The 72,089-nt window shown below is 36.0% G+C and overlaps 1 protein-coding gene across 2 annotated transcripts; it reads right to left on the minus strand.

The window, feature by feature from the left end:
* Positions 1-16,353: 16,353 nt before the first annotated feature.
* Positions 16,354-60,082, minus strand: ITGB1 (integrin subunit beta 1). Of its 2 annotated transcripts, XM_081079915.1 has the most exons (17): positions 59,830-60,079; positions 42,243-42,309; positions 39,824-39,909; positions 36,933-37,155; positions 34,963-35,133; positions 33,931-34,169; positions 31,231-31,386; positions 30,367-30,462; positions 29,422-29,511; positions 27,851-27,991; positions 27,505-27,704; positions 25,885-26,123; positions 25,443-25,665; positions 24,547-24,779; positions 22,563-22,729; positions 21,531-21,611; positions 16,354-16,817 (listed from the first exon to the last, which is right to left on the minus strand). In XM_081079915.1, the coding sequence occupies exons 2-16, from the start codon at positions 42,307-42,309 to the stop codon at positions 21,537-21,539; spliced, it is 2,406 nt and encodes an 801-aa protein (XP_080936041.1). In that variant the 5' UTR covers positions 59,830-60,079; the 3' UTR covers positions 16,354-16,817; positions 21,531-21,536. The 2 variants fall into 2 exon arrangements, with proteins under 2 accessions (XP_080936041.1, XP_080936042.1); XM_081079916.1 differs by lacking the exon at positions 21,531-21,611 and having other exon boundaries at positions 59,830-60,082.
* Positions 60,083-72,089: the final 12,007 nt, after the last annotated feature.

Below are 72,089 nucleotides of genomic sequence, written 5' to 3' on the forward strand. Positions count from 1 at the left end.
GAGCAAAGACTTGAATAGACATTTCTCCAAGGATGATACACAATAGCCATAGGCGCATGAAAATATGATACACATCACTATTCATTAAGGGAATGCAAATAGAAACAATGGGATATCACTTCACATGCAATCATATGGCTATTATTTTTTTAAAAAGAAAAAGAAAGAAAAAAATGTGTTGGCAAAGATGTGGAGAAATTAGAACCCTTGTGCATTACTGGCGGGAATGTGTAATGGTGCAGCTGTAATGGAAAACAGTATGGGGATTCCTGAAAATATGGATTTTTTTTTTTTTAAAGCTACTATGAAGGAATCAGTATTCTTATTTGTTTTTGGTATGTTTCAGATTTTCTGTTTCCTCAATTTCAGCTTTATTAGGTTGCATTTTTCTAGAAATGTATTCATTTCTCCTAATTTATCTAATTTGTTGGTATATAATTTTTGATAGTCTTATGATCCTTTGTATTTCTGTAGTAGTAGTAGTATATTCTGTGGTACTAGCAGTAGTGTCTTCTTCCATTTATAATTTTATTAAGTCATCTTTTTTTTAAGTCTCGCTAACTGTTGGTTAATTTTATCTTTTCAAAACACCAACTCTTAGTTGTATTGATCTTTTATATTGTTTCTCTTGTCTTTATTTTTTTAAAATTCTTCTCTAGTCTATTATTTACTTCCTTCTGCTAACTTTAGGCTTATTTTTCCTTTTCTAATTTCTTGAGGTGTGTGTGTGGGGGGTTGTTTGGGATCTTTCTTGTTTCTTAATATAGTCATTTATTGCTTTAACCTTACCTTTTAGGTGTGCTTTTTCTGTAGCCCGTAAGTTTTAGTATGTTGTTTCTATTTTTGTTTATCACTAGATGTTTTTCTTTTATTTCTGTTTTGATTTGTTTTCTTTGACCCATTGGTTGTTCAGAAGTGTGCTGTTTAATTTCCACATATTTATACATTTTTCGGCTTTCCTCCTGTTAGTGATTTTTTTTGGTTTAATGCAATTGTGCTCAGAAAAAAAATATTTGATATTATTTCAATTTTAAATTCTTGAAACTTGTTTTATGACTTAATAGATGATCTAATTTGTAGAATGTTCCATGTGCACTTGAGAACACTTTTCTGGTGTCGTATAGAATGTTCTGTGTATGTCTGTTAGATGTATTTGGTCTATGGTGTAATTCAAGTCCATTACTGCCTAATTGATTTTATTTCCAGATGATCTATCCATTGAGAGTGTGATATTGAAGTCCCCCATTATTATTGCATTGCTGTCTATTTTTGCCTCCATATCTGTTAACAATTGTTTAATATAATTAGGTGCTCCAAATTGGGTGTTTATAATTGTTATATATACCCTCTTGATGAATTGACTCCTTTCTCATTATATGATGACTTTGTCTCTTCCGACCATTTTTAGCTTAAAGTTTATTTTGTCTGATATAAGTACAACTACCCTTGCTGTCTTTTGGTTTTTATTTGTCTTTTGGTTTTTATTTGCATTAATATCTTTTCCCACCCCTTCACCTTTATTCTATGAGTGTCTTGAAAGCTTAAGTGAGTCTCTTGTAGGCATAGTCTTGTTTTGTTTTTGTTTTTTTATCCTTTCAACAACTCTGTTTTTTTTTCAAGCGTGTTTTTCCAGGACCCATCAGTGCCACGTCAAGTAGTTGTTTCAGTCTAGTTGTGGAGGGTGCAGCCCACCATCCCATGTGGGGATTGAACTGGCAACCTTGTTGTTAAGGGCACCGTGCTCTAACTAACTGAGCTAACTGGCTGGCCCAACAACTCTATGTCTTTTAATCGGTGAATGTAAACCATTCACAAATTTAGAGTAATTATTGATATGTAAGGACTTACTTTACCATTTTGTTAATTGCTTTCTGAATTTTTTATAGTGCCTTTTCCCTCTCTTGCTGCCAACAAAAACACTGGTGGGTTTTTGTAGTGATATGCTTTATTTTCTCTTTATCCATTGTGATTCTATTATTTTTTTGTTTTGTGATTACCATAAGGCTTTTATAATACATCTTATAATTATAACAGCCTATTTAAAGCTGATAACAACTTCTTCAATTCCATAAAAAAAGTTCTACACACTTACTTGCCCCTCGATTTTGTCTCAATTTAAGTCCTTTATATTTTATTATGTTTTGTATTTTGTGTAGTTTCCATTAGCAAAATATTGTAGCTATAGTTATTTTAAACATTTTTGTCTTTTGTCCTATATGCTAGAGGTCAATGTGATTTGTACGTCACCACTGCAGTATTAGCGTATTTTGAATTTTTTATATTTATCTTTACCAGTAGATTTTATACTTTCAATTTTTTTTCCATGTTGCTAATTAGCATCCTTTAATTTCAGCTTGAAGAACTACCTTTAGCCTTTCTTGTAAAGCAGTTCTAGTGGTGTAAATTTCATTTGAAGGTGGTTGTTAGGTCACTGGCTGGTGGCTGCAGCATCTCTGGTTCCTGGGAAGGCACAGCAATATATTCTCCATACAGCTCCATCCGCTGAGGTCAATGTTGGGTGACACTGTGGGGGTCTCCTGCAGCTAAGACTGCAAAGGTCCTGTAGGAAGCAGTGGCAACTAGAGCTGTTAGGGTCCTTGGAGGTGAAGGCTGCTGTGGTCTCATTCTTTTTTGCCTGTGGGAGGAAGTTCTAGCTGAGCAAAGCCCTCTTGGTGCTAGGTCTGGTATGTTGGCACTCAGATCATCAGCAGAGCTATTCCTGGGATCAGGTGCACACAGAACTACCACAGTGCTTGGATTCTGGGACACAGGTACGCTTGTGGCAGTGGTGCTAGTGTCTGAGGTGTAGGCATGTGCAGATTTCCTGTGGAACCAAGTTCTAGGTCTCTGGGAATCATTGCAGTGACCTGAGGGAGGGAATTGAGGGGTATGCAGCAGCGACATGGGCTCTGGGATGATAGGGTGCAGTGGTGGCTTGGGTCCAGGGAGCAGGGTACAGTAGCATCATGGTCTGGGGATGGTGTGTCAAAGTTCCAGCTCTGGCCCCAGAGGGCGGTCACACAATACAGCAGTATGTCCAGATGATGGCTCATTAAAGCCAAGTGTCAAGACACAGAGGGTGGAGTTTTGAGCAGCAGCAATTCAGCCTGGTAATGGCCTGTCAAAGCCTCTACCTAGGACCTGGAGCAGGGCTCAGAGCAGTGGTAGCTTGTCTGGTTCCATAGATGAGGCACTGTAGCTTCCCAACCTTGGAAAATGGGGTACAGCAGCTACTGGGGCCCCTGGGGACAGGTCTCAGCCACAGATGGAGGTCTGGGGAACAGATGGGAGGAGGGAGGGGAGAGGGGACTCTGAGCAGCTCCGTCAGCTGGGATCAGCACTGGTGCACATTGCTGGAGACCTCAGTAGCAAAGGCTGCAAACGTCCATGACAGTGAGGCATGTTGGGGTTCTTCTGCTCTCCTTTTACCCCTGGGCTTAAATCCTTCCAGATTTTACCCCTGGGCTGGAGGATGAGGTGACTCAGGCAAAGTGCTTCCTATGCTTTTTTATGCAGCCATCTTGGGTTTTGACCTCAAGATTTCTGCTTTATCTTTGTAGAGCGGAGCTTTCCTAAAACTATGTTCATTTGTTTGTAGTTGTTTATTGCTTTTGTGGGGGAGACAGCTTTGGGACCTCCTACCCCTCCATCTTGTTGATGTCGCCTCTATTATTCATTCAGAGAAATCATGCATCTTTTCGGCTTCTTTATTTATTTTTTTAAAAAGTTTAAAGTTTATTGGGGTGACAATTGTTAGTAAAATTACAGATTTCAGTGTACAATTCTGTATTACATCATCTATAAATCCCATTGTGTGTTCACCACCCAGAGTCAGTTCTCCTTCCATCACCATATATTTGATCCCCTTTACCCTCATCTCCCACCCCCTAACCCCCTTACCTTCTGGTAACCACTAAACTATTGTCTGTGTCTATGAGTTTTTGTTTCTCATTTGTTTGTCTTGTTCTTTTGTTGTTTTGGGTTTATATACCACATATCAGTGAAATCATATGTTTTTCTGCTTTTTCTGACTTATTTCACTTAGCATTATAATCTCAAGATCCATCCATGTTGTCACAAATGGTCCTATTTCATCTTTTCTTACCGCCAAATAGTATTCCATGCTTCTTTATTTTTTAAAGCATAAAAATGTATCTTCAAAATTGTTCCATATCAGCACATCCAAATCAATCTAGTTCTTTATAAGTCCGTTATATTTGCACATACTGTAGTTTATTTAACTGGGCCTGTTAAATAGGTACTTAGGTTCTTTCCAGTTTTTTCTCTATAACAATGTTGCAATAAACATCATTGGAATCAATAGATATTTTATAATGCAGTCTTGGTTTCTATTAGTTCAAAGATAAGTCTTCTATGTAAAAGGAACTGCTGGTATTTCCTCCCTGACACTAATTTCTTTTTGACCTTTTTCTTTCAGTTTACAAATTGGCCTTTTAAAACTGATTTTTTAAAAAAGAAACATAGATATATTAAGCATATAAATAAATTTTCTGTATTCCAAAGAGCACTATTCCAGTGAACTTGAAATTTTTAAATTTCTGTATCAACGCTTCTCAAAGTGTGATTTCTAGACTAGCAGCCTGGGCATTGACTGGAAATTTATTAGAAATACAAATTCGTGGACCCCACCCCAGATCTACTGAATCAGAAGCTGTGGGGTTTGAGTCCAGCAATCTGTTCTAACAAGTCCTCTGGGTAATTTTGATGCAGGCTAAAACTGGAGAACCATTGTACTCTATTTACACTAAGTTAAGGATGGCCTGGTATCATTTCTATAGAAACAGAGGTAGTTAGACTTACATGCTGCTTTTCCATTTTCATTGTTACTATTATTCACATATCGTTTTCCATGTCATGTATAATAAAAATTACATCAACTGTAATGAAATTAAATAAAATTATTTTTAAAATCACACAACTTTTCTTTAAAGTGCCACGTACCACTGCTCGAAAATCTCCCCGCTACCCATACTCTTGAAAACAAATGAATTCTGGGAAAGCTAAGCAACATATGCAAATCCATGGAGACAGAAATGAAAATTACAAGTGTGAAAGCCTTATGAAAATAATACTGACTTGAGTGGATGGTGCTTATTGAATAATCGTGGGAAATACCCTGACTGAACAGGGTAGGCTTAGATCATGGAAATTCTTAATCTGCAGCAGGTGAGTCTGATGTTTAAATTGTTTTCCCTTTTTTCTTTAAAACAATTAGTTATCTTTTAAATCATTAGTGATGAAAATATTCACCATTTTCACAATGTTAATGTTTGAACACTGCACAACAAATTTCAAAAAGGAAGAAAACACAAATTCCTCATAACAATAACCTGATATGCATGTGTTAAGGCATATTCTGTAAAATTTGTAATGGCACAAATACAAGTGATAAGAATTTTAAAGACAATTCTTGTCAATTAATGTTAATACTGAAACATTGTTTTTAACCACATTTTTACTGTGCTCTGGAGAGTATGAATATTATTGGAAGAAACTGTCTTAAATCCAATCTAGATTATCACTAACTTCTATGTATTTAAATTTATATAATATCCTTTGGTACCTTAAATGTTAGTATATTTTCTTCCCAAGGATTAAAGCAATGAACAGTAACAATAATCTAAGTACTTTAGAAATCTGTTTTGTGTCAAAAAATTAATAAGAAAAATTGGGTTTCTACAGAAACAATAAAAATGGAAATAAAATTAATGAAATAATGGCTATACTCTATAGTCTCTCATTGTAAAGATATAATTTATATTTTATGTATTAATACATAAAAGTAAAAGTGTACAACTTATAAAGTAAGAAATCATGAATTGAGCATAAAGTACCACTTAAGAGAAAATAAATGAATTCTTTACTGACACTATCTAGTCTCTGAAACTGTGAAAAGATCCCAGGTGTACCATAAAGGTGAAATATATGAATAACTCTTGTAAGGATTTTGGAGAGAGTATATGTAGAAATGAATAGGAGAATTGTTATTACAAGTTGCCAATAATTGGGTTGTGAGCAGAGTAAATTTTATATTTCTCTCTAGAATTATTTTTCCAACATAAGTTTTAGTTTAGCATAGCAGCCAGCCCACATGAATGGTGATTGCCAGCTATGTAAATTAGAATATCATCTTCATAAACAAGCTCTGTCCAGAAGGTTGTGAAAGAATAATTTTTTGTTCATAAAAATTATGCGATCATTCATGCTGTTGAGGCTTATTCAGTTGGCAAGGTACTCCCCTTGGGAAGCTATGCACCGATGCCAGCACCTAGTCCACCTTCAAAGCAGTTTTGGAACTCTTTCTGGAATGGCCATCAGAGCTGTCATACTACCCTTGATGTCCTAAATGTCATCAAAATACCTTTCTTTCAATATTTCCTTTCTCTTCAGGTAAAGAAAGAAGTCATTGGGGGCCAGATCAGGTGAGTAGGGAGGGTGTTCCAATAGTTATTTGTTTACTGGCTGAAAACTCCCTCACAGACAGTGCTGTGTGAGTTGGTGCATTGTCGTGATGCAAGAGCCATGAATTGTTGGCGAAAAGTTCAGATCATTTTTATCTAACTTTTTCATGCAGCCCTTTCAGCACTTCCAAATAGTAATCTTGGTTAACTGTTTGTCCGGTTGGTACAAATTCATAACGAATAATCCCTCTGATAGCAAAAAAAAGGTAAACAACATCATCGTTGAAAAAGTTTGCGAGCTTAATTGTCAGACCTCATACTCCATCAGCAAAGTAATTTATTTTAAGAAATGAGAAATCTACCATGTTTCCCTGAAAATAAGACCTAGCCGGACAATCAGCTCTAATGCATCTTTTGGAGCAATAATTAATAGTAAAGGTCTTACAGTAAAATAAGACCCAGTCTTATATAATATTAAGACTGGGTCTTATATTAATTTTTGCTCCAAAAGACACATTAAAGCTGATTGTCTCACTAGATCTTTCATTTTCAGGGAAACACAGTAGGTGAAGGATAATATTTTATCCCATGTTATCTACCTTCATTCTATAGAACAATTAGTGTAAAATGTACTGTAGTAACAAGAAATAAACAAAACTGAAAGTTTCAGAAATGCTCGTATAGGTGTGTGTAAGGTTAAATTAAAGTTACAATTATTTGTTTATTTCAGAACACTTCTTTACTATCTGGAACAGATTTGAAACACTAAGACCAAAGCCTCTTTGTTGCTGATGTTAAGGAAAGGAGTTTTATGTTAAAGTTACAGCTTGCTTCTAGTCACTAATGTCCCTGTAATGCCTTCTGGTGTGGTGTAAAAGCAATTAAACGAAATCTGTGCTGTCGATTTTTGATGTCATGATTATTTGTGTCATATTATTTGCAAATTATTCTGTATACTAGAGAAAAGACACTTCCATACATTTTTCACACTTCCAGATAATGAAACTGATATTAGAAAATATTTTGCTTCAGTTTTCACATTAAAACTGAAAATTCATTAGAGATTTCAACAAAGTCCTTATTTATATAAATAACATTTACTAAACCTAGTGAGACTATAATTCATACTACTAGCTCTTGTTGAACTATGAAAGATATTTATAAACTCAAATAACTTATCCTGTGCGAGAATGTTATTAATGTAAACTTTAATTGATACTAGGTTTAAAAAGGACATTGAAAAGAAAAAGAGGAAGAAACATAAATATTGAATGAGTTAGTAGTTTGGTACCTTTTTTTTTTTTTTTAAAGATTTTATTAGGGAAGGGGAACAGGACTTTATTGGGGAACAGTGTGTACTTCCAGGACTTTTCCAAGTCAAGTTGTTGTCCTTTCAGTCTTAGTTGTGGAGGGCGCAGCTCAGCTCCAGGTCCAGTTGGCGTTGTTAGTTGCAGGGGGCACAGCCCGCCATCCCTTACCGGAGTCGAGACATAGAACCGGCAACCTGGTGGTTGAGAGCCCTGCGCACCAACCAACTGAGCCATCTGGCCACCAGGGAGCTGAAGGGAAGCTCATTGACTTCATTCTAGTTGCGGAGGGCACAGCTCATTGGCCCTTGTGGGAATCGAACCGCAGCCCTGTTGCCTAGAGCTCGCGCTCTAACCAACTGAGCCACTTGTCCGCCCCAGTAATCCGATATTTTTACATTGCCATGTTTTTTGACCCTGAGACTGATGGGTTTTCATTATCACTATAATCTAATCACATGCCTCTTTTTATATGAAGATTTTAAAAATTATTTTTAGGATATTTTATCAGCCTTTAATATTTATATTATTAAGTAATATTTTAGCTCCGTATCTACTTGAAAACCCAAATGAAATAAAAGTGAAATAATGCTTTTAAGTATTTAATTAGATTTTTCCCAACTCAAAATAATTGCACTACTTCAAAATGTGTTTATATTGTTTTTGGCTTTTGTGAAAGTTATTGAAGTTTCTACATTTAAGAATTTAATCTTTCATCTAGCTCAGCATATATGAGCTCAGCATATAACATACAGTCATTGTGGATCCCAGAGATAAATTCAAAGTGGTTTCTTTGACACATCCTTGGTGTCTCTCAGTAATATATTGACAAATTTTAAATCCAAATCCATACATGTATATACTTCATCAGCAAAGTAATTCGTTTTTAAAAAATGTGAGACCTAGGTGAAGGATAACATTTTATCCCATGTTATCTACCTTCATCTATGGAATATATTTCTTTCAACAACCCTAGAGTTCACAGCATGAGTTGTAACAAATCACATACAACATAAAATTTTACTCCATGTAGAATTCCTTTTACTTGTTATTCAAAAGATGACCATTTGGCCTCTCCTTAAGTACATCTCATTCCAGTGATCTGACTCTCAATTGTATGAAATCTCTCACTGTCAGAAATTGTTCTTAATATTGAGTCAAATCCTACCTTTGCATATAAGTTATTTCTATTGATGAAGCTAGAATGAAACTGAAAAACATTTTTTTTCTAAAGGAGATTAAATGAGATAATAAAAGGAGAGTCCTGGGCCAGTGCCTGAAACCAAAAATGTTACCTAATAATTATCATCAGAAACATTGAAAATGCTTTGTAAGAATTGTCTCCGTAAGTGTGGAGATTAAATAAGATGATATATTTAATATATTGAAAGTGACATTACTCACTGGGATTATTAGGGAAAGTTTTAGACATAAATGGAGACAGAACTCAATATGTATAGTATTATATAACACTCTTAAGAATAATCCTTGGGGACCGGCCTGGTGGCTCAGGTGGTTAGAGCTCCATGCTCCTAACTCCGAAGGCTGCCTGTTCGATTCCCACATGGGCCAGTGGGCTCTCAAAAAAAAAAAAAAAAGAATAATCCTTAAATGTTTTAAAAACATAATATTGATTGAAAAAAATCAAATCACACTGGAAACAGATTCAAGACAAAAATAATGTATATAAATCCTGAACTCTATCAATAAATTTGTTTCTTACAGAAGTACAGGTTAACAATTCTGAATATACTTTACATTTATACTGGGATTAAACAAATAAATACAGGGATGATGGAGAGTGGGAGCTAGGTTTCTTACTATTGGAGAGAGGAGTTATATATAAGCAAGAAGGAGAACCTAGAACAAACTCCATGGTAAGGGGTATATGGGAAGACGGTTTTTTACTATTTTTGAATCTTGTCTGTAAGCCTAAAATTATTTAAAAATAAAAACAATTTTTCAAGTAATCACCTAGAGAATATTTGTTTAATCAAATAAGAACAGGAAACCCTCAATTTAAGATTTGGACAGAAGAACAAGTTTTGTTTTAATAATATATGTTGGCTTTCATAATTTAACCATTATACTGCAATGTTATGATTCCTATTTCCAAAGTGTGTTGAATGCATCATATTTACCTCAAGGGAAAGGATAAAGTGATTGGCCTTAAACACTTTGGATAAAACTTTATAACCAATTACTGTAAGGATCAAGTAGGATAGTAGCAATGGAAGTACTACGGAGATATGTGGTATGTAAGAAGGGAAATAAACAAGGATGGTAGAATAGAAATCTGAAAACAAAATTGAATTTAATGTTTGGCTGGCAAGGGAAGAATGCACCACACAAGTGTGACTACAGAAAGTTGTTGAAAGCAGAAATTGAAGGGTCTTATATTAATTTTTGCTCCAAAAGACGCATTAGAGCTGAAGGTCTGGCTAGGTCTTATTTTCGGGGAAACACGGTAGCACTTTTCCTAGGATGAGTTCATGAACTTAATTGTCACACTTCGGGTAATCCTATCCAAACTCACTTTCAGTACATACTCAAAATAATTAAAAGCAGAGCATGGAGCAGATATTTGTACACCCATGTTTATAGCAGCGTTTTTCACAATGGCCAAAAGGAAGAAGAAATCCAAGTGATTGATAATGGATAAATGGATAAAGAAAACATGATATATACATACAATGGAATATTTATTCAGCCTTAACAAGAAAGGAAATTCTGACACATGCGTTACAAGGATGAACTTTGAAGACATTATGGTAAGTGAAATAAATAAGCTAGTCTCAAATGAACAAATACTGTATAACATATATGAAGTACCTAGAGTCAAGTTCATAGAGGCACAAGTGAGGCTGCTTGCCAGGTGCTAGGGAAGAGGTGAATAAGCAGTTATTGTTTTAATGAGAACAAGAGTTTCAATTTGGAAAAATGAAAAGATTATGGCAATGAATGGTGGTGATGCTTGCACAACATTGTCAATGTACTTCATGCCACAGAATTATACATTTTAAAGTGGTTAAGAGTGCCATGGTGATCTGGAGACATGTTTGTTGCAGGGACAGTGCACCAACTGCAAGGCACATTTCATGGACACGCTAAACTGGCATTTAAGAGAAAGGCTCCTGGCTTCGAGTTCAAGATGGCAGAGTAGGAAGATCCTGAGTTCATTTCCTCTCATTGCTACCAAACTACAACTACTTATAGAACAGCGATCTCTGAGAATGACCTGAAGAGACTAGCAGAACATATTTTCTACAACTATGAACATAAAGAAAAAGTCACATTGAGATGGACAGGAGAGGCAGAGACTCAGTTTACTCAGGACCTACCCTACCTCCCACTCCTCATGTGGTGACCCACTAGGAAGGATATCACAACCGTGGAGGTTTCCCCCTGAAGAGTGAGGGGTCGGAGCCCCAACCTCGGGGACCTACAATGGGAAGAGGAGTCCCCATAATATCTGGCTTTGAAAACAGCAGGGCTTTCAGGCTGGTCACAGGCTAAGCTGAAATGGCCTGCATGAGAGTCCCTCCCAAGAGACACCAGAAAAAACACACCCAGAGGCCAACCTCAGACCACGCCAGAACACTGCCTGGTTAGCCCCACAAGTGGCACCCAAAGCAGGCGTCTCAACAGGCACAAGAGCCCGCTGGTGAGCAGTGTCCTCTGGGTTATGTGCTGTTCTGGGGAACAGCTTATGTGCTGTTCTGGGAAAACATCAAGTAACGACAATTGCAACACAGGGCTACCAGAAGGTGAAGACAGGGAACAAGAGATCGAGAACATATTTGAAGAAATAATGACTGAAAACTTCCATAACTTGGTGAAGGAACTAGACATATAAGGCCAGGAAGCGCAGAGTCCCAAACAAAATGAACCCAAACAGGCCCACACCAAGCCACATCATAATTAAAATGCCAAATGCAATAAGTCTTAAAAAGCAATCCAAAAGATCAGTTAAACCAAGAAGTGGTTCTTGGAAAAGATAAACAAAATTGATAAACCTTTAACCAGACTCATCAAGAAAAAGAGAAGATCTAAAGAAGTAAAATCAGAAATGAAGAAAAGTGACAACGGACACCAATACAAAAAATTTTAAGAAAATACTATGAGCAATTATACACCAACAAATTGGACAATCTGGAAGAAATGGAAGCACACAATCTTCCAATGCTAAATCAAGAAGAAACAGAAAATATGAACTGACCTATTACTTCTAATGAAAGCGAATCAGTGATCAACAAGATCCCAACAAACAAAAGTCCTGGACCAGATGGCTTCACAGGTGAATTTTACCCAACATTCAAAGAATTAATACCTATTTTCTCAAACTATTCCAAAAAATTCAAGAGGAAGGAAAGCTCCCAAGCTCATTCTACAGAGCCACCATTACCGATTCCAAAACCTGACAAAGAAACTGCAAAAAATGAAAACTATCGGCTGATATCCCTGATGAACATAGATGCAAATATCCTCAAAAGAGTATTAGCAAACCGAATTCAGCAATACATTAAAAAGATCATACAGTTCAACCAAGTTGGATTTATTCCTGGGATGCACGGTTGCTTTAATATCTGCACATCAATTAATGTGATACACCACAGAAACAAAAGATAAAAACCATATGATCATATCAATAGATGCAGAAAAAGTGTTTGACAAAATCCAGCATCGATTTATGATAAAAACTCTCAGCAAAGTGGGAATAGAGGGAACATAGCTCAACATAATAAAAGCCACGTATGACAGACTCACAGCTAGCATCACATTCAATGGGAAAAGCTAAAAGCATTTTCCTTCAGATCAGGAACAAGACAAGGATGTCCATTTTCACCACTTTTATTCAACATAGTACTGGAAGTCCTAGCCACAGCAATCAGACAAGAGAAAGAAATAAACAGAAATGCAAATTGGAAGGGAAGAAAACTGTCATTATTTGCAGATGACATGATATTATATATAGAGAACCCCAAAGATTCCACCAAAAAAACTATAAGAACTCATAAATGAATTTAGTAAAGTAGCAGAATATAAAATTCATATTCAGAAATTGGTTGCATTTTTATACACCAATAACAAACTAACAGAAAGAGAAATTAAGAAAACAATCCCATTTACAATTGCATCAAATAAATAAATAATGAATTTAACCAAGGAAGTAAATAAGCTCTACTCAGAAAATTATAAAGACAAGTCATGGAAATAACCAAAGTGTCCTTTGATAGATGTTTGGATAAAGAAGATGTGGACTATATATATAATACTACTCAGCCATAAGAAAATATGAAATACTGCCATTTGCGACAACATGGATGGATCTTGAGATTATCATTCTAAGCAAAATAAGTCAGACAGAAAAAGTTGAGAACCATATGATTTCACTCATTTGTGGGCTATAAAACTGAAAGCAACAAACAAACAATACAAACAAAAACTCATAGACACAGACAACAGTATAGTGATTACCGGGGGAAGGGAGAGACGGTGGTAAAAAGGATAAAGGGGGTGAAACTTATGGTGATGGAAGGAGAACTAACTCTGGATGGTGAACACACAATGCAATATATAGATGATGTATGAACATTTGTTTCTTGACGAAAAGTGACAACAGACAATTTTCTGAATTGAACATTACAGAATTGAACATTTGAAACCTACATAATTTTACTTATCAATGTTACCCAAATAAATTTAATTAAAAAAGACATTGAAGAGAAATTAAAGAAGATACAATAAATGGAAGCATATCTCATGCTTAAGGATAGGAAGAATTAACATCGTTAAAATGTCTATACCATGTTTCCCCCAAAATAAGACCTACTGTGAACATAAGCCCCAGTTAAGATCTCGGCCAGATGGATGCATTTAGTACATTATGACGATGTTCCAGAAGAAGACATGACTGTAATTGAATAAATGTAGATTGTTGTACATGAAAAAATAAGACATCCCCTGAAAATAAGCCCGAATGGAGCAAAAATTAATATAAGACCCGGTCCTATTTTCAGGGAAACACGGTACTACTCAAAGCAATCTATAGATTCAATCAATGCATTCCCTATCAAAACACCAATGTCCTTTTTCACAGAACTAGGACAAATAATCCTAAAATTTGTATGAACCAAAAAAGACCTCAAATAGCCACAGCATCTTCAGAAAGAACAAAGCTGGAGGTAATGCTCCAAAAGACGCATGAGAGCTGATTGTCCAGCTAGGTCTTATTTTCGGGGAAACAGGGTAATTACCTGCCATGTTTCTCTATTCCCTTTTACAATTCAAGAGTTGTCTAACCCAAACACCTATGGCCAATTGATTTTTAACACAAAGGTGCCAGGTCTATTCAATGGTGAAAGAAAAGACTCTTTTAAACATCTGGTGCTGGATAACTGGATTTTCACATGCAAAAGACTGAAATTGGACCCTTACCTAACACCACATATAAAAATTACCTCAAAGTGAATTTCTGACATCTGTTGTATGTTGTCCTATAATACATATATATAATTTTTTAAATAAGCTTCATACAAGTATTTTTATGGATTTATATACTTTCTCAAATAAACCAAAGCCAAATGAAAATAAATTTTTCGGAATCAGAAAACTAACAATCTCGTTTCTATATTAAATAAAATGATGTAATTTCCAGCATCCAATTAACAGCTCTAAGATGATCTTCATAAAGAGTTAATTCTGGGCCGGCCTGGTGGCTCAGGGGGTTGGAGCTCCATGCTCCTAACTCTGAAGGCTGCCGGTTCGATTCCCACATGGGCCAGTAGGCTCTCAACTACAAGGTTGCCGGTCCAATTCCTCAAGTCCTGCAAGGGATGGTGGGCTGCGCCCCCTGCAACTAGCAACGGCAACTGAATCTGGAGCTGAGCTGCGCCCTCCACAACTAAGATTGAAAGGACAACAACTTGACTTGGAAAAAAGTTCTGGAAGTACACACTGTTCCCCAATAAAATCTTTAAAAAAAAAAAAAAAAAGAGTTAATTCTGAGTCTGGCCGGTGGCTCAGGCAGTTACAGCTCCATGCTCCTAACTCCGAAGGCTGCCGGTTGGATTCCCACATGGGCCAGTGGGCTCTCAACCACAAGGCTGCCAGTTCGATTCCTCGACACCCGCAAGGGACGATGGGCAGCGCTCCCTGAAACTAAGATTGAACACGGCGCCTTGAGCTGAGCTGCTGCTGAGCTCCCGGATGGCTCAGTTGGTTGGAATGTGTCCTCTCAACCACAAGGTTGCCGGTTCGACTCCCTCAAGGGATGGTGGGCTGTGCCCCCTGCGACTGGCAACGGCAACTGGACCTGGAGCTGAGCTGCGCCCTCCATAGCTAAGACTGAAAGGACAACAACTTGAAGCTGAACGGCACCCTCCCCAACTAAGATTGAAAGGACAACAACTTGACTTGGGGGAAAAAAAAAAAAGGCCTGGAAGTACACATTGTTCCCCCAATAAAGTCCTGTTCCCCTTCCCCAATAAAAAAAAAAAAAAAAAAAAAAGAAAAAGAAAAAAGGTGAATGAAGCAAATATTAAAAAAATAATAATAAAAAAGAGTTAATTCTGCTTAGTGTAGGGATGAAACCTAGTGTAGGTAGAGTTATGGGGAGAGGAGATGAAGATTTACCCAATATTATTTAGAGACCTCAAAGTTAGTCTGAAACTCTGTTTTACCATACCACTTTTTCCTTATGTCCCTGGCACATCTTTTCTTTTCTTATTTTTTTAAATAAAAAATGTTTTAGTTTCTTAAGTGAAATACCCATCAACCAGAAATGGATTTGTCAATCTCTTTAAGCTATAAAAATTTCATGCAAACAAACTGACAAATATATCGATACAGAGTGAAAACATTCCAATTTAAGTATTTTAGGCATTTTTATTTAATAAATAACTTCAGTAAATAGCATTGTAAAAAGTGAACTGTTAAAATTAAAAGGCACTTAAAAACAAGAATGTGACTAGTATGAAACAAAATGGGCAACTCAAACAGTGAGAACTAAATATACAGTGGTCTGTTACAGCACTAACTAAGACTTACGTAAGTGATAGCTGTTGCATAAGCCACAGTACAACTTCAGATGTTCATTAAAAAGGCAAATTTACAGCTAAAACATCAAAGAAAAGGTACTGATAAAAAAAGTCTTACCCTAAAATTGCAAATACATTAAATGATTAGAAGTGGTGATAAAAAGCACCGGCTTTAAACAAAATAAAATGAATAATTCACCCAAAGGTCCCCAATTCAGCAAATACCATGTAAATTAAGGCTTTTATGTAAATAATGCTAAAGTAAGGACTTTTTTGCATAAAATTTCTCAACACTTTTATCCAAGGCTTGAATTTATAAAGAGAAGGCATAAAAGTTACCAAGATTAAGTAACTCTTGAAATGGCACACAGATTTTAAAGCTGTTTTTTCTTCCTAACTCTGACTTTTTCCCATGGCGTTTGTAGATCAAATATATCAAAACTATTTTACACAAGTAACTCCCAACGTATTTGTCTTTCAGATATGTCATCAGTCACGTTTAATACGCAAATAGCAAAAAAATAAATTTCAAACAATTGTAAACTAGCAAGTAAGACATTTACTTTGGACTTTTTTATAACTGAGAACTGACATATCTGTAAAGCTAAAAATCAGCTTTAATACTTGATTAATAAAAACTCTCATCATACTCATTACTTTAACTACTATCCTTTCAATCATTCTAGAAATATCACTTAATCCAATTAAGAGCTTGATTTCAATAGTCCAGGAGAAAAAGGCACGACGTGACCTTAACTGACAAGGAATACCATCCTGTCTCAAGTCTTTTGTCAGTCCCTGGCATTGATTATAACATTATTTTCAAAACAATAAAAAAATTTTTTTAATTATACATATTGTACATTTTCAAAACCTGCACATGAGTAAAACTCATGGTGATATTGCCCTAAAGCTACCTTACTCAGTGACTATGAAAATCACTAATTTGCGTTCAGTGTTGTGATTATTTGCACAGGTAGTGCTCATTTTCCCTCATACTTCGGATTGACAACAGTTGTCACGGCACTCTTATAAATAGGATTTTCACCCTAAAAAAAAAAAGTGAGAAAAATGATCAATTACTCTACTAAAATCATGTAATATTATTTTATGAAACAATATTAAAAACTGCAGTCATTTTCAGAAGTTGTTTCCATTTTATCTGTCCAGATATCACACTTAATTTTTAAAAAAGAATTAATACAAGTTTATACAAATATGAAAAATGAAAGTTTTGCTCTACAGGTCTAAAGCTGCCCCTGTCATCTAGCAGTATTTCATTCTTGAGTCCTTCCTCCATTGGAAGGCTGATTCAAGAATGTCCTCCAAGGCACAGAATGTGCTGTTATGGTTTCTCTCCTTTAACTAGTTTTGAATATCTGTCTTAAGAAATAAAGAACTCTTTTGCCATCACCTCCTGATTCTTTACTCTTTACTGTACCCAGAAGTTGCCTGATAATTAATGGGAATCCTTGGCTTTCATGTCTGTGAGGGTGGTGTTCCCCTGAAGTGCTTCCACAAAAGTGACTGATTATGTTAACAAATCTAATTACCATTCTTCATGAAATTGTTATTTATCAGTATTGTATTGGCAAAATGTTTTCTTTTTATTACAATAGTATAGAGTACTGAAATCAAGTCCAGTAAATGGCTCCAAGTCATAAATACAAGAGATCTCTCAAGATCCAAAAATATATTGACAGTGATGTTTTAAGCAGGAAAATAACAATCCCACACTACCATTTTCTTAAAAAAGTGTTATGCTAATTGGTACACTTAAATACTTGCTGTAGCATTCTTTTTTCTGCTGTTCTCGTAAACTGAAAGTGGGCTTGAAAGCATGTGAGAAATACAGCCAAATAATCCTCTAACATAGGAAATTAGAGAGTAAACATCAAATCAAATAAATATTAAATAACTTAAAGCATTAAGGTTTTAGACAAAAATTAAGATTTTGTAGTGTTGTTTAGTTTTATATCTCACTACAGAACCATTTACAGTAATTTAAAAAATATTTATAGAAAGCATCTAAACAGTAATTTTTGCTTTTAAATTTTATTTACACTTCACTGCAGATTACATCTGAATCTGGCTTTTATTGCCACAATTTCTGTCCTCTAAGGAGGATACAACTTAGTGGATGATAAACGTGAAACTAAGTCAGTTTGATATAATAGAAAATAGAATTATATACATAGTAAAGGAATAGTATAAGAAAAAGGGATCGACTTTGAGAAGTTAGAGATACTGTCATAGTGAACTTGACTACAGATAAAATATTGAAAAGTAAATAGAAACATAGGCAAAATCAAAGTTCATATGCAAAGTCAAGTTGTAGGGAAAAGAATAGCACATTTAGTAAAAATCTCTATAGTTCAGAAGTTTTTAAGGGTGCATGTGTATGTTTTGAGGTGTGAGGAAGGGAGAGGAAATAAGAAAAACAGTGCCAAATCAGGAAAGGTCCTGTATGCCATGCTATGTAAAAAGATTGAATTTTATCCTGTAGATAGGAAATCAATGATGGAGGGTATAGCATGTATGGCTTAGGTCCTGAGAGACACCAAATAAATCACTATGATTTCAGCTCAGCAGTTAGTCTGGATACCAATTAAAACATGACAATATGCCTTACCCCCACACCCATGCACTCCCATCATGTAAAATACAACTTGACCGGTCATTTTTTTAGAAGCCTGGAGGAAACTCAGAATCCCTCAGAGATAAATACTATATAATCTAGATGATAAAAATCATATATAGGATATCAAATTCTAAGCTGTAATCCTAATTGGAGCTAATACATTACCATACATACATTACAGCAGACATTTCATAATGGAGACAGGAAACTGGATCCTAGTGACTACATTATTAACAAGTTATATAGTACAAATAAGTTACACTTATTATTTCCAACTTCCTATCTGCATATGAGGCTAGTGCTGCCCAATTCTTTCAAATATGCTGGGAAAAGAAATTACCATTTAATTAAGTTTCTTTAAAATAATGCATTAGATAAATCTAATGTTTAATAGTTAAGAATTGTGCGGTACAAAATAAAACAAAACAAAAAAACAAAAGGAGAAAAAACACAAGTTATTGATGAGTCCAAAGTACAATTTATATGGCAGAACTTACCTCTGGAGAAAAGTTTACCTTTTCACATATGCAAACATTTATATTTATTATTTCAAAGTCCATCCAAACAAAAATTCAACATGCAATGTTAGAGGTAAAATTAAACTATATACGTTAGGCATCATTTTAAATGAAGGTAAACTAAAATAATTCAGATTAGTTTACATTGTTTAGAGTGCAACCCCACCCCTATCCCAACAAAAAGCAAACCCTATTTAAATCAAGGGAACAGGTTTACATTCAGAAATGAAATCCTCTGTACTCAGTAAAATGTCATCCTTGTGTTTACTCTGGAATGGCTGACAATGGTGGCTACAGAATCATCTCTATAAAATATATTAGATATACAATGCACAACTGTGGAAGATGGAGAATCCACTTATTTTTTACATAACAGCAGGGGAGAATAGACTAGACAATTTTTTCAATGCACTTTAACAATTACAAAATTGATATATTTTTTTAATGTATCTACATGAGTCTTATGTGCTGAAATAATTACAGTGCTTGCCCATTATCTGAAATATGTTAGTGATATTGATTGACCAACTTTGTTCCTATATCAGAAAAGTGCTTTACAAGCCAAGATTTGTTTTAATTTTTTGATGTTCATTTATGAATTTATGTTTTTTATTTCTACTTTAATTTTTCTTGAGAAAACATCTCGGAATAACCTGTAGCTGTTAGTCTGCCAAGATTTCACTAATAAATAAAGAGATTTACTTTTGCTTCTTGACTTATCCCAAATGCTTATTTGGGCTGAAAAGTAACATTTTAGCCAAAAATTAATTTAACAATACAAACATTAAGTTTCACTATTATTGATAATTTCCTTTAAAATACAATTTAATGTACAGTAAAGGTGAAAATTTCACCTTTTAGTAGACATAAAGAATTTTTTCTTATATGAGAAGTAACCATGTGAAATTGTCAATATTTGACTGTTTTTGACCAAAAGAAAGAACGAAACCAATCAGTTTCCTTCTCAAAATGACTTTCTGGCAAGTATTAGGTAACAAAAAGAATATGGCAAGTCTCAGACTAATAAGAAAATGTACCAGCCTGCCCATATATGAATCTGACTATAATTTTATGTCATTAGATTTAACTTTGCTATTTTAAAATCTGCTTAGAAATAAAAGAAAAATCTGACCAGTAAAGGTTTCTAATATTATTGGCACTTCCTATATCTCTAAAAATATGAAACATTATTATATTAAGATCTTATTTGTTATTATTTTATAAGTACACTCCTAGTTAAGCAAAACTATAGTGTTGGTTTCTATGTAATAATTTCCTGTTACAATGTTTGCTCAATGCAGTAGTGTTACTCTTAGTTACAACAAATGGCAAATGCCGTAATGCTCTATAAAGAGTGACCTACCTCTTGCTAACTAGCTAACAGTTTCCTGAAGATACGTGATTGCCATCAATACAACGCCGTGGGTAAGAACAGGGGCCCTGGAGTCCAGCTGCCTGGGTTTGAATCTCAGCTCTTCCACTAACCAGACACGTGAACTTGGGTCAAGTTACCTAATCCTTCTGTGCCTCTGTGCTCATGTGTGAAATAAAAATAAAATAGTGGGGAAAGGAGAGAAGAATTCTGGATCACCAATCAGGAGAATCTGCTCTAATCACAACCTTTTTATCAGAAAGTTTTAGGGGCTTATGCCAAAGTATGCTAGAACCACTTCATGAAAATTCAGATAAAAGGAAGAATCCTGTGCACTACTGATAATAGAAAATGATAAATTTGTCATCCAGGTAAAGCACACACTCACCCAAATAACTTACCCTAGCTTAGACAAGACGATAAGCAAGCCTTAGTGACAACTATGAAATTTTCAACTAAGTTTTTATTTAAAACTATAATAGGATTTTTAAAAGTCTTTCAGCTTTTTAAAAAAGTTCAGTGTTAGGTTTGAATATTCGACTCATTCAACATTGAACAAGAGATAGAAATATATATTCCACCACCATCACCACCACCACCCTGGTTTTTAATGGAATTTCAAGTTATAAACAAGAATAAAGAATTTCAAAATTTCTCGAAAACAATAACAATGATATTGTAGTTGTATATTATACAAATGTTTTATCAGGTTACATTTACTTTTATATTTTGCAGTTTAGATTTCACATTCCCTTTTCACGGTATCACCCTAAAACTTACATAGGTAATGTTTCCTATAAGGATAACACCATCTAGAGCATTGGGCTATAGTGTGGATTACAACCGATAGGCTCGTATCACACACTGTAGTTCATTAGCCAAAAACAACCACAGCACACAACAGATATTATTACTGACTCCTTGTTAAAGATATGAAAAACTAAAGCGCTGGGGAGTGATTCAATGCTATCCTACCTACTAAGTGGAAGAGCTGGGATTTAACCCTAGGTCTGACCAAAAAGCACATTCTTTTTTCACCACAACACAGCTGATGCTTCTACACTATTATTTTAAATCCCTTCTAAACACTAACTCTAAGTTAACACACAAAAAGAAAAGCTGTAATATAGCCAGACGTTTAAAAAACGGCAATAGTGATAAAGGACACACAGTGCAGTAAAAAAGGATAAAAGTTCACATGCAAAGACAGAAAATGAAAGAAAATACGAACGGCAACTTAGAGACCAGCTTTACGTCCATAGTTTGGATTCTTGAAATTATTAATAGGACTCTTGTAAATCGGATTTTCTTGCTAAAGTAAAAGAAATAGTTTCTAATGATTTCATCATAACAAAATTGACATGTATAGTGTTTAAACACTATAGAGAATTTTTACTACTTTACTAATTTATACTATTTTTACACTTCTGGATTAGTTTTTAAAAACCCAAGCAAATAATAGTAAAATGCAAATGATTAAAATTCATTTACAATGTAAACGTACTGAAGATTGTCAAAGTCTTCTTGTATCAAAAGATGATTACACAAGGGCCGACATCTGGCCTCCCCACTGACTCCATATTTCAAAGCACTAAATGCTAGCACAAACTTTCAGTCACTAATAGCTTTAAAATTTTTTTAAAGCAAGATTTATTAAGTTATAATTTTCAGAGAGTAAAATATATCCCTTTTAAATACAGAGTTTCATGAATCTGCAATGTATAAACACATCCACAATCAAGGTCATCCCAAGAAGATCCCTTGTGCACTAACCACCACATTCCAGCCCCTGGAAACCACAGATTTTATTTATGTCCCTATAGGTTTGCCTTTTCCAGAATGTCATATAAATGGGACCATACAGTATATAGCTTTCTGGGTCTGGCTGCTTTCCACTTAAGGTTCTTTGTTGAAGGAGGGTGGAGGGAAGCTTTCCATTGACTAACTTGCTACACAGATAACAATATCTAAGATTCTCTTTACATGACAAAAAGGCAGAAGAGTAGATTTAAAATCAAATTAAGGAAATAAAAATACTGACCACAGTAACCAGAAGATACATTCTCACAGTACTTTGTTTTCATGGGATGTATTTAAGATGCATTTCTGTTTTTCACTAAATTCAAGTTTTCTGAATAATGAATTTATGGAGGAATAAAGCACTTAATGAGAACTTAATAATCAGTTTTAGAGTTAATAAGTCTTAGAAGTATTATATTTCTTTATGACATCCACCTTACTTTTTAGATGTTTTGCAACTTACCGTGTCCCATTTGGCATTCATTTTTTCCTTTTCAAATTTGGCAAATTCCCTTCTATCATGAATTATCATTAGAAGCTTCCAAATCAGCAGCAATGCAAGGCCAATCAGAACAATTCCAGCAACCACACCAGCTACAATTGGAATGATGTCTGGACCAGTGGGGCACTCTGTAAAGTATGAAGGAAAGACTGAGCACGCAAGGGATTACTGTGCAGAGTACAGCCAACCACAAAGAACTGGGCAGTCTCCTATAAGAACACTTAAAGAATAAAAACCCAAGATAAGTAAACGGACACTATCCCAAGGAATCTATAAAAAAGACACTAGAACTAACAAGTGAGTTTACAAGACCATAGGATACATGATCAATAAACAAACATTATATGCATTTCCATATGTCACATAGACATTTATTTCTGCATATTGGACACTGAATTTTAGAATAGTATCCTCCACAATAGCATCGAAGATCATGAAATACTTATGTGTAAATGCAGCAAAATATGTGTAAGATTTGCATGCTAAAAATTACTAAATATTGATGAAAGAAATCAAAAACCTGAATAAATGGAGAGCTATCCCATGTTCATAGATTGGAAGAGTCAATAGTATTAAAATATCAATTCTCCTCCAATTTGATCAATGCGATCCCAATCAAAATCCTGGGAGGATTTTTGTAGATATCAGCAAGTTAACTCTAAAATTTACAAGGAAGGCAGAGAACTAGGAAAGTGTTTCAAAAACACTTTTGGAAAAGAACACAGTTCAACAACTGATATTACCAGACTCCAAGACCAGCTTTTAGGTTGATACAAAAGTAATTGTGTTTTAAAAGGTTAAAAAAAAAAAAAATAATTACAAAAACCGCAATTACTTTTGCACCAACCTAATATAAAGCAACAGTAATTGAGAGACAGTGTGGTATTTAATGGCTAAAAGACAGTTGCATACACCAATAGAACAGAATATAGAGTCAGAAACAGGCCTGCACATATAAAGCCATCTCATTTTCAACAAAGGTGGGGAAAAGTCAGTCAGTCTTTTCAAACAAATGGTGCTAAACTACTGGACATCCATATGCAAAAAACTGAACCTCACTCCATATACTAAGATTAAGATTAACTCAGAATGGGTTATAAACCTAAACGGAAAGCCAAAAACTATAAAACTTCTAGAAGAAAAAAAAGGAGAAAAATCCTTATCAACTTCAGTTAGGCAGTTTCAGATAAAATGGTGAAAGCAAGATACATAAAAAGAAAAACTTGGTAAACTGTAGATCATCAAGATTAAAGCTTCTGTTCTTCAAAAAAACCCTGTTAAGAAAATGAAAAGACAAGGAGGCACCGATTGGGAGACACTATTGCCAAACATGTATGTGAAAAGGCAAAACAGTACAGCGACTTTAAAAACCAGTTTGGCTGTTCCTTATGAACATATGCATACCATATGCCCTCAAATCCATTCTCAGTATTTATCCAGGAGAAATGAAAATGTACATTCCCAAAAAAACTGGTACCCAAAAGTATAAAATTTCAAAGAATATACAAAAAATACATAGAAAAGCCAAGATAAAAAATGTTTTATATTCTGAGAAGCTGAACAAATTCACACTTTATAATAGCCCTTAACAAATTATCTTTTCCAGTGTTCAAACCTAAATCAAGCTCCAATTTAGATATCACCAATAATGATATAACTCTTACCGAGTACCTGCTAAGTGTCAGGCATCGTGCTAAGTGCTTTGTGTGGATTATCATCACATTTAAGCATCAAACTCTCCACTCATAAAACTTGTTTTCTTTTTTCCTCACTTCTTATATAGTTAATTAAATACTCTTTTAGACTTTTGAGATTAAAATGTCCTAACTTGAACCTAAAAGAATCCAGCTGGAGGCCATTCCTGAGTATTAGGGAAACAGGCCTAAGTAGTAGAAACAAGACAGAGAAGAAAATGAAAAGCATTGTGAAATGATCAGATTTCTACCTGGAGTCTCTACAACATGAACAATGGCATCACCGTTCGCATTCACTGAATATGTGAAATAGAACCAGCAGTCGTCAACGTCCTTCTCCTTACAGTGGGACAGCGGATCTACCTGGCCCGGCTGGGGCAATTTGTCCCGATTTTCGACCTTGGTAATGTTGAAACGGGAACATTCCTGTGCGCATGTGTCTTTCTTTTCTCCTTTATTGAAGGCTCTACACTGAACACATTCTCTGGTAAAACACAAATTATAACATTTAAAGTCAATGTTTGCTTGAAGATTACTTTGTGGGCTAGATTCAAAATTTGACAAATTCAACCAAGAGCTGTGAAAGAAGATTTGACTAAATGGAGAAGCATATGACATTTCTCGGTGAGAAACAATATAAAAATGTTAGTTTCCCAAGTGAAATTATAAACTATTACACTTTAAAATCCCCCCCCCAAGTAAAACAGTAAAATAAAACTAGCCCTACCAGATGTTAAATATATAACATAAAATCAAAATAATTTAAACAATGTATTGCTGGTACAACAACAGTTCTTCAAGGGGCAAAAACTTCAAGTTTGCTTAGTTTAGTCAAAAGAAAGTAATTAAGCAACTGGTGGTGCTAATTTAACAAAGGTCACATGGATTCAATTATATAGCACATTCAGATCAATTAATGGTACCACTCTTCAATATGGTGACAAACACTATGACACGCTTCAATATGGTGACAAACACTAGCTACCAAGAAAGAACTTTTAAGATTTAAAGAGTGGGTTTTGGTGTAGCAGATATTTTATTTACAGTATAAGCTCCTTATAGGCACTGTTCCGGATCCAGTGATAACACATAGTGAGGGCAACAGACAGTAAGTATGAACCACTTCAGGCAATTAGGAAACACTTACTTATGCTCAGCGCAGACGCCAAGGCAGGTCTGACACATCTCACAAGTTGGGCCCTGAAACTTGGGATCCGTGCACTTACAGGCACCGCACTCACAGATGCCCCGGCCATTGCAGATCTGTCCGTTTGTGGCCATGCATGGAGTCGTGTCCAGGGAACAGTCACATGCACTGCCTGTGTAGTTGGGGTTGCATTCACACACGCGACACTTGCATACACCATTTCCTGCAATTAAAAATGCCATTTTTCATAACAATGGCAAAACATATAAAAATCATAGCATTGATTAAAAAGTAAAAATAAGCAATGTGGAAGAAAGTGTACCGAAGGGATGGATTGACCCTCAGTGCTGCCTTTTTTCTATTTATTTACCAAGCAAACTGAACATTTTTATTGTATTAGATGGGATCACATTTTATAACCATTTTCTGACCCCTTTCTCACCTCCACAAATCACGCCGTTGGATCTATCACAGTTGAAATTATCACACTCGCAGAATTTGCCAGAATAAATTTCATCTGTATTATCCCTCTTCCTACAAACACACTGTCCACAGACACACTCTCCATTATTACTACAGATTTCCGAACTGTTTTCTTTCCTGCAGTAAGCATCCATATCTTCACTGTTAACTTCATCCGTGCTACATTCACAATGTCTGCCCACACGTCCCTCATTGCACCTAATGAAAGAATCCAAAATTTCAAGTTACGCTGTGAGCAAGAATGGCAGAGGAAATAAAACTATGGAGAATATCTTTCAACTACAATTACCTTACATGGGAGTGCTCATGTACACAAAAGTGCATGCATGCACACACACATGTGCACACACACACACATACCCCAGCCATTTAGGTTTATACGGTATACACGCAAGGCCTAGGAAAAAAATCTTTCTTCAGGAGAGTAACCATTTTGATCAAGATGAAAATATAATCTAGCAATGAAATGGTGAACAAAACATTTGGAAACATAGGATAAAATTTTAAACAGTATGTTAGTTATATTTTCTAATGATATGTTATTGCATTTGCTTTTATTGAGGTATCTCTGAATTTAAAGCAACAGTCCAATTGTTAATCTAAAACAAATACAATAAACACACCTCAAAAGTACATGGATGTTAAAGAAAAACAGAGAACATCATTTGAAAAATAAGTAACTTATTGTTTTAAAATCAATTTATCCCATAGATCCAGACTTTTCAGATACACTGTATATTTTTAGAACAGTTAATGCTTATAGACACTGAATACACTAATTCTGCATCTGGTTAATATATAAAGGGAAGGGAGGCAAAACATTTTTAAGATAATCTTTTCAGTTACACGATATTTTGCTAAAAATGGATCTATGTGACTCAGGATATATAAGCATGAAAAATAAAAATGTAACATTTTAACTGATATTTACGATAACCAATAACTGATGGCAAAATATAGGCACTCATTTTTCTCATGTTTAAAACACTTAAAAGCCTAGTTATTTGGGGCTGACATTTAATCAAAATACTCTCCCTTTCCCTGTCCTTTTAAGGAGAAAGCTGTATTCAGAGTATATTCAATTTTGATTTTTAATTAAAGTTTTAATTGAAAATAAAATTTAATGCAGAAGTACATGTAGTACAAAATATACATCCTTTATTGCTTCCTAATTCCATTTTCCAGATAAAAATCACCAGTATAAGTTTAATATATCTTTCCAAAAACATTTCTCTACAAACATATTTTATGTTTGTTTAGCTCTAGAATATTCAGATTGCTATTATATGAGTGAAAAACACAAATGCTACCTTAACAGTCTGTTAAATAATACGTCTTGGATTACAAAAACTTTCATTTTGAAGAGCTGTCTTCTTAAGGAAAAAAAGGTAAGGAAGAATGTTCTGTTAATATCACATGTAAGCTCATCAAATTGATGTGTGGTGAGCAATAGTGGTTGGAATAAATATTTTATTCACTCCAAATAGAGATTTTTCTCTTGATGTCCCAAAACATACCCTGCTAGAACTTTCTAAATCAATGTACTCTCTCTGTCCTTCTCCAACCACCTTCAGCTTACCTGCAAGCTCCACACTCAAATGTTCCATTTCCTTCGTGACACTTTGGGCTGCTAGGGATGCCTTCACTCTGACATTCACATTCACAGATGAACTGAAGAATAATCTCTACTTCTTCAGTGAAGCCCAGAGGCTTAATTTTAATGGTTTCAGAATTCTTATTTGGACATTTATTTGAAGTTATGCTAATTTCAAATTGAACCTTAAAGGAAAAAAAACAAGTTAACTAATTTAAATCTATTAAAAAATATTTCAAAAAGCTATTCATTTCTTTTATTCTCAAATTATAAACTTGATTACTTATAAACAAGCAATTCTTTTTCTTCAGAAAATGTTTATACGACCTACCTCATCTCCAATGGAAATATTGGAACATTTTCTTCCATTTTCCCCTGTGCCATTAACCCCATTCTTGCAGTAAGATTTGTAATTTATTGTTACTCCTTCTGGCAATTTGCCGTTTTCCAAAATTACTTCTGAGGAAAGGGACTAAAAGAAAGACTAATTATACATAGGAAAGGCAAACAAAACGCTACTATAAAATAAGTTGAATGCATATAACCAGTGGGTAACGTGAACTATTAAGAAAACAATATCATTTAAACAAAATATTTGTAGCCAAATCCTGAGTGACTAGAAAACACAACCTAGAGAAATAGGTTTTAATTAATAAGGATCAATTCTTCAAAATAATGTACAAGATTGAAAAGAGTGTTTGTGTTTTAATTGCTGAGTTAAAATATTAATGATCATACAGCCCGGAGGCCTGATATTAATTATGAGGAGTCCTAAGAACGCAGAACCAACGTTTTCTTTCCCCATCAGCAATATGACTCTCGCCTGGCCCTATCACTTCAGCTAACTAGGGACTAACGTAAATGGTCTACTATAGTCTGGAAAAATATTTGCTTAGAAGCCCTTATAGCCCCGGCAAAAAACAAAAACAAAAACAAAAAAAAAACAGAAAAAAACAAACCAAAAGCCCCGAGTAAGAAGGATTCAAGCCAGTGCTTTTTCAGAATACGATCCCAGTACAAATGTAAAGCCTGCAGCAGCAAACAATCGCATGGATGGGAATTTATGTCGTTAAAATGGAGAACAACTACGTGAAAGACAAGGAACAACTGGAATCTTACAAATTTTTATGTTAACCTTTCTCTTTTTGAGTGTGATCTTCCTAAAACATTTTGGGAACCCCTGGCATGAAATAAAAAGTACCTAAAATTCAACCTGTCAACGGGCTGTGGAGATGGTGTATGTAGCACACACTGGTTACAAAGTTACAAATGTCTACAGATTATTTAAAATGATTATTAACCAACGCTTAATGAGTATTACTAAAGGTATTCTGAATTGAGCTCTAGATGGAGCAAATAATTCCTCTTTAATTTCAACTTCCTTCCACGTGTGGAGGGACAAATTCTTATAAACCTTTTTAAAATAGGTAAGTCATATATATTTATATTTGTATATATTTTTATGATACATGTATAATAAGCGTTTGTGTGCCTATTGAGAATATTGTATCTCTGAATGTACGATAAGAGAAGAATTGGCAAAAAAGTTTTCCCAGCCACAATTCATCGAAACAGATGAATCTATAAAAGATGGTTTGGGGAGGAAAAGGAAGATTGAGGCAATCCTATAAATCTAAATGTGAGTGATGTTTCTTATTTGCTTTCCAACAAAGAGACTAATTGCTTAATGACATTCAAACGGATATTTAGAAATTTTTGCCACATGACTTTATCATATTTTTGCTTTGTTTAGCTTATATAATTATGCTCTTGTAAGAGAATGAGTTTTTCCTCCAGAGATACAGAATTTAAATTTTATGTTGTCCTCTGGGTTTTGCTAAATTGTGTATGAAGGGAATTTTAAACTCTGTTCAAAACAGAGTTTATCTAAAATATACTCACGTTGTATGCATCAATGATCAACTGAATTACATTGCTGGAATTTGCAGATAATGTTCCTACTGCTGACTTAGGGATCAAGTTTTTTAGTTCCTGCAATTAAGATAAAACATATAAAATACAAATATATTCATTCAACCAATAAGCATCTACAATCAAATACTTATTTTTAAATACCAATTCTCTATACATTTCCTAAATAACTTAAGGCATCAGAGCTGGAAAAAACTAGTTTTATGAGGTGTGATCAAAAGATACGGTAAATGTTTAAATAAAAAATAATTATTACAGTAAAAGGCGCATTGCCATTAACCCCCTCAAAATACTCTCCCTTGCTTTAAACAACTTATCCCATTGTCCTTGCCACTTTCTGCAGTTGTTTTGGAAGTCCTCTTTCATGACTGTCTTTACTTCATCCTCCATGATGACAAAGCTCTGTGTCACACATCACTTCTGATATGGCAATTTCTGTCAAATAAAAACATTACGGTGTGTCTTTTATCCACCTTAGTCACCGGATCTGGCAGCATGCAACTTCTGGCTCTTCCCCAAAGTCAAAATGACCATGAAAGGAAAACATTTTGAATTGATTCAGGCCATGGAGGTAGCCTCAACAGTTCAACTATAGAAACTCATGAAACAGGACTTCCAGAACTGCTTCAGAAAGTGGTTAAGTATGATGGGATAAGTGTGCTTGAATTGAGAGAGAGTATTCTGAGGGGGGTTAATGGCAATGTGTCTTTACTGTAATAAATTTTTTAATTTAAACATTCACCATGGTTTTTTATCACACCTCGTATAATATGTATTAAAAATGAATATAAAGCGCTTTTGTAAAATCTCACATATCCAGCCGATGTCATTCTCCCACATTTCAATTTAGACATGATTTTACCTTTAAAAGGGTACAGAAATTTGTTCCTCTTTTTATCTCACACATATATTTACCTTGTAGACAGGCTGAAATTCTTCAGTAACTGCGAAAATCGTCTGAATGTTATTTTCACTTAGTTTCTGGACAAGGTGAGCAATAGAAGGATAATCCTAAGAAATTATGTAATGAAATTTAGTATTTAATTACATCCAAACAATTCCAGTTTTACAATCCTTTTTGAAAATCATGATTTGACTATATAACTGGATTACTTACACAAGACTGCTTAAAATAACACAAATAATTGCTGAAATGGGAGGTGTACACATATGGGTTTTCAATCCTCATAGATCATTATGTATGTATAAAAATTTCCGTAATAAAAAGGTTTTATAAAGCAAAATTATCTATATGTATTAAGTGTCAGAACAATGAAATTAAATAATTACCAGCAATTTAAGGTTACATTATCTAACACTTAAGAAAAACAACAATTTCTTCCAGAACCTGAATAATTTGCCAATCTTTATTTTCAGTAGAGGCAGGGTGCCTCTTTTTAATACTCACATATAAATAAAATAAGGAGTGTTATGTCTATACAAGTTATTTGTTTGGAAATACTATCAAATTTGCTACCAAATAATGCATGCAAGTGAGAGGAGACATAGCTATGGGTTGAGGCATGGAGTAGAAGTGCCGGAGCTGTTCCTTCTACCCCACTGAGGCCCTTGTCTAAGGGGAAGGAAGCAAGCACAAAGCCGCATTTTGAGAAAAAGCAATATTAGCTTTCCAGCACATTAGGTCAGGGCCTATACTTACAAATATAACAAAACTCCAAACCCTGAAAAACCCACAAGCCAGTCACCCACAATATTCTCAGCATTAAATGCTAAAACTCAACGTAAACTCATTCAATATGTAAGGAATTAAGCACTTACATAATAATGGCTCATTGTGTATACATCATTTTCCAGGTGACACTGTCCATCATTTGGTAAAACAATGCCCCCAAGTTTCCCATCTCCAGCAAAGTGGAACCCAGCATCCGTGGAAAACACCAGCAGCCGTGTAACATTCCTCCAGCCAATTAATGACTTGGGGGGGAAAAAAAAGATTGTAATTTTAAAATACTAGTCAAAATAAGTTTAATTCTATATCTTCTCTTTTCATAATGCCAGTATTCTTGCTGATAAACACATAAAGCCTACTGAATAAAGCTCCTTCATCCCACTATAAAACTACATCTTTCCTGGTTGTCCATTTCTCTTAGCTTTTTTAAAAACTGTCTTTTAAAATTAATGTCTCTCTCCACCGCTAGAAGGTAAGCTAACTCCATGTGGAGCAAGGACCACATCTGGTTTTGCTCATCATATCTAGGCACATAGTAGGTGGCACATAGTAGGTGCTTCATGCGTATTTGCTAAGTAAATAAAAATGTCTCAGCCCATGACTTACATTACCCCCCTGATGCTATCTTGTTCTCATCTATTCTTCCATCCTTGTTCTATCTTCTATAGCAGGAGTGTCCAAAGTTTTTTCAGCATTTTTTATCAAGGGCCATTTGCGGTAAAATACACAAACAGCTGGGCCACTCACTCGAGGTACAGTACGTATTGCCTCACCTGGTTTATTTAAGTAAACTAAATATATTTTTGGAATTTGCTGCAGGCCAATTAAAAATGGATTGCGGGCTGCAGTTGGCCTGCGGGGCCGCAGTTTGGACACCCCAGTTCTATAGCATATACCTCCATTATCAGCCCTCCATATTAGGCCTTCCTTTTTTAATTACAGAAAAAAATTATCTTCTCGAAAGATTTGTCCTGCTTAATTCCACGATTTTAACTCATTAGTAATGGTTATTTCTTCATTTATTTTATTCTCCACCTTATCCAACAAACAATTTAAAGTAGCAGCAAAATCCTCTTCTCTCTATGGTAATTTTGTAATTACGTTTGTCTAAATTAACTCAGTACATTCATTTATATCCTCATAAGACTAAATTCCTTGAAGGCAGGAATTAAGTTTATTAACGCTGGCAATCAGTAGAATGTGTCTCTTTTACATCTAGAGAAGTAGGTGGAAAAGTTATGCTCAGTCAGTGTAACAATCAGAAATATAGTAGTGGCCACAGACTGACGCACAGTTAGAGGCAGCCCGGAGAATGCTCTCTCAACAGTGAGCTGCTGATGGGATCACAAATGAATGGCTGGAGAGAAAAGAGCTGTCAGGCTAGGCACTACCTGATATATTACTCTTTCTTCCCCTTTAAAAGCAGAGATCTTTAAATTGCAACCACCCAATGAGAAGTCAAAAGTAATGATAATATAAGTATTAGGTTGGTGCAAAAGTAATTGTGGTTCTTAAAACCCTGTATAAGTGCACTGCCTGGTTTAAATAGGGACATAATGATTACATATTCTTTATAAAGCACTTGTAGTTGGAAGGAATTTAACAGATTAAATTCTGTACTTCTCTGGAATAACAGAGTATGATATGGTAATAAAGGCAATTTTTCCCCACTAACTGCTAGTAACATCACTTTGCCATTATTTTTAATGGCAAAAACCGCAGTTACTTTTGCACCAACCTAATACTAATTATTTGCTGAATGGTTAATGGCACTTTATATGGATTACTGTATTTAAACCTCGTAATAGCCCTATGAAGTCTTATCTATTATTATTATCCCTTCCTAAGGAGAAGAAAACAGCCCTCTTGAATAGCTAAGTAAACTCCCTAAAGTCAGTGGTGATGGAACATTTGAAGCCTATTCCCTTAACCACTATACCACGTTATTATCTTGGCTATCAGTTAGCACCTTAGCAAAAATTGGTGGAAAAATAACCATTAAGAAGCATTTAAAATCAAGGAAGGACTTCTAGGGAATAGGAGTACTATTAAGAAAAAAGGGGGGAAATGATACAGTAGTAGATACCTAAGATAAACTGTATCTACCTCACAATGTTTTCTAGTTTCAGCTTTAGCTATGTCATTATAAGGTCATCTTAACATCTTCAGCTGGTGAACGGGTCATAAAATTCTAATCACTAGTCCAATGGAGATGAGATTGCTACTACTGAAAGTCTTAAAATTAAAATTACAATTATGACTTTTCAAAATACATGTTCTCAGCTTATAAACTAACCTTAAAACTAACATTTTTGAATTACTAAGACACAGGAAAGGCATCTTTCAAAGCTGGCGAGCAGAAGAAAACTGACCGAAGGAAAATGAAATCTGAGACACTGTTCCATCTAAGCACTTTTAATGCTCCTGAGATACTTCAGGTGACCTCAATTCCACCTCTGGCACGAAGCCACAGTCAGGACACCTGGGCCTTTCTAAAAACTTAGATCACCAGCTAAAATACAGCTGAATTGCCCACTGTTTCAAATAGCAAGCATTCTGGTTCTTAAAACCCTGTATAAGTGCACTGCCTGGTTTAAATAGGGATATAATGATTACATATTCTTTTATAAAGCACTTGTAGTTGCCAGGAATTTAACGGATTAAATTCTGTACTTCTCTGGAATAATAGAGTATGATATAGTAATAAAGGTAATTTTTTTCCCATTAACTGATACTAAAATCACTTAAAATTCATACAATATCCTTTTGTAGAAGATGAATGCACTTACCCCACAAACTGCAACTTGCATGATTGCATCAAAGCCACCTTCTGGAGAATCCAAATTTCCAGATATACGCTGTTTACCAACAAGTTCATTAAATACTTCCCCTTTATCAGTAAGACTGAGCACATTTTTGTAGCTAAATGGGCTGGTACAGTTCTGTTCACTTGTGCAAGGGTTCCTGAGCTTAGCTGGTGTTGTACTAATGTATGGCATCACAGTTTTCTCCACAAATGAGCCAAACCCTGTTCAGGAAAAATGCATAAAGAGAGATGGATAAGCTTGCATTAAAAGTAAAAAAAAAAAAAAACAACAAGAATGTAACCACATGTTAAGTCTATCTATTTATTTAATAAGTAACATAAGGTTTTATTAATAAGGCTTAGAAAGGACATCGTTATAAAAAATCCAGTTCTCAAGTGAGATTAGGCTGTAATGGCAGATATAGTCATATTAATTAGTAATGAAATAGAATCTGAGTATTCAACATGTTTATAAAATAAATCAACAAATGAATGAATTCCTGTAAAAATAAGTATGCATTTCATTATCTGTGGTAGACTATCAGCCCTCCACATCTGTGGATTTCACACCCACAGATTCAACCAACCACAGATCGAAAATATTTTTTAAAAATCCTGGTAGTTCCAAAAAGCAAAATTTAATTTACCATGCACCAAGCCCTATGATGAATCCACACGAATGAAGTAATGTGTAGGCATACCTTGCTGTTGCCTACATGCAAATACTATACCATTTTATAGAAGGGATTTGAGCATCCACGGATGTTAGTATTGCAGGGGGTCCTAGAACCAATCCCCTCGGTGTATACCGAGGGATGATGGATCTGTATTAAATAATACAGTAGCATATGTAGGAGAGGCAGAGGAGATGGAAATATTATTAGATGTGTGACAAAACATCAGTCCTCTAAGAAAGAAATGGCTAAAAATTGGCCTATTTCACAAATATGGGGTGAAGAACAAAACTGCCAAGACTTATACAAATGACAATGATTAATTTTCTTAATATTCCCACCAATTCGGAAGTCTGAAGTAATCCTCTTCATTTCATTCATCAAATCTGTTCCAAGACTTTTTACATTCTCCAAGTCATCCTTCATTGAGTAAGAAAGGTCCATTAGGTAGTAGAGATCGATGGGATAGTCCTCAGCTCTCTTGAATTTTAATGCAAACGTCTGTGGCTCCCCTAATTAAACAGATATTAGAAAGTGACATTAGCTAGCCAGAAATAAAAAGCAATGAGTAAAACCAAGTAAACTGTATTTACTAGGTAAAAACCATAAAATGGCATGTAATAGCCATACTTCTTACAAAAACCTATGGGAATTCCATAGGTAACGCGATGGGTGTGCACTCAATTTCATTCACAAATACTTAAAATGCCAGGCCCTGGGGATGCCAGGTGAAAAAGACAACATCCCCAATCCACGGTAGACAAGACAAACAGTCAATTTAAAATTAGGACAGAGGAAAACAAGTAGGTGGAACAACAAACCAAATACTGTGTCATCTACTTGATGAGACTGTGGTGAGTAGGGAGGGCATATTATAGGGTACACCTGACTCTTTAGAGATTGACCTTCTAAGTCAAGATTGTTCTATTTAATGCAGGGGTGTCCAAACTGCGGCCCACGGGCCAACTGCGGCCCACATTTCATTTTTTATTGGCCCCCAGCAAATTCCAAAAATATATTTAATTTACTTAAATAAACCAGGTGAGGCAATACGTACTTCACCTCGAGTGAGTGGCCCAGCTGTTTATGTATTTTACCACATATGGTCCCTGGTGAAAAACATTGAAAAAAGTTTGGACACCCCTGGTTTAATGGGATCCCACTATATGCAAATAAATAATTTGATTTTTACTGTAGAAAACCTGGCAAAAAGTTTTAATAATAACTTAGAGTCAAAGAGACTGTTTAAGAAACTATAACAAAAATCTAAGAGAAAAACAATGAAGATCTGAACAGAAACAATGAAGAAGAAGAGGAGAGCTGTACAAGAGGTGTTAGCTATAATTCACTTAAGAAATATAAGAGAAAGAAGGTTTGGGTATAAAATCGTTAATTTTTAACTTGTAGATTTTCTCTATATAGATTTCTAGTAGTCAGTTTGATACATGGGTTTGAAGCTTAAGAGAAAAGTCTCTTACAGTATACAAATGGTTTTAAAGCCCTGAATGGAAAGCCAACAATCAAGTGGACTGCAAACGGAAAGAAAGAAAAAAGACACAAAGAGGAGATCAGAAAGTAATGTTAAGAGAAAAGAAAAACTAGGAGTATTATTGTAGAAGTCAACAGGGAGAGCGTTTCAAGCAGCTCAAAGGTGTCACTTGGTACAGAAAAGTTAAAAGAAAACAAAGGTCTGACAAGAGTCCACTATGCTTGGTGGTTCGAGGTGATGGTAGAGCTGTGCCAGAAGAGGTTCAGGAGCAGAAGTCTACCTGAATCAGGTGGACGAGTGGATGGGAGGGGAAAAGTCAGACACAGGGAATGTGCACCATTCTTTTGAGAGAAAGTGGATGGAAGCTGGAAGAAGTAGGAAGAGGGCATGTATTTTCTTTTCTTTTTGATGAGAAATTGCCACAGAATCTTACAAAAACCTTAATTATTTTAATAATACTAAACAAATACAAAGACAAAATAGGTTAAAATGTCTTTACATTATGTAATTATACCAGATAATGGACAATTTATTTTTAAAACCTATTAAATCTAATACTTCCTGAATCTTTAACAGAATTTACTTTGGATATCAGGCAACATTTATTATTATTTCAAGTATGTGTCTTATAAATTATGTCTGAAAAAAATTATAAAATCTAACAAATTACACATTTTTATTTGTGTGCCCATCCACATATGAAAATGAACCCTCAATAGAAACTGGTAGAGGCTTATATAAAGTTGTCAAAAAGCTCAAGTAGAAACAAAAGTATTAGATTTAGGTATTAGGTATTAGAAACACAGGATTAGATTTCTGTACCTGATCGTAATTGCAAAACCAACTGCTGTGGTTGGATCTGAGTGATATCTTCTGGCTGGAGCTTCTCTGCTGTTCCTTTGCTACGGTTGGTTACATTCTTATTTTTCTTTATATCTTTGGAGCCTCTGGGATTTTCTATGTCATCTGGATGGCAACCCTTCTTTTTTAAGGCTTCTAAGTCATCACATCGTGCAGAAGTAGGCATTCCTTCTTGTAAAAATGTCTAAATGACATATAAAATATAGGTATAAATACAACACATTTTTAAAAAGCATAATGGTCAAACCTTTTACATAATCATAAATGCAAATACACAAAAACTGTAAAAACCAAGTGACACATCTAACATATAAAATTTCTGGTTTTTAAACAAAATGCTCCCTGTGTTCAAAGTAAGTGCTCTTGTTTATAAACAAAACAAAATCTTTTCCTTGAAAGGAATACCTTTTCACTAATATATTATGAGTAACTTATTATTTTAGGAGTACTTAGAACTGATCTAAGTGTACATTTCAACTGTTCCACCTTCACATTCAGAGCATCTAATCAAAGAAACTTCTTCAGTGAAATCACTTACTGCGCATGGTCAACAGCCACTAATAATGTATAGATGCAAATGTCAGATGGGCAGATATTTTTTCCCCAAAATTTCCCTTAGAAAACTCCTTAAAAGCCTCTCATATTATGTAGCATTCTCCATCACAATGTCTTTAAAAACTCAATGTTTACGGAAAACATGTTATCCTAAAAGCATCTTCATTAATGATGCTATTTTTAAACGACCAAGAAGTTTGGCACAGATGTACTATTCCTGGAAGTTTGAAAAAATTTCAAGTATTGGCTATTACTGTAAACAAGATTTTCAAAATGTATTTTTAAACCAGTACAATAATGATTATATGATAAGGCTCATGAATATTTCCATAGGGTGAATTTTAAAAATAAAAAAGGTCCTAATGGTACCTAAATGGTACTTGTGGCTTAGAATAAAATTTCCAGTAGCAACACAATTTCAAAATGTGGTATACCTTAAACAACTTAGGTGGCTATAAAATTTTCTCAGATGATCGAAAAAACACCTTACTGAAAGCAAAAACACCACTTTTAAGATGTATGTAAAGATTATGAATAAATTTTTCATGAAATGAGAGTGGGAGAAAAAAATGACTATGCATACATGTATGTCTGTATCATTTAAAAATGTGTAGATATAACTAAATCAATTATTATAATAGACATTTGACTATTTCACTTATGTCCCTAAAAATTTTGTATTTAGTTGGCCCAATTTTTTTTTTTAACTTTGACATTGGGAAAATGAGAGAATGCCTTTTATTTGGGGTCACTTTATGTTTACTTTTATATATTTATTTATTATCTACCAATTTCATGGTGCTGTATATAGTGAATGAGAATACTTAAATACAAAGAATACATAATGGTTTTGCTCAGTTATTTTTAAAAGGAAACATAACCTTAAAGGACAGCTTTTATGAAATTAGAGAAATCACTGGAAAGCAATGCCATGGGTCAGATGGTTCAAAGCTACACTGCTTTTATGTATCATCAAACCTGAAATACAGGAGCCTAGTGCATTATTACTTTCCAAGTATTAGCCAATCCAGGAAACCTTAAAATCATAATGTGCAAGTAAAATTTCACTAAGTGTATTCCAAAACAGCCTTTAATAATTTAAGAATTATGCCACAAAGATAAAAGGTGAAACTATTTAAAGAATAGTTTGGCTAGGATAACCCTCAACCCCAGATAAACTATAACCCTCGTCAGATAGATGTTGTTGATAACAGCAGCTACCACTCATTTAGAACCTTCTAAGTGAAACTGCATTAAGTTCAATCAATTCTAATTCTTGGAACAACATTAAGCAGGCATTACCATGCTCGTTTTCCAGACATAAAAACCAAGAGTTGAGTTAAGTAAGCCTATCCTGAGACAAACTCACAGCACTCCGTAGTTCCTCCATTGTCTGCAATTTAACTCCAGAATACTATTTTTAGAATAGAAAGCATTCCAAAATTTTGCCATTAGAAAAATTTTGAAATAACAAAGCAAGTAACAGAAACCTCTCATTTTGTCTTTCATGTAGTCAAATGACATTTGGTCAGCTTTGCCTACACAATAGGCACTTGAAATATGGGATCAAATGCCTGAGGAAAAACAAGTAAGCTTTTGACTTTCCAACATTATTCACTCTGTACATAAATTATGTATCTTCAAAATGACTTCCCTTTACCTCCTGTTCTCATTCATTCACCCATTCAACATTTAGTAAGCTTTGTGGAAGGTACCATGTTAGAGATGACAAAAGTAAATACAATTTAAACCCTAACCTTAAATGGGCTTTTATTAGTATGGAAATCAATTCTATATTAGTTTAACTCAAATATAATTAGAAAGGTTACTTATACCTCTCCCATCAAAAGAAGGGAAAAATCTAAAACTGTCAAATTAAATGGATAGGGCTTTGGGGGAAGCTGTCCAATAGAAATATAGCATGTTCCACAAAGATGAGCACAAAATGTCTAGCAGCTACACTAAAACAAATAAAACAAATATGGGAAATTAATTTTAACAATATTGTTAACAACTGTTTTAACCATTAAGTCTTCAAACTTTGGTATTTATTTGCGGCTTACAGCAATTGTGAATCTGGACCAGCCATATTTCAAGTGCTCGAGCCACATGTGCCCAGAAGCTACTGTGTTGAACAGCACAATTCTAGACCATCGCACAGTATTATAGAGTTGATGCTTATCCAATGAACACAGACTTAAGTGAAAATTCATATCGAGCATCTCCCAAGGATATAGTTTTGTGCAACACTAAATGACTAGGGAATAAATAGAAAGGCTATGTGCAATCTTACTTACTGAATTTGTACACCATCCACAATTTGGCCCTGCTTGTATACATTCTCCACATGATTTGGCATTTGCTTTTAAACATCTATTTTCATCTGCCAGGAGAAAAAAAAAATAGACCACTTTACTTGCAGTTTAAGAGAGAAAAAATGAAAAATGAGGATCACAAGGACAAACAATGTAATATATGTGAACATTAAATATGGATACTGTGAATCTTGTCACTAAGCTGATCCAGACCTACCCCAAAAAGGCCCCAAAGGGAGGTGATTTTGAGTCACCTTGACATAAGGCCATAAAAAGATATAGTTATCTTTCTTGTCTTCTATAGCGAAGACTAGGTACCGTTAATTATACATACATTTATCCTTTTTTTCAGAGGCATAATTTCAGGATCTATCATGTTGGATGGTCATAATTGTCAGTTTTCTTATAACTAGGTAAAGTATTATTTCTATTTATTTAACTCAGACTACCACACCCATAAGAATCTTCAGCAGTTTTCCTTTCATTTTCATTATATTTAATACTTGAAAAGTCCACATTCATCCAATCTACAATCCCATGATTTTTCAGCCTCTATGTTCAAAGTAAGTCTTACACTTATTTGAATCTACTTAAGTATCAGCATGTCTTTCATGTGGTAAGTGCTGATATGGAATGTCTCCAATGTGTCTTTTCTGATTATGCTCATTATAGAAAATTAGAAAAATACATGAAAGACAAAATTAAAAATCACCATAATCTGCTCACTAAGAGATAACTACTATTCACAATTTTATATATTTCTTTCCAGTCTTTTTTTTTTTTTCATACAGATCAAAAAATAGTTAGGAAGCATGTATATACAACATAGACACTTAAATGAAATTGAGGATACGCATTTTTGTATACTATTTTTTATACTTCATCCTAAGTGTTTCATTACAAATTCTTCAAAAGCATGGCTTTTAATAATTACATATTTCATACTATACTTTATTTAATGTTGGACAAATTTGTTTTCAATTGCATGTGTGCACAGTTCACACATGCTTGCTCTCATGCACACACAAGCCCTCCAAACACATATATACATATACACACATATATGCACCCACTCCGATGACCATTCTTATAATGTAAAACTGATTATTTCCTTATCATAAATTCAAAAAAATACTAAGTTGAAGAGTATTAATATTTTTTGAATTCTCTACACACATTAATATTCAAATGTACACTCCCACAAGCAGTATACAAATACTGGTTCACCACACCTTCAACAGCACTAAGTACATTTAAAAAAAAATTTAAAAAAAAATAAAGAAAAAATAAAATAAAAATGAAATAAAATTTTTTTTTTTACTCATTTAGCAGGTATAAATTAGAATATCAACTCAATTGTCAGTTACCTAAGGACCAATTCTTTTGCAAATTTTGTTTAGTCTTTTGCAAATTTTTCTATTATCAGTTCATCTGTTTTTATTGGATCTCTACACATACCGTGTTTCCCCAAAAATAAGACCTAGCCAGACAATCAGCTCTAATTTTACTATAAGACCCAGTCTTATTATATAAGTTGTAAATTCTTATTATATAAGACTGCGTCTTATAGTAATTTGGGCTCCAAAAGACGCATTAGAGCTGATTGTCTGGCTAGATCTTATTTTCCGGGAAATAGGATATTAGTAAAATTAAACCTTTGTTTAGTTTCTCATTTTTGATGGTATTTTGACATACAGATATTTTGGAGTATTTATGTTGGTTTTATGTAATTGAAATTTATCAATATTTCCTTTATGGTTTCTTTATTTTTCTGTGTAGTGAGTCCTTCTTATCCTGAGATCAAGTAATTGTTCTATACAGTGTATTTGTTTGAGATTTGGAGAATAGAACCGCACGTTCCATTACTTCAGATGTGGATGCACCATGGTTTAGAAGACAATTAAATACATTTTCGCCTTTATTTTTGCATTCCTCATCTAATGACCAACATTTTGCAAGACTTTTTGATCAAAGAGCAGGAACATCTAGAAAGGCAATTGTTCCTGGTTTCATGTTTTTAGACAGTAATGGGTAGATAGTTTATAATCTACAATTCTGCACTTTTACTTTACTTTCTTTTAAATATATTACATGTCTTTGCTTTCTCTATGCTCAAACACTCTATTACATTCCCAAAAGGACTTTCTGTAATGTATTCTATCTTGTATTTTAGCATTTCACTGGCCAACGTGCTTACCGACCAGGTCTATCTCCTGGGTGGCAGAGGTGAGGAGCGCATGATGAAGGGCCTTAAAGAACACTGTAAGGACCTTGCACTTTACTCTGAGTGGAATGGGGCTCCTGCAGGGCTTTCAGAAGGAGGAGCGTGCTCAGGATCTAACTGGTCAAAAACCAATACAAGATACCAACATGAAAAGATAACTAGGAAGATTTTTTTTACCTGCTTGGCCAAATACATAGCATATTGAACTGATCAGTCCAATCCAGAAAATCAGTTGTAAATTCATCTGAAATATAAAATGTACGACATTATAACAAAAAAATATAAAATAAGAAATTACATTCAATATAAAACATTCAATATAAAACTCATGTTATCTTGTTGACTTTATAAACATAATACCTCTAAAACCATTTCTTCTCCAGCCCTTCTCCACACCGGTCATCTACCTTTCCTCCAGAGTTACCCCATCTTTCACCTACATTAACTAAAATAACTTCCATAACAGCTCCCCAGAATCCAGTCTTGCGTTTCTCCAAATCAAATATATTTTAACATCTAATTAACAGTGCTTCAAAAAAGAATAACAGAGTCAAGTATTACCTAACGCCATACAAGCTATTAACAGTCTTGTCCCATGGAATGTCTATCTCTAGTATCTCCTGACTCTCAGGGGGCCAAACAGGCATAACCAGATGCCTCAGTTACATCAATACTGAATGTTAGTTTGAGTGAACTTGTCAAAATCCAGACTGCATCATCTCCTTACAACTTTTCAATAGTTTTTACTTCTCTTCGGGCTAAGACCAATATCCTGTACAAGGCCCTGACTAAATGCTTGAGTTTGCTCTCCTATAATTATTCCTCTTTTTTAATTCAGTTCAATTCCCTATAATTTCAAGATCTACAAACTAGACCAAAAAAGTGTATGTGTGGGGGGGCATAAGAAGACCTGAAAGAGGCTTGAATATCTTCCAGAATATGTAAAGAAAAATTAAGTAATATTAATTGTATATTGAGCAGAATACCCCAACTCCAGCCATTAATATGTAGCTATTTTCTGTGAGTCAAAGTTTTCAGATTATTAATCTATACCTTTCCAGAGTTGATCAAAGATGGCTACAGCCACAGGTCACTGACTCCATCCCTTAACTACTTACTGCTCTTGGACTAACAGCCAGTCTAATAATTATGTAAAATTAACTGCCTCTCCCAAATACAGAAAGGAAGGAAGGAAGAAAAACAAATATAGACCCAAAAAGAAAGGTCAGCTTTACTAGCTATCAAATAAATAGAAATTAAAGCAATATAAGGTTAGCAAGCAAAAAGAAAAGGTTTTTAACCAAAAAACTGCAGAAGGCTGAGAGAAACCAAATATGGCTCTATGAACTAGTACAATTTTGGGGGAAATAATTTAAGAACATATATCAAAAACCATAGAAAATGTTTCTACCCTCTGGCTTAGTAATCTAGCTACTAGAAACTCATTGTAAGGAAATAATTTAAAAATTAATAATTTATAATAATTTTAAAAAATTAAAAATATAAAAATACACACATGTACATACATGTTCAGTATAGAACTTTAGTATATTTACAATAGGTAAAAATGCAAACATCCTCTACCCAATAACAGGGAAATGGCTAACTGCATCAACTTGATGGACCTATTATAGTCATAATAAAAAGATAAGTAACATCAAAAGGTTTATAGAATAATTTTGGATGAAAGGACACATTAAGATTACAGGTATGTAAAAATAACAGTATGTAAAGTAACCAAAGAGATCTGGAGATGACAAAGAGTTATAAGCATAATATAAAGACAATGGATTTATTTTTTTCTTCTTTTGGCTTTCTTAACAAAAAAACAATTAAGTGAGGGTAACTGGGGAATTTTTTTCTCGGTAAATTTCCTTCATTTAGAAAAAACATTTCTTTAAAAAATCTCCATCTTCCTGAGCTCACATTCCAGGATGCAATTCCTGTAGCTCAGAGAGAGTGCTTCAAAATTGTCTCAGAGCACCCTGGGATACTTGATTGTCCTCTGCTGTTAAATGCTGTTCACTTTCCTCTGGTGGCTTCCCAGAAAAATATGGTAAGAATAACTTGTATAGTCATCCACTTTGCCACTGTGCTCAGACCAACCAGCAAGTTCTGTTATGCCAGGAGCTTCCAGCTTTGTTTACATATCCCTTGTGATTGCATCCAAAAGACCAGCAAAAGCCGCCACAGAAGTGTGAAATGCCTAACAAACAGTTCACTATTTAAGGCCTGCCTGAAAGGTGTAATAAATCCATGTGGACTGCTTAATTCTAAGCAGTTCAAATAACGTTACCAATTCCAAAGCCATGAGTAAAAGGCCCTGGAACGTTAAGTCTCCCGAGGAAATGCATGACTACGAAGAATGGAGCATCAGGGCCGTTTGTGCACGAAAGCCATATATGGACTGGTGCCTGTTTCCTCAGGATGCTTACTAGTCAGGCTGCTTTAAGGACCATTAGACTTCCTTAAGAAACCTCTTACAATACTACACAATTCAGAGAATCACCGCTAAGATAAAGTTATTAGGTAACAGAAAATGTTTCTTAACATTCTTAAGTTACATAGCTTTAAACTATGACTTTAAATGCCATCGTCCGTTCCTTCTAGAAACTTTGACAAGCCAAAGATCAGCCTTCTGAAACCCTCAGGCCTCTGGAAGAGCTCCAAATCCAGAAGCAGGCAAATCAAGGGTTTCGTGTTGAAGAACAGCTGAATGAATAAGGACAACAGCTGGGAACAGCTCAAGGACAGATGTCAGCTCTCCTGTGACCGGTCAGTGTACTGGCAAAAACAGGCATTGTCATTGGCTGCTGACGCCTGTAAAAGGCCAGGCTTTCTGTCGGAAACAGAGAAGCCACAAGAGACAGAAAAAAGCACCAATTGAGAATAAAGAAGAGCTATGAGGACATCAAGGCTTAGAAAGGAGCATGGTTAGAAGTGGCCACCAGGAAAGTCAGTAGCATAGACAGACAGTGAAGAGGAAATGGCAGAGAAGACTCAACAGCCTGCCTTACCCACTCCCTCCTGACAGTCTTTAAAGGTACGGCTCTCCTCCTGCACACGTGGGGGTAAGAGGACACACAGACAGCTTCCTGGACTTCCCAGGCAGCACTTTCCAAAACGTAGTCTAGGGAATGACCGGTGCCCATCCCAGGCCTAAAAACCACAATCTTGGGAGCTGAAGGATTTTTACATACTCCAGGAGTTCTTACGGTGAAAAGGGTGCCCTAAGGAGATTTCTACCAATACCACTGCACACAGAACAGTTTATATGAGGGGCCAACAAGGAGAGATACCTTCAGGTATTGTCCTAATCCTATCTTTTGTCTTCTCTTCATAATCAAAGGTCTAGAAACAGTTATCTGCACAGGTCTCCATTTTGAAACCTCCTACTCCCTCTCATCCTGCTATAATTGGTGTCCACTTGCTACCATGCATGTGAAACTGCTCTTGCAAAAGAAAACTTTCCAGGCCTTAACTTATCCTCTGCATTCATTCATTCAAAAATTCCTTGACTGCCTACAAAACTTGGGGAGGTGCAGCAGTATACCACCCACAGAATTTGCAAAGCAACATTCAACACATTTCACCATTCTTTCCTGAAACAGTCTTCCCCTGGACTTCATTAGTTTCTCTGGAAGTTCTTCCTCAGCCAACTATGTCAGGTTTTTGTGCCCTATCTGAAGATACAAAGGTATTTCAAGGAATTTTCAGTTCAAAGACAAAAATACAAATAATTAATTACAGTATGCTGTGATGGTTTCTATAATGGAGACGAAATGCACCGAGGACACTAAAACCTGCCTGAGCAAGTTCAGAGACTTCATGAAGGTGGCAATGTTTCAGCTAGAATTGTAGACAAGTAGGAAAAGGGTTGGCAAATGGAGAAAAATATTCCAGGCAAAAAGGTTTGCACATGAGCCCTGAGAAGAATTATAATTACTTCTTTTCAATCTTATTTCTAAACATATATGTTTCAGTGACTAATCCCCCTCAAATGGAACTGTCTTACTCTTTCTACCTTTAAAGGGAAAAGGCTAGAGAAAAAATATATTTATATGGTATTTATAGTTAAATCTGGTCAGTGAGAAAATGATTATTTTATCCCTGTAATTTTCTACAATAAGTATAAATTACATTAACATCTTAAAATATCATAAAGGCCAAAAAGAATCTTAAAAGTACTCAAGTACTTCTGAGGCTTAAATTATAAGTTAGAAAAAAACAGAAACCAAGACCAGCAAGGGAGGAAGAGTTAGGTTACACAGAGCCTTCAATGCCATGCTGAGTTTAGATTCTATTCTCCATATCACAAGGAAATGGAAAAAAATCAGGGCAAGTAGTAACACGACAACATACTCATATACATGGCAAAAAATTAGTGGACAGAGGATGTGTGGCTAGATAGGGAGCCACAAGACGTACAAAATTTAATGCCAAGGTTCAAATAAGGTGACAAACGCCTGAATTCATAGTAACAAAGGACAAGAAAACAAACTAGCCATTTGGAGGTAGCCACAGTAGGTTCTGATGGTTGCTTAGATAAGGGTGACAGAAAGAATCATCACTTTCAAATAAAGAAGACAGAAGAAGAATGACGTTAGGGGAGAAAATGTGGACTGTGAAATGCCAGTATGACTCTAGGAAGATACCGACAGGTAAATTAAGACACCGGGGTCTGGACCTCAGGAGACATCCCTCAGGATTAGAGACACATACCAGGAAACTGTCGCTGCAGCACATGAAATTAGGAAGATGGGTGCAATTGTGAAGAGAAGAAGTCTTAGAAAGAGAGCTGAGGGCAGACTTAAGAGCTGAAGACACAGGAAAGAGAGCAAAAGTCCTGGATGGAGCCAGGCCTCCTTGGAGCAAAGGACGGCATCCAGGGCACAAGAGGTGCAGCATCTTTTCTGCAAGTCAGGGCAGGAGGAGAAGCTGAGAGCATTCACACAAGACAGCCTACGGGTTCTCTGAAAGAGGAAGGTGGGGTAGGGGTTGAAGAAAATTAGGAAGGTGTGATAGGATTATAGAGCAATGCGGAGGGCCCATCCTAATTTATAAAGGCACATTTGTAACACTCATTTCACTTGATATTACCCGTTAATATCTGTCTTCCCTGATGGGTTCTAGGCTCCAAGAAGACAGGGCCTTGGGTGTCGTATTCACTTATAGCATCTAGAAGTACGTGGCACAAAGGCAATGTGCAAATATTTTTGCTAACTCTATTCAACTACATGACATTTCTCTCCGACATTACTCAGAAGCTTAGGAAAACAGTTTCTCAGATTGGTGAATGTGCAGATCCCCTTTTAACAGAAAACAGCGACTGTGGAGACCCTAGTGATAACAATTTCCAATGCATTTAAGTGTATACTTAAAGCTACGTATGAAATGTCTCATGCTCCTCGCTCTTATACATTATGAGCAAAAATTAATTTACACATACAAGCAAATGTAAATATAGGCACTGAAATAATTACTGTTATAATCCAGATGTTGGTTGTTCATTATTATAATTATTAGCACAAATTATTTTTAAAAATCTGGTAGAAATGCTCCAATCACTGAGACTACCTGCTGTCGATCCTCAGATGCCAATCTGAAATCACTGCACTAATCCACTGATTTACGAGCAAGCGCAGGAGAGGCAAGATGCAGCAAGAAGCTGTGCTGACAAAATGTTACCAACAAAGAAGGCCAAGTCAAAGGACTAGGACAAGGCCAAGTCAAAGGACTAGGCCAAGTCAAAGGACAAGGAGCAGGCGAGAGAAAAGGGCTCCCCTAAACACAGGGGAAATGCTGGGAAGTAAGCCAGTGGGTTTAAAATGTCAGAAGCAGGGCCGGCCTGGTGGCTCAGGCGGTTGGAGCTCTGTGCTCCTAACCCCGAAGGCTGCCGGTTCAATTCCCACATGGGCCAGTGGGCTCTCAACCACAAGGTTGCCAGTTTGATTCCTCGAGTCCCGTAAGGGATGGTGGGCTCTGCCCCCTGCACCTAAGATTGAACATGGCACCTTGAGCTGAGCTGCCGCTGAGCTCCCGCATGGCTCAGTTGGTTGGAGTCCGTCCTCTCAACCACAAAGTTGCCATTTCGACTGCCGCAAGGGATGGTGGGCTGTGCCCCCTGCAACTAGCAAGGCAACTGGACCTGGAGCTGAGCTGCCCTCCACAACTAAGACTGAAAGGACAACAACTTGACTTGGAAAAAAGTCCTGGAAGTACACACTGTTCCCCAATGAAGTCCTGTTCCCCTTCCCCAATAAAATCTTTTTTAAAAAAAATTAAAAAAATTAAAATGTCAGAAGCAGGTAGTCCTGGGTCAAAAGGTCTAAGGGAGGATATAGATACAGGTACTGTAGCCAGGGTTCTTCCCCAAAGCACAGGAATCCAGCACAGAGGTCCAGGCAGGCAGTGCATTGGGAAGGTGACCCCAAGAGAGGTGAACCAAGAAAAAGAGAAAAAAGCTGATCCCAGGATACTTGATTTACCATAGTGGGTGCTTGGGGGCTTGCTCTTGCTGGGACTTTGGGAGAAGTGTATAGAAAGTCTGTCCTTAGGAGGGTCAATGTGCTGAGGTATGTTTTATCAATTCCAGTCCCCACAGGTAAAAGTTTGTCCCAAGGGGCATTAACTCCCCTACACTTCCAAGAACTACAGCGGTCACACCCCAGACAAGAGGACTTACTGGAGAAGTCCCAGGGGTTGTAATGACAGAGGCACTTGAAGCAAGATGCAGTCAGCTAGAGTAAGTCCCGGGCGGGAACGAGAGGGGAGGCCAAGAAGAAGTGAAAAGGACTGAAGAGGTTTCTAACACAGAACTCAAACGCCACTGGAACTGAAAAGGTCGAGAAAACTGCTAGATCAGAGTGTGAGAAGTATCATCTGCATAACCTTTTGAGGCCCCCTAATGATGAGAAGAATCGGAGAGGTGATTTAAGCCAAGTGATTCACATATAGACACATACATGTATTTAAACAAATATAAATAATTTCTGTTTAAAAGATTTCGTATTTAAGACATACGTAACTCTTACCCATCTACTCTAGATGTGTACAGTTGATGTGCCTTATGAATTGTCATGTAGAAGTCATTTCTTCATGTCCCCTTTATCTAGCACAGTATCTCAATAATAAATAGGCTAAAGATAATTGAGATATTCTGAGGTCTCCAAAAAAACCAGCAAGCTTAAGAAGGACAAGCAATGTGTTGTGCCCACCGCTGCATAATGCCTGGCACAGAGTTAAGAGCACAGACTGTGGAGCCAGATGCCTGGATTCAACTTTCTGATCGACCACTGAATAGGCAGGTGATACTAGCAAGTTATGTAATCTGTGCCTCACTTTCCTCATCTTTAAAACTGAGGCCACAGTATTTACTTTACAGGTGAAGTTTAAATAAGTTGATAAAACACCTTCTAGCACATTGGAAGCACCACCTAAGCACTACTTGTTATCATCACTAATACACATTATAGCTGGAGTTCAACAACTTGACTGAGTAAAATCACTATGCTTGCATGTTTACATTTTTTAAAATCATAATTATAACCAAAAAAGTGTGGATTGATCTATGTTAAGAGAGGCAGAAGATATGGAAGAAAGGATAAGGTATAAAGGTTAGAAGTAACACAACTGCAGATAATAGATTAATGTAGACAATTATTGTCATTCGTATGGTACTTATTTTGATGCACTGTCACAACCTTATGATACTGCATAATAATAAAGTTTAGTCAGATGCTAATTATTACATTAATTAGATACTAATCATTATGTGAATACATGTAATTACTTATTTTAGGTTCCATATCCAAGTAGGATTATTCTACTTAATGTACTTTCTACTTAATGTACAATTAGATTTCTAACAATTTGTATGTAAAATAATAAAAGCAGCAAAACCTCAGTGTTTTGTTACCACATTAAACAAAATACAGGTATTTCTGAATATTAGTATCATAGACCACCTTAGGGGGGAAAACGGATCGGGGTAAGGATAACATATCTAATGCAAACAGAAATAAGGAAGAATGACTTGAGGCTTCTGTCAAGGGGAAGCAAACCTAGGGGAGGCTAAAAAAATTAAGGGAACTGCCCTGAAGACATCTTACTAGTAGGAACTTGAATCAGAATGCTGTGTACCGTTTGATTTCATTCAGGGACTGCTGCCGCCAAGGGCTTCTAAAATAGGCAGATCTATTTGTTCATTCATTAGAGGGCCAGACTCGGCACACACCAAGCACAGGCAAGAATGATACAATACTCTGAGTTTTGATGAACTATGGTAATTTGCAACAAAAAGTGATCTCACTTTTATTTCAATACCTTCAAATGACTATAATAATGACAATAATGATAAAAATAATAACAGTTAAGTATTTCCTCCAAGTAACTCAGAGGTTGGAATGACATTATCTTTGTTTTACAGATGAGGAAACCAAACCACAGAGAGGTTAAATAACTTCTCCAAAGTCACCCAGGTGAAATTGAAACCAGACCATCTGAATCCAAAAGCTGTGACCTGACCTTGTTGCTTCATTAAACTATAACTGTCTGAAGGCCTACTTAGTCACTATTTTAAAGGAAAGAACATCCTTCTAGGGTTAGAACCGAGTCAGAAGACTGAAATAGAAAGGACCTATAATGTCCTATGAGTTTATTTCTTAGGCCTTCAAACTGAATGTAGACCAACAAAAGTTATTTTAATTGTCAAATTTCATGAGCATATCCACAGGTTTTGTGTCTCATTCCTACAAAGGCATTTCACCCTAATATCATATTTTACTATATTCAATTTTATCTAAGGGATCAGAATTCACTCCTTGAACAATAAACAGTCTTAAACATCTCCCCAAACAATCTCATTTTAGTGGTTAACAGCCACAAACATGTGCAGTTGTTCCCACTGTCAAAAATTGCACTTAATTGTTTTAATCTCTACTGTAAACTCATCTGTATTCATCAAGGTTAAGTGTGGTTTTACGTCCTGTTCAAACTTTTAAATACACACTTATTATTTATTAATGTTTTTAACAATCCACAAATAACTCATTTGGCATTTCCTTTTACATCTACAGATATAAATCTTTAGAAACTTTATACATACCATATTTGTAGAAATTAAACAATTACACTTCAGAGAAAAATTACTTTAGAAAAATGTGGTGAGTTATGTTTATTTCAAGTTTTAACATAAGCTGCCCAAAAGCCAAGTAGTACAAAAGGAGTCTTCCACAAAAGATTTCTGCCTATAAAATCTTTGCACAGGGGCACATTTTTATTCAATACAACTAATTAAATTCATGTCAACAAATATTTATTACACATCTATCATGTACCAGACATATTAAGTGAAAAGCTGGGATATGAACCCAGGCCTGATTCAAAAGGCCAAACTTTCAATATTAAGTACATTTCTGATGAGGAAGGTTTGGGGAGCTGATGCTACTCCCCCTTGTTCTTCCTCTTCTCTGAGCCAGAGCAACAGGAACTCTCCTCAGCCAGAGCACAGTAGCCAGGGGCACTCCTGGCACTAACCTATAACTCCACTGTCACTTTCAGTTGAAACTTAATTTCCTTTACTTTGTGGAGAATACTTCTGTTCCAGTTATTTACTATTACATAATAAATTGCCCACAAACTCAGCGGCTTAAACTACAAACGTTTGTTATATCATGCAGATCCTGAGAGTCAGGAATCTAGGAGCAGCTTAGCCAGGTGGTTCTGGCTCAGGGTCTCTTCAAGGCTGTTTTGCAGTCAAGCCATCGGTGGGGCTTCAGTCTTCTGAGGCCCGACTGGGGCTGAAGGCTCTGCTCTCATCCCACTTCTCCCCCCACACACACAGAGAGTAATCAGATGCGACAGTATAAATGGAAGGAACTCTGAGAAATCTTACTGATCTCTATACCATAAAATATGAGAGGGAGAGTTGGGATGAGCTCATTCAAGGGCCAAAGCGTCTTTCCCCTTCCAGGAAGAAAGAACAATTAAAACTCAACATTTTTTTCCCTCTGTCTTCCAGGAAGAGGTGTGTGGTGGTGACCATGGGTGTGTTTCAGGCCCAACTAATAAGCTAGAATTAATGATTAACAAAAACTTAGTATAAAGGATGAAGAAGGGGCAAAATTAGAGAATGAGAAAGACAAGAGGCTAAGTATTCCAAGGCAAAGATGGAACTAATACCTCATTTGAAGGATTATACTTTTCTACCCACTGTGGATAAATAGAACAGTACTCTTAACTAGAAAATCTTCAAAAAAAAGAAAACAAGAAAGAAAATCTTCTAAAATTCACTACTCCCGTCCAGAAGGGAAAAAAGGGCCTTTTATTTTATGAGCACTGACTTCTTACCTAATGGCAATATCAGCCTGAAGCTAATGAGCTCCAAAAACAAAGGTTTGGCCGCTCCAAAGCTATAGAACCTGAGAAAAGCTCATAGCAGGGCTAGATATTTGAAGAAAATTACAGAATAACAAAATGAAGACAAAATTCATCACTAGTAAGTACTCTACCCACCTTCTCCCAAAAAAATGAGAACGTGGAAAATCAATCATTAGTCCACAGGTGCAAAGGAGAGATACAGAACATACTGCATGTTGGCAAATAAAAAGCCTTGAAGATACATAAGTTGGGAGTGTGGGGAGGGAAGGGCATGGAACTTAAAACTAGGAAAAACTTCTACAGGACAAAAGTGAAAGAAAGTGAAGAAGTTTAGAGAACTAAAAATAGGAGAAAATCTAGATGAATTCGTTATGTTCTTCGAGGAATTTAGAAAATCTCAAATAGATCTGAGCTTACAGCAATCAAAACCAGTAAGACCACAGAACTAGAGGAACAGGGTACAGAACTAATGAAGGAAATATACGTTGAAATCCTCTACAGAACTCATAAACATATGGAACAGAATCAACATGACAGGAAAGCAAGCTTAAGAAAAACCACACAGATTCAAAATAATTCAAGCCAATCAGAAACATTTTGATAGTCAATGATGATCCAATAAATACACAACTGGCATACCACCACCAATCACTGAAAAAGCATAGCCTTATGTGAGAACGAAAAAAAAAGGCATTAAAAAAAATAAAAATAAATGGTGAGGGGGCACAAAATAAACTGCAAGATCACAGAAGGCCAGAAAGCCACTATATTAAGGGCTGAACCAAAGAAAATTGCCTGAACTTAATTCTTCCCAGCTCCTCCTTCCACTCAAAAATAAGACATTATCAAGCAAATGATATTCTCCAAACTAGACTAGTGAGCTGTTCCTTCTTTACACTTGCTATGTCTACAGATGTTGCCTCTCCTATCAGGGGAAAGGAAGAAGTTAGTAATCATTTTGGTAGGGAAATTTTACTTTGGGGCAAGTTTACAAAAATAATTGTGAATGGAGCTAGTAAAAAAAGTTAATTCTTATTGATTAAAACTTTAATAAGTTCTGACCAATCTTTTGTAACATCTCCTCCCTGCTCTGTAGTGAAGTAGAATAAGCAGTACTGGGTGTATTTTAAATGCATAATAAGTGTTTCAAAACCTAACTAAATGTAGGAGAAATCAATTTCTCATTCTAGTCAGCAATAAGTTGGGAATAATATCTACCTCAGAACTGTTGCAAGGATAAAATATGACCATGAATGTGAAAGCTCTTAGATATCTTTATAGTGATCTACAGATCAGTTTACTTGATTACTGAATTTTCTTCTTGCTCTCCAAAACATTCACTGGTCATAGGCTTCCAAACATAAGAACCTGAATAACTAGTACTTAATAAATGGTTCTCAATCTTTTTAAACCCATGCTTCTTTAATAAACACAAATCCATTCCTTATGGTGTTTTCCTAATATTAACACTCAATGCACTTTTTCAAACTATAATACAACCTCCTCCTCCGCTAATAATCAAACAGACCAACCACCACCTTTTGAGAAACACTGAAATCATAATATGAAAGAAATAAACTGTAAAATACTGGAGTGCTAATAAATTACTATTCCTAATTTCATAGAGCATAAAAGCTTGTTATTTACATATTCATTCAATAAACATATACACTGACATGTGACTTGCATACTTCAGTGGTACATTACCAGCAAATTTTTCATGTAAAAACTTTCCTCATCACTCCACTAAAATTATATTCCCTACAACAAAATACTAAGTTTTCTTCTCCCTTTTTAGCTTATTTTTTGGGGGTTGGGGGCTCTTTCATTGGTTCTTCATCTCTTCACCAACAAGTAGAATTAACTACTCCTTTCTTTGTAGTCCCACAACAAACTTTTGAGTGTCTAGCACAGCGAGTGACAAACCTTCACTGAAGCTCAATGATATAGCATTGTTTTAATTCTATTATTAAACTTGTATTATAAATTATTGTAGTCATGTTTGTGAACCTCACCAAGCTAGAGCTGAGGGCAAGAATCCAGGCCTTCAATTTTCATTTGCGTATGTGTGTAAATAAAAACAAAGTAGTCAAACAATATTTGCTAAATCAAATTGCATTCTGCTTTCTAACTACACTGTCACTTGAATATGTCACTACTAGTGACATAAAAAAGCTCCTCTACAAAGCCTTTCAAAACCACTTAAACCAATGCTGATCTTTTCCTCAAAATCTATTATAGAATGTTATCCGGTACAGTACATTGTGTAAAATATTCTTTGGTATTAGTTGTTTCCGTAGATTGAACACAACTTGTTTCAACTAGACAACATTCTCACCAGCAGGTCCTATCAATTTACTGCTCTGTACCCCCTCAGCACAGCCCTTTTCAGGTAATTGGCACTCAATTACACTCATAGATTAAAATGCAATGTACAACAGAGCTACATCCTGACAAAGAGCGAACAGGAATGGATTTTGGCTGGTCAGCAATGGCAGGTTTTCTTAAAGCAATAATTCAGCACAGCACTTCCTCCCCTCTCTGATGATACAAGAAAATGGTTGCTCAAGGGAAGAAAGAGAAAAGCTGCATTCTTCAGGGCTCGGGTGAAGCAGTAGCTATCCTGCTATCCTTCAACTCACAGAATGACAGATGGGGAAAAGTAGAAACCACTTGTTTATGTGGTGTAGGTGAAGAATCCAAAGCCCAGAAAGGTGAAGTATTCCAACAAAGGACACAGAGAAATTCAATGGCAGAGCTTGCACTGAAAACAGATACCCCACCTCCCAATCAAGAAGCCTTCAGTACATCAAACTGCTTCTCTAATTGTCTCAAATGACTAAGTCTTTTTGCCTTTACCTCACCTGTGCCAATTACAGGGAAACCCCACAAACACTCAAGTCACTCCCTAAACCATCACACAAAGGAATGAGAAAGTCAGAGAATTAACTGGCGAAGGGAAATGCTTTTCTAGATTCCTTTTCATCCACCCAGCCCTTGACTGCTAAGTGTTCCTAGGTTCTCTTTGGCCCCTTTTCACCCAACACACTCTACTTTGGTATTTTCATCTGTAGTCCACAGCTTCAACTAGCACTTACAGACAAAGAGTTCCCAAATCTAAATCCACCAAACAGGTTTTTTTGAGCTCCAATATGCACTCTAAACATCTCTCTACCTATGTCCTACGGTCACCTTAAAAAAAAAAATCAGCTTTATAAATGCATCATTTCCCCTCCCTCCTGTCAACCAACCAGCACCACCCGCTTGTGGTCACACTGCCTATTTTAGTGAATTGCACCACCTAACCAGAAACCTGTCATTTGGATTTCTCTCATGTCTCTTACCCCAGACGCCAAATTTTATCAATTTTTCCTCCTAAATACCCCAGCAATTCATCTGCTATACATACCAATGATCTCCAAAGCTTTTTGGTCACTTACTTTTATTACTAAGAAAAAATATGAGCATACATGCACCAAAATATATGCATTTTTATTTATAAAATACATGTATGTCTACAGCAATATAGTGAGGTATTACAAATCATAATAAAATTTTTAAACTTTAAAATGAGATTTAAAATATATATATAATGTTAAGTCTAATATTTTCTTCCTACACTCCTGTGAGTCATTTATACATTCCTGGGATTTAGGAGCCTACATTTTGGAGACTGTATAATGAGATTGGTCTTATAAGAAATATATACAGAGGGTGCCAAAACAGAAAAAAATTATATTAATTATAATACTCAATATATACTGATAACAAAAGATGAATACAAGTCACGTTTGACTTCTGCAATTACAAGAGGTGCTCAGTGGTTACCATCAGTGTCCAGACACTTCTGATTACTGGCGAACTACTGCTTGAGCATAGATAACATCTCTTAAAATGTGTATACATTTTTTTGGCATCTCCAGTATATGCAGGTGTGTATGTTTGTTTATATATTAAGTGGTAAGGATATTTGAAAATTTCTTTTTGCTCAAACCACATATTTCATGATGAGGTGATATACACATGCTTTAGCATATTGCTAAATATAGTAACCTTATCTTCTAAAACCACAAACAAAAAATAAAAGTTTAAAGGGGTTGACTTCTGAAAACCCACACTACATTATTTTATAAATGAAATAATTCTGTAAAAGTTTTAGGATTAGCCATCTTTAAAAAGATGAGAGGGACGGCCAGTTAGCTCAGTTGGTTAGAGCACCGTACTCTTAACAAGGTTGCAGGTTTGATCCCGGCATGGGCCACTGTGAGCTCTGCCCTCCACAACTAGATTCAAACAACTGCTGTACTTGACTTTGGAGCTGATGGGTCCTGGAAAAACACACTTGAAAAAAAAAAAAAAAAAAAAAAAGGATGAGAAATTTACCAAGTATTATTTGGCTCCTTTTTGCACACAGTTCCTGAAAAAGAGATACCACCTTTTTTTCCACCTACCTACTGAAATATTCTAAGGCTGCTAGTGTTCTGGGTTTTTTATGGACTGCACCTCCTTTTTTTCAGTTTTCTACATGTATAGATATTGCCACCATTTAGGACCCTGAAGATTAATATACTCTGCCCTACCCTTATCCTTGTCAACCCACCATCCCTATCCCAAGACTCCCACCGCTGCCAACGTTATAAAAGGACAAACCCCACAATAAATAACCAGTCAGAGTAGACCTGCTAATACAATATATTTACATATTTGTACAATATAATCCTCTAAAATTCTACCCACATCCTGACAGATCCTAACTTTCCATGTAAAGTGGGAGATCTAAAATTTAACAATGGTTCATGTGAATCCTGTCAGATAAGTTCAACTTTTTACACATTCAGAAATATAAATTCTCAGAACTCAAAAGTCCTGAAATTTTTAGCAGGTAGATGTTTCAGCTCATTATTCTAGCAACGTAGTTAAAAGTAAACCAATGCAGTAAGATAATATTAAATAAAAAGTTTCTTCAGAGAGATTATCATACTATTCCCTCATGTCCTGAGCCACAATTTATTTGGCAAGAAGCCAAATAATAAGGATAGTAAGTGGCAAGCATTCCATGAAAACTAGCACCATGTTAAACTATATGAGTAATTTTCATTGTATAAAGTGATAGATGTTCCCAGAGTTGCTCCTGGAGTTAAGAATTGATTGACACCAATACAGAACTATATATTTATTCAGTGACAGTATATTCGGGCAGATTTTGATTACAGTAAACAGAACGTTAAGAAGCCACATGATTGTTAAGATTACTAAATCCAGTGATTTTCAATATTATTGATTCTATACTTTCATGTACAGAATGTTGAGGGAGGGTTAGAAACAATCTTAATGCAGAACTTAATATTCTTTAACATCAACATTACAAAAACTTAAAATTTGAGTTCTGTGAAGTCAACACAGATGACTTAATTTAGATTTTATTTGCTTTCTATTTACAGAAGTATTAACCACATCCCGTTTTTTACACTAGCATTCTAATAACATATTCCATTTTATACTGAATTTTAAAATAAGTAAAATGGCTTTCTCCTCAAATGCCTGTAACCAAAATACCAATTTGTTTCATCTATTTTCTATTTATCTCTTCATCATCTTCAGTCACTCACTTACTATAGATCAATGAACCAAAATTATTTAAGAATATAGATTAAGATTATAGTGGTCCTCTTCTGGACCTCCATGTCCACAAATGTAGACTAGGTAACTTCCAACTGAAATTCCTTAATCATTCCTAAAAGTGGTCTATTGTACAACCTATTGTAAAGGCTATATATAGTTTAAGAAAGATGGTTACTCAAAATTAATTTAGTATTTGTGATTTCTGTGCCATCAAAACCAAAAATAACAACTCAGTACTTCTAGACACATAAATATCTATGTACAATGCAGACCAAAATAAACCTTACCGATGATATTATCAATTGTATTTTGAGATAAAAAATATATATTTTTAATATACCAACAAGGGATGAAAAGGAGTCAACTTTTATTAAGCATATACTCCAAGTGTTTTCCATTTGATTTTCACAACTATACTTGATTGATGGTAACCTGTGATTCAAACATGGGCTCTGGAGCTAGACCCCCCCAGTTTCCCCACTCACTAGCAGGATGACCACAGGAAAATTACTTATGCATCTTGTGCCTGTTTCTTCATTTGCAAAATGGGGATAAAACAGCACCTACTTCATTGGATCGGTTCCAGGAGTAAATGAGAAAATACATACAAAGTGCCCAGAGCTAAGTATGGTCCTCACTGTCGTTATTATGGTAATTAATTATTATTAGCGTAGGTATTCTTGTTCCCATTTTAGAGATGAGGAAATGGAAGCCGAAAGAGTGCAATGTATTCATTATCACACCAACCAGTGCTGGGTTTTGACTCAAAAGCCCAAAACTGATACAAATAAAAATTACTTGGGCATTAAATACTGGTATTGTTAAAAATACACGGTTGTTTTTTATGAAGCAGGAGAAATGACACGTAGAAAACGGTATCAGCACAGGACCGGCATTAAATCGCACGGAGACGAAGGGAGGGGCGCCCTTCCTCCAGCCTCTGCTGACTCTGGTGACTGACCGCTGCGGGACCCGACACTCCAGTGCGGCTTTTATTAATATTCCGTGAAAAAACCAGAACAAAAATACCACGGGCCATCACTGCGCCTTCTTCTTCTGGCGGTGCCAACTTGTGTCGGGCCCACCGCACACTCATCCCCCGCCACAGGCGCGGGGCGCTGGCACCCAACTTCTGGAAGTTGGAAGGATGAACCATTTTCCTTCCAGGGAAGCTAATCACTAAGTGGGATGTCGCTCAAAGAAAAAGCAGCCAGCCACAGAACGGAGACAAAGAGGCACCGTCAAGATCGGTCAAAGTCCTGACACGCCCAGTCCTGAGGCCATTCGCTGCTTCACCTGCACACTCCCCGGAGTCGGAGGGTGGGATCGGCCTGGGACCCCTCATCCAACGGCAGAACCCAGGCCCCGCGTCAGGCGAGGCTCCTGCTGAATGATGAGTGTCCGAGTGGCCGGGGTGGCGCCCTGGCCCTTCGCAACCAACCCTCTAGCCCCAAAGTGACAGCACCCAGGCCGGTGACCCTCCCCTCGGAACGCGGCGCGGCGGCTCCGCGCCCTGGGGCCGCGCGCGGGCAAGAGGAGGCGCGGCGTGGAGGACCAGGCGCGGGGGCGCCAGGGTGGGCTCTGCGCCCCAGTGCTGGAAGCCGCCGCCGCCGCCTCCCCCCTCGCCGCCGGCGGCCCACCCTGTCGGGTCCCGCCGTCCCGCACAAAGGTCTCGGCCAGGCCGCGGCTGGCAGCCTGAAGTCCGGCCGCACGCCGGAGCCCGAGGCCGGGCACGCCCGCACCGCCCGCCCCAGGTCCCTACCTTCTCCCGGCGGCGTCCGGCCCCACGCGATCGGCTCGGGCCTACTGCTCCGCGGCTCCCGCTCCGCCTCTCCCGCGGGCTGGCGCGGCCTCCGGGGTCTCGGGCGCGGCTGGTGGCGGCGGCTCCTCCCCCTTGGGGGCGGGAAGCGAGGACTCGCGGTCCGGAGCCGCCTCCCAGCAGGAAACGACCCCACGGCCCCGCCTCCTCGGCGCGGCCCAGCGGGCTCCTCGGGCTGCCTCGGCCGCCCTCTCCCTCCGGAAACGCATTCCTCCCGGGCCGCGTCAGCCGCGCTCTAGGCGGGTGGAGGCGGCGGAGGAGGCAGGAAGCTCGAGGCCCGAGACAAAGGAGCTGGCCTGGGCGGGAGCGGTCCAGGGCGGGGGGGCCGGGGGGAGAGCGGAGGGAGGAGCCCGGGACCTGCGAAGGCCTGCGAGGTGCCTCAGTTTCCTTTTCTGCTAAGGGGTGGGGTATTGGAGTGTGCACCAATGCTCTGGCGAGCTTTACTGTCCTCCCATGAGAGGAGACAGCATGGGCTGTAGGGAACCTGGTCCTGGACTCTTCCGCGGGTCTTAGCTTCTGCTTCCCCAAAGCCACGTGTCTGTCTGACCGACCATCTGGTCCACCCAAGGCTGCCCCCGGAGCCCCTTCAGTCCCAGGCAGATGGAGACGGTCCCCCACCCTGCAGGGATGTGGGCCCCAAAACGTTTTCCTTTTGGAAGGAAAACAGCTAAAGCCAATATTGTTTTTCTGGAGTGATCGTTTGCTGTGTGTATGAGAAAACACTTGAGAAGGAGATGGGTGCCAAGAAAGACGGAAATGAGGAAAGTTTTAGAGAAAAACTGGTGAGTTGGGGAGCTGCTCTTGTTAACCTGGCTGTCCACTTGTGGAGAACAGGGATGAGAAGGAAGTTTCATCTTTAAAAATACAGTTTCTATTCTCGCTTTTTGTGTTTGTTTTCAGTAGGTGGAGATGGGGCCTGGAGAAGGAACGGTTTAAAAAGAAGGGAAACATTCGTTATGAGAATGGCCGGGCACATTTTGATGAGGAGTTGAAACCTGTACCAACCAACATCATACTGAAAGCTAGTAATTCAGAATATGCTGCTGGCAAGCTGAAAATGTGTGTTTCCACCTGGTGAGCTGCAGCACCGTGTTGGGTATAGAGCTCAAATTATGAGATTTATGAAACTGAAAGGTAGTGGTTAACATCGGGGAGGTTAGAAGTTGGGATGCCCATTGGCTGCCAATCTTAAGAAAAACTAAAGTACTCCCACCTCTAGAACATTTGCACATTGCTCACTAGCAAAATCAAATCTGTTGGTCAGATAATCTATGGCAGGGGTGTCAAAACTGGCCCGCGGGCCAACTGCGGTCCACAATCCATTGTCAATTGGCCCGCAGCAAATTCCAAACATACATTTAGTTTAGTTAAATAAACCGGGTGAGTGACCCGGCTGTTTGTGTATTTTACCGCATATGGCCCTTGGTAAAAAATTTTGAAAAAAGTTTGGACACCCCTGATCTATGGAGACTTCTAAGAAATGAACTTGACTTTTCCCACTTCAGGGATGACCACACTTAACAGGCTGAAAGATGTTGCTATAATATCCCCAATGGTAAAGCTACCACCAAACCTCAACATTCTTGATTTTAAAAGTATTGGTTATATCACTGTTCAAAATTTATCAGAATTGGCCTGATCTCAGCATAGGAGACTATAGTTCAAAAGATAAAGCATAATTGATCCATGCTTGATTTGTATTATATTGCCCAGAATTTTCTTCCCTGTATGTGATATAAGGAGGCAATATTTGCCTCAAGAACATTATGAAGATCAACAACATGGATGGATCTAGAGGGTATCATGCTAAGTGAAAGAAGGCAGACTGAGAAAGACAAATACCATGTGACATCATTTATATGTGGAATCTAAAGAACAAAATAAATGAACAAAACAGTCTCATAGATACAGAGAACAAACTGATGATTACCGTATGGGAGGGGGTTGGGGGCTGGGTGAAAAAGGTGAAGGAATTAAGAGGTACAAATTGGTAGCTACAAAATAATCAGGGATGTAAAGTACAGTATGGGGAATATTGTCAACAATGTAAAAAACTATAGTGTCAGGTGGGTACTAGACTTACCGGGGAGATCACTTCACAAATTATATAAATGTCTACTGGCTATGCTGTACACCCGAAACTAATGTAAAATAATATTGAGTATCAACTATAATTGGAAAACAAAATAGCCACAGGATGTAAAGTACAGCATAGGGAATATAGTCAATAATGTAATAACTATACATGATGTCCAATGGGTAATAGACTTATGGGGGTGATCACTTGGTTGTCTAATCACTGTTGTTTGGTACAATTGAAACTAATATTGTATGGCAATGGTGACGAGCATAAATTTTTTAAAAATTTAAAAAACTTTGAGGTTTACATTTGTACTCTAAATTAACTCTAAATTAATTTAGGGATACTTTAATCATCTTTTTAATCTCAAGGTCAAACACTGTACCAGGACACATAAGAGGGGCTCAGCTAATATTTGATAAATAAATAAATGGGTCCTTTTGCTCCCCTGGGACCAGGCCAGAACATTTGGCTAAACTGAAGTGTGAGTAGCATTTATGTACAGAAGTCATGACCTTTTAGGAAAAGAGATATTAAAGAAACATGTTCTCTAAAAAGAGCAGTTTGGTCAGGAGTATGACTCTACTTGTGATTTTAAATTATTAATGGACAGTTAGCTAACTGAAATTTCTGAACACTCCAAACAAGGATTGGTCGGTCTTAACCAGGCTAAACAGGAAATCCTAGTAAATATGATTAGTGCAAGTCTCATTGCTAAATTATATAATACTGGAACATTTATTAGTACCTTCAATTTAAGACAAATCATACGTTATCTACACTGTCTCCCAATTATTATAAATTGCCTTCTGCCATCTTATAAGTCACGTCAAATCATTAAACTTGGCCTTTTCATTAGTTTTGGCACCATACTGCTATGTACTCTTCAAAATCTATCTTTATTCACTTACTGTTTTCCAAAGTAAAATTTCAAAGTTACTCACCAGCAAAGACTTTATTGTATGCTCAGGTTCATTTCGATCAGTATTTAATCCCTATTTCTAATTAAAGGATAGGCTTACATAAATGAAAGGAACTACTAATATTTAGGTACAAAGGTGGCAAAAGCCTTCTCTAGAAACCTGATGATCTCTTTCAGACAGAGGAATCACATTTTGCTTACTGATTTTTCGATCTAGTAGATTGTATTAATCTCATGATGGTGGGATACGGGATTGGAAATGAGAGCGAGTCAGTGTTGGCTTTATGAGTCGATAGCTGTCTTTCCCTTGTAGATTGAGCTCTCTTGGTACTTAGCCTTTCAAGTATTATCCTGTCCAGTTAGCCACAAATCATCTCATGATAAATTGGAGGCTTTTCAGGCTTTGAGAGTGGAAACAACCCTAAATAGTATAAACTTGTATGGGCAAATATTTTAGTACACGGTGGTTTATAAATCATTTTTCAAGTGCAGTAATCATCAGAGGGCAAGAACAAAGGATGAACACCTGCATTGTGAGAAGTGTATACCCAAGACCAAATGTTTCTTGGTGTTGGCCATTGACTGGCACATTCTAGCACAATTCATACCAGGTCATTTTTAAATAAGCAGGGTGACGTTGTGTCCCACTATGCCCAAGATAGCCCCAGTTTATCCATTGTCCAAGCATAATTATTAATAGCACTTATTTTTATTCTCAAAAGTACATCCTGATATTGATAATAGGTTATATGGTCACCCTATAAATAAGAGCCTCCAGACAATGAGAAATGAGAAGAGTAACTTTATAAATTCAAACGGGGATGCATAAGGACACATTTCAAATCAGGTTTCAGGTTTACAGGTGAAGACCAATTCCAACATTTGATAAGGAAAAAGATTGTGTGGGAATGAGTATGCTGAATTAGGCAGTTCTTATGAGATGAAAATTCCCTACTAAGAGATTTAATTAGGGAAACTCCTTGGAAAGTAGCCTACCTGATTAATAAGACTTGGTTTTAAATGACATTGTCAATGTATATGAAAGCTTCCAGAGTAAACTGATTGACAGTGGCTAGATGAGTCTTCAGCTATTTTTCTAAGAACTGTTTCTACAGAGTGACCAGATATGTTTTTCTCAAGTGCCACCTCTAGCTGCTTAGAACCTAACTTCTTTAAACATGAAAAAAAGAAAAGAAAGAGAAAAAGATGGGTGGATGAGGATAAAAGGAATAGAAGTCTCTGATAATGTCCTATCATACTGATAGGGAAGTACTTCTGAATCATAAATAACCCCCATTTTGTAAGAAACTAAAATCTCTCTATTAAAATGTGAATCTGTGAATTCTGCCTTGGTTTAAAAAGAAAAAAAAAAGCAGCCCTGGAAATTATTGGCATTTTGAAGAACAAGAAGGGGTGATACAGTGACACAATCCTTCGAGTTCCTCCTTCCTCTGTCTCCATGTATATAAATAACATGCAAATAATCATAATGCAGAGAAACTGGAAGTTTATTTATTTTGCAACTTTTAAATTTTTGGCTTGGAGGCTTTGATTTAGTGAACACTCCTCAATACCCTGTTATGAATTACCAGAGGAAAAATGCACAGTTTTACACAAGACAACACCCAACTGTATCTATGGTATGTGTCAGTTAATTTGACTACCCTGTCCAGAGACTTTAGTTAGTGCTTTATTTCTTTGCTTTTTAAAAGTAAGATGGAAAATGTCAGAACAGTCTGCCCTGCCTTAGGTGTGTCCCTTATAGCTTAGGCTAGCCATTAAATCTTTCCCTTTTCTGGATAGTAGTCGCTGGATTATGGCATTGAATATGGGTCAGATAAGAGTAAAACAGCTTCCACTGGTTCTGCTTCCTGTTCTCCATATACAGGGGCCCCTTTTTCTCCTCCCCTTTTTCTCCTCTCAGTTGGTGGAGTATTGCCTCTCCTGGGTGTAAGCACACCCTGCCAACATTCAGATGCTGAACATTTTTAAGAGCCCAGAGGGAAAAGTGTTTTTAGGCAGCTCTTTTCAGTCACTGAGTTTCTTCAGCTGGAGAAGGGAATGTGCCTTCCCAAATAAGAATGAAGACTATGCCAAATATAAGCAGTTGAATAGCACTGGAGTTATTTTTAGGAACCAGGGTAACTCAGTACAGGAAATGATGGTGCTACCAATGGGTTATAACTAGTGACTATAAAACAACATGTTTTTTTTTTTGTTTTTTTGTGTTTTTTTTGTACCTCATTTAACTACTTTTGAGTATCTTGAGAAAATTTGAATTAGGAGCAGCTTGATTTTAGGCCAGATTCATTAAGGAGTGGGAAGACTAGGTTATTTTAAAAGTATGTTTGGTAAGTAAAAGCACCTTCCTCTTTCCTAATTAATCACCACAACATATCATCTAAGACCGAGTTCTTGCCTTGTGCCTATGTATGGGAAACCACAAGTCCATGAACACGCTAAAATTCTGGACATTAAATTTCATTTTACATACAGATTTGTGTTTTTTTGCAGATATTTCTTGTTTTAATGGGATCTTTACCCCAAAACATGAAGAATAACTACTTTAAGCACAGATATAATTAGTCTCTCTACAGACCAGGAGCCTAAAAAAATTTTTCTGTTGTTGCTCCGGAATTTTGAGTTGTATATTGATTAATTTTATCCAAAACAATTTTTTGAATATCAGATAAACTACCAAATATGTTGTTATTATGAGATTTTTCATTGCAATGTTATTTAACTTGTAGGAAGTAGAACAGAAGAAGTACAATCTTCTGTGATCAAACCACACAACTAAAGAGTGTGATGTTTGTGTTTACTTTTCAAGGTAAAATAAAGTTCAAAGAGAAAGTAGAATTTTTTGTTTCAAATTTCCAACTTATATACTAGGACATAAATGCCTTCAAATTACATCTGAAAATCATGTAGGTTAAAAACTGTTGTAAGTTTTTAATTAGATTGAGAACAATTCTGAATAAATTTTAATTATATTTCCTAAGAATATTTTCCTTACAGCACTCAGAACAACCAGCCCTGTGGCTCTTCTACTTTAGGATTTCTGCATTGTTCCAGGCTGATGTCATAGGCTTTTTACTCTACGATCACAAGAATTCCCTATTTAGAACTGCTAAAGGGTGTCACATACCTAAAATGTCAACTAAACTGTTTTTCCCTTAGAGTCAGAACATTGGCTATGAAAATGAAACAGTTCAGTTAAAATTTACCAGTAGAAAGAAAATATTTGCAAACTACATAGCTGATAAAGGAGCGTTATCCAAAATATACAAAGAATTCTTAAAACTTAATAAAGAAACAAACAAACTGGTTTAAAAATGAGCCAAAGACCTTAACAGATACTACACCAAAGGAGACATACAGAGGGCAAATAAGCATATGAAAAGATGCTCCATGTCATATGTCATTAGGGAATTTCAAATTAAAGCAACAACGAGATAGCATTACACACCTTTTAGAGTGGCCACAATCCAGAACACTGACAATACCAAATGATGGTGAGGATGTGGAGCAACAGAGGTTCTCATTAATTCTTTGTGGGAATGCAAAATGGTCCAGCCACTTTGGAAAACAGTTTGGCAGTTTCTTACAAAACTAAACATACTCTTACCCTGTGTCGCCTAGCAGTTACTCTCCTTGATATCCACCCAAAGGAGTTGAAAACATATCCACACAAAATCCTTCACACAGATGTTTATAGTAGCTATATTCACAATTGCCAAAACAGAAGCTTCTAAGATATACTTCACTAGTTGAATGGATAAATAAAGTGCGATACAACCAGACAACGGAATATTATTCAGTGCTAAAAAGAAATGAGCCATCAAACCATGAAAGGACATGGAAGAAACTTACATGCATATTACAAAGTGAAAGATGCCAGTCTAAAAACGTTACATCCTTTTTATGAATCATCTACACGATTCCAACTAGATGATATTCAGGAAAAAGCAAAATTGATTAAATATACTAATATATCCACGGACTAGAATAAACAGCTTCTTAAAAAAGAATGAATTAGACCTGAATGTATTGATATGGAAAGATATTTGATATAATGTGTGTGTAATGAAAAAATTGCAGAACACATTATGGTGTAATCCCTTATATGAAGTAGTATTAGTGACCCACATTTTATAGGTAAGGAAACTGAGACAAGAGAAGTTATATTGTAAAACTAGTACAGTATAGGACCAAAACTGGAACCCATACAGTCTGGATGCAGAGTCCAGATGTTTATTTACTGCACTTTACTGCCTCTGATCCCTTGTCTAATTATACAGAGACATGTGAGTCCTGTTCCATCTCCACTGTGACTAGGCAGGCAGTCTGTAATTCTGATATTCAAGAATGAAAAGTCAATTGTTTTGCCGCTATAAGTCATGTTCTCCAATACCAGCATTTTTAAATATATATGTATATTATATGATATATAATATATATATTATATGTATTATATATAATATATATATTATATATATATATATATCTCAAAAAAAAGTATACACAAGAAAGGAAAACATCTCAAAATTGTAATACTCAAATATACTGATAACAAAAGATGAATACAAGTCACGTATGACTTCTGCAATTACAAGAGGTGCTCAAAGTGGTTACCATCAGCATAATTTTAATACAGTATTTTCCTTTTTTTAAATGTGTAAATATTTTTTAGCACCCCCTGCATGTATTGTATGTATATATGTATATGTAAAAGGAAAGGATGACATGAGATTATCATTGTTATATATCAATGTGAACAAACATACAGGCATGCTATGATTGTTCAATCAAATCATTCCAAAGTTGGTTTGTTACCTAATTTTATTAGAGACCTTGTAAGAGTCTATGTTTCTTAAGAGTAGTGACTATATCATATGTGTTTGTATGTCTAACAATGCTTTACATATACAATTATATTGCTTCACTTTATGTTTAAAATAAAATCACAACCCCTATTCTTTGACATTATCTCAAACCATGTTCCCTTTACCTACTATACTTTAGCCACATTGACCTTCTTTCTGTTCCATAACTTTATCAAGCATGTTCCTATCTTGGACGTTTTGTCCTTGCCGTTTTCTCTGCCTGAAATGCTCTTCACATATCTATTTCCTTCTTGTCAATCAGATCTCAGCTTAACTATCACCTCTTTAGAAGGTCTTCCCTATCCCCAAATTTAGAATGTCCTCCCTCCCCAGACACTCTATCACATTGCCATATTTTAATTCTATGCATGGCACTAGTCTCTATCTGATTTTTTCTGTTTATTTTTTTTCTATGATTGCTTTCTATCTTCCTCCACAAAAATGCGAACTCACTGGGAGCAGCTACTTTGTTTGCCTAGCCCAGCTCCCAGAAGTTCCTTGCACAGGTAAAGAGCAGAGAAATAGTTATTGAATGAATTAATAAGTACTTATTATTTATGAGGTCTGACAAGTTTGCGAAATTGTTGCAATGATGTTGCTAACCTTTTTTGATATCTGAGGGATTATTCATTATGAATCTGTACCAACTGGACAAACAATTAACCAAGTTTACTATTTGGAAGTGCTGAAAAGGCAAAGTAAAAAAGTTAGACGAAAACTACCCGAATATTTTGTCAATAATTCATGGCTCTTACATCACAATGCACCAGCTCACAGGGCACTGTCTGTGAGGGAGTTTTTAGCCAGTAAACAAATAACTGTATTGGAACACCCTCCCTACTCACCTGATCTGGCCCCCAATGATTTCTTTCTTTATGCAAAGATAAGGGAAATATTGAAAGGAAGACATTTTGATGACATTCAGGACATCAAGGGTAATATGATGACAGCTTTCCAAAATTGCTTTGAAGGGTGGACTAGGCTCTGGCATTGGTGCATAGCTTCCCAAGGGGAGTACTTCAAAGGTGACTGTAGTGGTATTCAGCAATGAGGTATGTAGCACTTTTTCTAGGATGAGTTTCCATACTTAATTTTCAGGCCTTATATTTAACAGCAGGTATGATGGTTATTTCAAAATCTTGTGAAGATTACAAAGTAACATTAAAATAAGATCTTAGAAAGCAATTGTTTAGTGTAGCTTTTATTCTTAATTTTGCTCTTAAAAATATTCCATTTAACTCATGATAAAAACACTCAATAAGTTACGGATGGAAGAAAACTACTTCAAGATAATAAAAGCTATGTACAAAAATCCCACAGCTAACATCATATCAATGGTGAAAGACTGAAAACTTTTCCTCTAAGATCACAAAACAAGGATGCCCATTTTCACCACTTCTATTCAATGGAGTACTGGAAGTCCTAGACAGAGCAATTAATCAAGATAAAGAAATCAAAGTCATCCAAATTAGAAAGGAAGTAGTAAAGTTATGTCTGTAGAGGGCACAATCTTATTTTTAAAAAACCCTAAAGATTTCACACACACACCAAAGAAATGTTAGGACCAATAAACAAGCTATTGGTAGGATACTAAAATCAATAGACAAAAATTAGTTGTGTTTATACACACTAATAATGAACAATCCAAAAAGGAAATTAAGAAGTCAATTCTATTTATGACCACATCATGAAGAATAAAATATTTGGATATAAACTTAAGGAGGTGAAAGAATTGTACACTGAAAACTACAAAATATTGCCCAAAGAAATTTAAAAAGACACAAATAAATGGAAAACCATCACAACTTCATAAACTGGAAGACTTTATATTGGAAAACTTATATTGTTAAGATGTTAACGTTACCCAAAATTGGTAACTGTAGTTACCTGCAATGAACTACAGATTCAATGCAATCCATATCAAAACCCAATGGCTTTTTTTTTTTTTTTGCAGAAATAAGAAACTTCATCCAAAAATCATATTGAATCTCAAGGGAGGTGGACTAGAAAAAACAATCTTGAAAGAAGAAGACTAAAATTAGAGGTCTCACACTTCCTGCCTTTAAAACTTACTACAAAATTGTGGTCATAAAAATAGTGTATTACTAGCATAACGACAGACATATAGGGCAATGGAATAGAATAGAGAGCCCATAAATCCTTGCATATATGGTCAAAGGAGTTTGACAAAAATGCCAAGACTATTCAATAGTGAAAGAATAGTTTCTTCAACAAATAGTATCGGGAAAACTGGATATCCATAAGCAAAAGAATGAAGTTGAATCCTTCCTTATAACATATAAAAATTAACTCAATATGGGTCAAGGAACTAAACATAAGACCCCAAACTATAAAACTCGTAGACAGAAACATATTGGAAATTTTTTATGACATTGGATTTGCAATGGTTTTAAGAATATGACAACAAAAGCACAAACAACAAAAGTAAAAATAGGCAAATTGGACCACATCAAAAATATAAACTTCTGTACATCAAAGGACACAGCCAATGGAATGAAAAACCAACCTATGGATTGGGGAAAAATATTTGCAAATCATATACTTTGTAAGGAGGTAAGAGCCAGATTATATAAAGAACTTCAACAACTCAACAACAAAAAACAACCCAATTTTTAAAAATGGGCAAAGATTTGAATAGACATTTCTCCAATAAGATATAAATATAAATGGTCAACAAGCTTAGGAAAAGATGCTCAATATTACTAGTTATTAGGGAAATTCAAATCAAACTCACAGTGGGATACCACCTTATATCCACAAGTATTGGAGAGGATGTAGAAAAACTGGTTACTTTGTGACTGTTGGTAGGAATGTAAAATAGTACAGCCATTTGCATAGAAAAACTATCATGGTCCCTCAAAAAATTTATGATAGAATTACCATATAATCCAGTAATTCTACTTCTGATTATAGACCTAAAAGAATTGAAAGCAGAGTCTCTAAAAGATATTTGTGTAACTATGCTCATAGCAGCATTATTCATAACCAAATGGTGGAAGAAATCCAAGTGTCCATTGACAGATGAATGGATAAACAAAATATATATACATGTATATATATACACATGCATACGCAGTGGGAATATATTCAGTCTTAGAAAGGAAGAAAATTCTGACATGTGTTACATACAACATGGATGAACCTGAGGACATTTTGCTAACTGAACTAAGCCAGTCACAAAAATGACACATGATTCCACTTATATGAGGTACCTAGAATAGTTAAATTCATAGTGACAGAAAGTAGAGGTGTGTTTCCCAGGAGCTATGGGCCTGTGAAAATGGGGACTTGTAATAACAAATGGGCATATACTTTCAATCTTGCATTATAAAGGGTGTTCTGGAGATTGGTTGTACAACAATTTAAGTGTTGTACAATTCATGTTGTACACTGAATACTTCTAATCTGTACACTTAAAAATGGCTAAGATGGTAAATTTTTTGTTATGTTTATTTTGCCACAATTTAAAAGAAAATGTATAGTTCTTCCTTCTATACAATGAAAAAACTTAGAAACAATGGTAACCTAACAGCAATAACACCCCTAGTGTTCAACCTTAGACCTCTTGTGTCCTACTGGAAATTCCTCATCAATTAGGTGCTTGGAAAATGATTAATTCCGAACCTGAAATAGGAAATATATAAGATATATTGAGATTATGTGTGTGTGTATGTGTGTGTGCATGCATGTACATGTGCCCAAAACCAAGGAAACTATCAAGGATTAATTGAGTTATATCAAAAAGACACAGAATTCAGCTTGAAAAACTCTTCCAACTGTCCAATATGGGAAAATCTGAGTGTCAAAGAGGAAAAATGACTGCAATTGATTCAAATACACTGCATTTATAAAAATGTATGATTTCATTCTTTCTAAGAATGAAAAAGCATAAATGGATAAAAATGTAGAAACAATAATGTTTAAAAAAGAAACAAAGAAAATCCTCTTTGGTCACTACTGGAGGTGGCAAACCAAATTCAGCACACATTAAAATGATCATTCACTATGATCAAGTGGGATTTATCCCTGGGATGAAAGGATGGTTCAACATACACAAATGAGTCAATGTGATACATCACATTAATAGAATAAAAGAAAAGGATCATATGATCATCTCAATAGATGCAGAAAATGAATTCATGATAAAAGAAACTTAACAAATTAGTCATAGAAGGCACACATCTCAACATAATAAAGACCATATATGACAAGCCCATAGTTAATATCATACTCAATGGTGAAAGGTTGAAAACTTTTCTTCTAAGATAAAGAACAAGAAAAGGATGCCAACTCT

Source organism: Rhinolophus hipposideros (assembly GCF_964194185.1).
Source record: "Rhinolophus hipposideros genome assembly, chromosome: 1".
Lineage (NCBI taxonomy): Eukaryota > Metazoa > Chordata > Mammalia > Chiroptera > Rhinolophidae > Rhinolophus > Rhinolophus hipposideros.

Excerpts from the sequence above, each read along its gene's own strand:
- ITGB1 (XM_081079915.1), bottom strand. The coding sequence starts at position 42,309 with ATGAATTTACAACTGATTTTCTGGATTGGACTGATCAGTTCAATATGC. Across the intron at positions 34,170-34,962 it reads TACTTCAGACTTCCGAATTG|GGTTTGGCTCATTTGTGGAG; the intron begins GTGGGAATATTA and ends TTTCCTGAACAG. Across the intron at positions 27,705-27,850 it reads ATATTTCCATTGGAGATGAG|GTTCAATTTGAAATTAGCAT; the intron begins GTAGGTCGTATA and ends TTTTCCTTTAAG.